Source organism: Capsicum annuum, chromosome 7, assembly GCF_002878395.1.
Source record: "Capsicum annuum cultivar UCD-10X-F1 chromosome 7, UCD10Xv1.1, whole genome shotgun sequence".
Lineage (NCBI taxonomy): Eukaryota > Viridiplantae > Streptophyta > Magnoliopsida > Solanales > Solanaceae > Capsicum > Capsicum annuum.
The window spans coordinates 226,275,649-226,347,051 of record NC_061117.1 but is presented as its reverse complement, the minus strand read 5'-3'; the positions used below and the strand labels follow the sequence as shown (position 1 = coordinate 226,347,051).

The window sequence follows — 71,403 nt, the reverse complement described above, 5'->3', positions numbered from 1 at the left end:
AATAGTTTCTATGAATGTTTTGACTTCGTTAATTTGGTAGAATGCATACAGGAAGGTTCATTGTGAAAGAGCTAACTCATGTTTTGTCCACTGATGTAATTTTCAGCATCTACTGGATGCAATATCAATGAAATTTTGAGCTTACCTGATCAAAATAACAAAAAGAAATATCATAGTATTTTTGATTGTAGAGAAATAACCATCTGGGTTATCTGGTATTCTTGTTTTCTGCTCCTACTTAGGCTGTTTATGACTTTATGTGGTGTAGGGTTATCTTGCACAAGTTCTTGCATTTGACTACCAGCTTTCTGTAATTGCGATTGATGCTTGTGCACATCACGGCAAGATAACTGATGCACGTGCAGAGAGAATCAAAAAACACTATGTATCTAAGATGCATAAAAATTGGTAGGTAGTCTCAGAACGCGTACTTGTCGAAATTATCATATATATGAAGCACATATTCCTTATGCTAATGAAATCATTATATGAAATAGGTTATAATTAACCTATATAACACTGAAAAAGTGGTCTGAAAATGTTGGCCGTAAATTGAAAGTTAAGGACTATATCTGACTTGTTTTATGTTTGGTTAAGAAGAAATGAAACTAAACTGGATATAGTTAAGAGTCTTGCATTGCGTTGAGGGAGAGGGAGTTAAACTTCTGTTTTTCCTCAGAGAGGGAAATAAACTTTTTAACTGCTACAACTTGAGTTATTGGTTGAACTTTACACAATAAATAACAATGGTGAGCAGTAATTTCCACCTCCTCATTACTCACCTTATTTTCGGGCATCCAAAGGAACCTAGGTTGAGTCTAATATTACTGCCTTAGCCTTTCTAAAGAGATTAATGAACAGTAACGGATGAAATTCTTTTTATTATGTACACTGGTTGGGGCGTTTTGAAAAGCTGATGTATTGCAGAAACTTGGTAGCATTCATTGTCCAGTTGACAAAAATATGCCTCTGCTTCATTGTTCTACGTCAATCTGATTCATGGTTACATTTAGTTGGCATCAGTATTTTGTGTCATTTTATTGAATGGTCTTCCTCTTTCAGAATGCTTCTCCGTAATCCATTTCCCTTTTTCCAGCACCAAACAGAGAGAGTTTAGTGTGCCAAAGACAGTGACATGCCGAGTGCTGTCTTCTGATACACTGAAGGCCTTGAGTAACTCCCCAGCAGAGAATGACCTTACAGGGAATCAACATTTGAGCCAAAACTGTTCAGTGTCTCAGCCATCTCGACTTGCTGAGGATATACTACCTTCTCTGTCTTATAGTGATTCTACTTTGGTTATTGCTGGACTTCATGCTTGTGGAGACCTCTCAGTGACAATGTTGAGGTGGGTACCATATTGTATAATTGTGCTGCTTTCTAAGTATCATGAGGTGGTACTGAATTACTAAAGGCCTCTAGGCCACCATGAATGTTCATGGGCTATTCCATTTGTCTGAATGGTTAGTGGTGTTCGACTTGCATTCTTTATTGCAAAAAATAATGGTTAGTGGTGTTCGACTGCATTCTTTATTGCATAAAATACTATGTCCAGAAAGACGGATATCCCATGTCTATTCTCCTTTGTCATTCTAAGACCTTAAAATAACATTTGGAATAAGTTCTGGGTTTTATGTTTCCATCATATTAAGTATTATATTTTGAGAAGCTTTATGTGAATAATTCTTACTAAATGCCTTATTCTTATCTTAGTTTGCTTTAGGGGATCGTTTTAGGTTATGATAGTCCCTCCTGATTTGATATTTGTGGGATGTGTGACTCAATATTTCTTATAATTAAGGACATTCTTGGAATGTGACAAAGCTAAGGCAGTGATTAGCATTGGTTGCTGTTATAACTTGCTTTCTGAGGAAGCCACTGGCATAGCAGATTCTTCTTGTGGTTTTCCTGTTAGTCAAGGTGTTAAATTTGCTGGAGTAATGCTTGACAAAAGTGCTCGTGATCTAGCTTGTCAGGTAGATGAGTATTATACTATTCTTTGTTGGCTCTTGCTGGTAGAACTTGCTTGAATTAACAGTTCAAATTCATTGCATCTCGAAAGCTGCCTACCTTTTCACTATAATTGTATTCTGATCTTGAGTTGCTTTATCAGAGTGCTGATAGATGGAGAGGCTTGGGTGAGCATGCAGGGCTTCATAACTTTGAGTTGCATGCATTCCGTGCTGCTTTCCAGATGGTACGTGCTGTTTATTTTGCTCAACTATTTAAATTGGTTTCATTGGGCTTATCCATAAGTCCTTTCATTGAAACATTTTGCCAATAGTAGCAGTGGTTTTAATGTGTGCTTAGTCTGTGCAATAGCCTGCTAACCTGCATTTATTGTAAAGGTTCTCTTCAGACATTATCCGAACATATTGCTAGAAAGCCCGACAATAGGGCGTCAAGGGAAAGCCTTACGACGCCAACAGAATCAGAGGATCCTGGAGTCTAATTTGCATCATGGGGGCCCTTCAGAATTTGGTGAGTACTTGTAAAGGATACCATTGATCAATTTCATTAGGATTCAAGGTAAAGCCATATAAGGTATATCTCGTACTAATTTCTGAATAACTTATTCATCAGAATGTATGTCAAATATCTATTCATAAGATGTGTCATATATTCTTGACTAGCTTAGTAGATTTCATCATTTTATGCAACTGTACACATGTTATTGTCACGCGTCAAATCTGGAAGGATGCAACCGGCGCGCGATGCATTAAACTTCCATTGAGTGAACCAAACCTAACATGACATACTGGAATGCATTCCATGCATGTATAAGAAACATAAACAACTTGATAACATTTCTTTAAGATATAAACATGACATCATTCGCCTAAACAATTGAAATAACATAAGTGTCATTTATACACCCAAGTGTCGTAGCTTAACTGTGAAGGCTACCTATTACGAATATAGCTCTTAAGCGCTTTCTATGCAGGTGAACCGCGGGAGGGTGTGGCGTTTCATCATGAATACTCTTCTATTCAGAATTCTAAAAGCAGTGAGTCTAGAGCTGTGGACAGATACTCACTATTTGTAAAATTTTGTGAGTCTGGATTAGATCGCCTACATCTCCCTCATTTGGGGGATACAGCTTACAGTGCAGTCTGGAGGGAGTCTGAATCATATGCTGTAAGTAGATCTTTGATGATATTATTATTTATAGTTTCTTAAAAAATCTCTTTGGAGCATTATTATTTGTCTTCTGTATCTAAAAACTGTTAGTGGTAAATCTATGCAAATGCAATTTTGGAGATCTTGTCAAACTCTGTTCTCATTTTCTTATCTGTCACTCGAAGTGCTTCTATGTCCTACTCTCATAATTTGGATGTCTGTTTTCTTTTTTGATTTGTTGATGAGCTAATCTTGTCATTTCAATGCAATTTTCATTTCCCCCCTTAGTTGTTGCATGATCTAAGCTTCATTTTGCTTCTATGAATAATATGATCCTTTGCTTACTCTTGAAATAGTCTCCTACCAAAGAAAAATTTCTCCGAAGGTGGATGTCCTCCTATTTGATCTGTGGTTGAGTCAATGCTAAAGACATGCAAAAGTTGCAAGGATATTTTATCAGTAAAATACGTAGTAAGAGTAATGATACTATTCTCTTTCACTAAGTATATGGCAAATAGTTTTTTGGCATCTCCAGGTAGGTCTTTGTTCTTCACCCACAAACCAATTTTTTTGGGGTAGTTAGCAAAGTGATTTGCCGACTGCATAGTGTAAGATGACTAAGCTGGCTCTCTTTCCTTTACCTTTTAAGAGGATATTACAAAAAACAGTATCTTATCTCTGCTTTCGTTTGATTTTCAGTTGGCCAAGAATTGATGCATAATTTATTGAAAAGGTCTTCAATTTGCGTAATTTGAAAGTCATTGGTTTGCCCAAATGATATTGCCTCTTGAAGATTATAGTTGGATGATTTAAGTGATCAAGATATTTCTTCTCAGCATCTATTAAATTGATGTGATTCTAAAAGGTCAAAAGTATCTTCATAAGCTGAAGTTCCACAATATTGTGGCCTCATTGTATATTAGTTGATCTAGTAGCTCCTCATTGTATATTAGTTGATCTAGTAGCTTTCTCTTAAGAATGGGGATCTGTTGGTTGTACAGTATGTATGGCATCATTGTTCTGTCAGATTCTTGGGACTCGGGAGTTTCTCTTGCCGAAATAGTATAGAGATGTCTGTTCTTTCTTATATTCTTTTTGGGGCCTGATAAATAACATAAAAGAAGATTTTTTTTTTTTTTTGGAAAAAAACAAGAATCTTTTCCTTCTCTGATAAAGTAATCAACTTTCTGCAGGAGTTAATAGGGCCTTATTGGTCTCTTCGTGCTGCCCTGGGTCCCGTTTTGGAAACTCTTATACTGCTTGACCGGTTATTGCTCCTCCAAGAGTATGGGAATGATCTGGAAGCGAGACTCTTACCGATATTTAATCCTGTATTATCTCCGCGGAATATGGCTATCATAGCTAAGAAAATTAGAAATTAGAAAAATCTTCCCAAGTCCCCCAAAATGTGATTCAACATACCGTGTAGCTATTGACAGGGTCCTCGTGAAAGGAACTATTTACATGGGCGTCTTTGTGGTGAAGCTTTATTATATTTCTCTTCACTTCCTTCAGTAGCGTGAATAGACTTGATGTTGGTGAACATTGGTGAATGATAATATCTAATTGTCTTTCTTGTTTATTTATTTACTTGTAGATATTTATTTGCAAGGTGTTGGCTGAGTGATTCTCTTTGCACATTTGTTCTCAAGTTGTCTACTGCTGTCTTTTATCTATCGAACATATTGCTAACGTAGATGTTTATTGGTTTCAAATTCTGACCGCTCTGTATTCTTATGATTATCTTATTGACCTTTATTCACTTGGGATATATATGATTTTATGAGAAACTGTCCTTGTTTTAACAAGTTGAGTACTATAATATAAGCTAGACGGTTGTGTCCACTTTCCTATGAAGTATTCAAGGAGAATATATAAATGATACGCGATGACATGAACTCTAGGCTACTTACACATTGATTACATTTTATATTTATATGTTATTCTTGTTTCCTTAATGTGATGTCAAGTTCCTTGCAGGTAAACTCATTCTTATAATAGTAAAAATAAATGTCAGGTTTGTGTGCTGGCCTTTTCAATCTCCTCTTTTTTATTTATTTGTACTGTGTACATATTTCTGTTGATAGTCCGCCCATAGCGGGAGCTTTTCGTGCATCGGGCTGCCTTTTTATTCTATGTAAAGGCTGAAGTTGAAGCTTAATTCTTAAGTTTAGTTATGAGCAATTTGGGATAAGATTACTTTGACTAAGTGCATTATTTATCATGATTGCCGGTGCTAAACAGAATGTAGTGCAGGCTTACTCGCTGGAGAAAATGACTTGCAGTATCTTTAAAGAGTACTTTCTGTGGATATTGGGGAGTTGCATCAAGTGTACATATTTGCAAAAGTAAGAAGGTACCATTGCTTACTCCTTTCTGCTTTTTAAATATTTTTCCATAGACTAATATGTATGTGTGGCAACAACATGCTCAGTATAATCCCACAAGTGGGGGTCTGGGGAGAATAGGATAAGATGTACCCAGATCGTACCTCTACCTTTGTGAGGTAGAGAGGTTTCCGATAGACCCTCGGCTCAAAAGGAAAGTATCTGACACAGGATAGTAGGAACTAATACGTATGTGTAGGAAGTGGTAATTTTAAACTGAGTTGAATACACCAATGATTATGTTTGCTTAATCTTTGGTTAGTACTCTGCCAAACCGATGCATGCACACAAAAGTCTTCTGGACTTGCGTATGTGTAATGATGCTGGAATGATGGAGACAGGCCTAATTGTATATTTATCTATAAACCTAACAATTCTCTCTCATTTTCAAATTCTCCCTTCCGTTTCCTAATATTATTAGGAAATCCAACCTCAATCCAGGGTTGGTTAGAATCCTTTGACATATTCCCACTGAACTTTATACTGTTAAACAATTTTCCTTATTTTGCGTTAAATAAAAATAAAAATATTCTTACATTTTATGGGTTGCTTTCTTCTTTTCAACTACAACTTTGTTCACTAACCGAACAAGCTCTCCCTCGAACTAAGTTCCACGTGACCCATCACCTATGAGCTTAACCAGATACTAACCGGATCTCACCTTCATCATATGTATCTATGGCCATTAAAGTCCATAAGCTTCTTTTTATGTGTATGTGTCTTCAAGTTATGGGTAAAGATAGTCCATTGGCTCTGATATTAGGTGTTATGCTAAATCAACTTAAAGATACTCTTAATTAACATGGTATGATATGGTCCCCTTCGAGCTAAGTTCGCACCGTTTATCCAAAAGAACTTCACACCAATCGGAATATTAAGTTCCAAGGACTTTATTCACACATGGACCAATAACTTTGATCTGTTTGATCCCGATGGGTCATTTTGAGTTCAATTCATTAGATCAAATCAACAAGCATACCATAATCAACTCATTGAAACTTGAACAGGCTAAACAAATCTCTAAAAAGATGAATTAAATCTTGTCACCTCCACCTCAAATTACATACTATCCATATAGTTTTTTTTTTTCTACCTAGAGAGGATAGAAGTCAAAACAGGTTATTGGTTCAAGCAGTGGAAATATTCCTTCGTAAAATTGTAAGATAAGAATGTGAACGATAAATTTTTATGCTTCAGCTCTTCTATAGACCCCACACTCTTTTATAGGTCCCGTGCATACCGAAAGCTTCAGTGGACCGGCTTTTTCCTTTTGAGGATAGAATTCAAAGGTCCAATATTAAGTGCCCCGTGCTCGCCGTCATAAGCATTAAATCTCAGGAGACTTATGATTTAGACATATGAAGAAAAATGGGGCTAACAGGTGTATGCTTTTGGAGTGGACACACGTGAAGGTTTGAATAAACATTTGTCGTTTAGGACACTTGGTATTTCATTAGTAGGTGGTACAAACCAGATATTAGTTAGCAAGAATGACATTCAAATTCCCACTACCAAAGATAATAGTGGTTACTATTTAAAACTCGATTACTGAATATGTTGCTATCAGACGAAAAGGCAAGTATTCAAACAATTCAAGGAATTTGGTATAAAATACAAAAACATGCATTTCCAAACTTTAAACACTTATTGAACTCTTGTGTAGCTGGATGAAAATGGCTTGAATCTTATCAGCCGTTTGTTTATCAAGTTTTTCTAGAATCCTTCTAATAAACAATTAAATATTGCGGCTTTAAACTTAAAAAAAAAATGGAATTAAATATGAACTTCATCACTTCTTTTTCCCTATGTAATATATAGGCAATCATCGTTAAAGGTGCTATACGAAGATAGAAACTCTAATGGATCGCCATTTGAAGCTTATGGGTACCTAGTTCCTACATTATCTCATCGCTAATTCGTCGTTAATCCAAAATAGAATTACCGATGGGTTTTATTGTATAACTATAATAGAATTTATTCGTCGCTAATTCTTTCCTTTTTTTTTTTTTTTTTTTTAAAGTAGTGAACGGTCTTCTGTTTTTCTTTAAACCCCTCCTAGGAGCTGTCTCCTTTTTTGCTTTTCTTGATAACTCGAACTCACAATCTTAGAATTGAAAATGAGAAGTGTTTACCGTTCAAACAGCTTCTCTCTTGTTGTGAATGGTCGTTAGATTTCGGGAGTTTGGATTAGCTAGGCTTCGACAGTCTCGAGTCATCTGATAATTAAAGCTTTGTTATATAGTTATTGTCATAATGTCATGTTAATCTTTCATTTAGATATTTATGACCATCATTTCCATGAAGCCATTTTCTTTTCGAGGCTGAGTGTTTCATAAGCAACTCTTTTTTAAGAAAGGAACATTAATTTTTTGACTTTTCATAGAAAATTCAAGACGAGGACGTATTCAACACTATTATAAACAGAACTTTCTACCAAATCTAATTACTATGGAACTCTGACCAGAAAAAAGTATAAGAAAAGAAGATAATTGCTGAAGTTTATGAACAACTAGTTATTATGATTTGAGTCTTAGCTAAATGGAGCTCGGGGTCTATCGAAAATAGACTCTCGACTTTATCTGTGGTAGTGGTATGAACTACATAATCACCCCCCCCCCCCCCCATCCGCCATGAGAATATACTGGGTATATTGTTTTCTTCGTTTTAGGTAAATGAGACTTGAAGTTGTGTTATTGAAGGCCTCAAAATCTTCTTCTCTATGATTATTATATTTTGTCCATAGGGGATTTCAATTTCCTAAGATGAAGATTGACACGATACAATCAGTTTTTTAATAGATTAGTAGGTGTATATATATATATATATATATATATTAATTTCTTACATATGAAGAGTGACACGATCTAATTGGTTATCGTCTAGATTAGTTGGTATCCATAGGCGAATTCAAAATTTAGTTTTTAGGGGTCGTTTGGTATGAGGTATATAAGATTATTTTATCTCATGTTTGATCAGAGGTATTAGTTAGTCCGAAATTACTTACCCCGGGATAACTTGTTCCCAATCATTTAGTTTTTCCTCTAGATTAGTTGACATACATAAGCCAATTTAAAATTTAATTTCTTACATATGAAAACTATCACGATCTAATTGGTTAATTTAATTTCCTATAAATGAAATTGGCACGATCCGATTAGTCATCCTCTAAATTAGCTTGCATGCAGAGATAAATTCAAAATTTAAATTTGATATGTTCAATAACATTTGAGACTATTAGCTTGAACACATTTTATTTATGAAATTATGGATTCAAAATGTTAAATCGGGGTCTATCGAAAACAATCTTCTACTTCTCCTGAGGTAGTGGTATGAACTGCATATATTTTATGCTCCCCAGATCCCACTACGTGGGAATATATTGGATTTGTTCTTGTTGTATAGATTCAAAATGTACTATTTTTTATTATATGCTCCATTCGCCCTTGGGACTCACTTTTTCACTTATACAAAGTAATGTCCTATAATCTATCTATCATAAGCTTTCTTTAAAATATTTTTTAATAAAATAAATTTAATTCGATCAGAGAAGTGGATTGATTCAATAATTGCTCATGTTATTCACAATCATAAAGTAAGAATATTATTGTGTGGCTGCTATAATAATCTTTGAAACTAAGGCAACATTTTCTGTTAGGAAGAAGGGACGGCCCGTCTATATATATATATATATGTCTAGTTACTCCTCCGTCTCAAATTGAGATGACACATTGATTGAGAAAAATAATTAATAACATGCCTAATTTATCATTGTACCCCTATTAAATAATGTCTACATTGTAATTTGAAAAAAAAAAAAGAAGTAATTAATGCAAAGGATAAAACATGAACAAAAAAAAATGTCTCTTCTTGATTAATAAAAAAGGACAAGTAAAATGAAAAATCAAATTAGAAAATTTGGGACGGGTAATTTGAGACGGAGGGAGTATCAAAAGTCTCATGAATGAAAGTCCAAACAGGATTTAAGTGATACATTTGATAGTATAAAAATTCTTTTATATTGTCTATGAACTAAAATATGGTAAGTGAGTCAGTTATTATTTCTATCAGACCTTCTGTCATAATTTATGTGGTATATTTGACTATAATATACCAAGCTAAGATGCTTGTGATTTAAAACTAGTCATCATATACAATTTAAGTGGTTATTCATCATATCATTAAGGAAAAAATAATAGAATTTTAAAGTTAATTTAAGTCTAAATAAGAAAGCATAACATTCTTTGTAAGACATACTAGAAAGAGATGTACGAGTATATGATATATAAATTGAGATGGAGACAATAATACTTATTAAGAAATTTATCTATAATTACGTAACAAGTGATCTGGTTATATAAATAGTTTTTAGTTACCGACAATGCCTTAAAAATTAAACTCATCATTCCAAATATTGGATAGTATGGTCTTTATTGCTAGCTTAGTCATAATGTTTTGATGGTCAATCATTTTCATTATCTTATCTTTCCTTCTTATAATTTCCTTTTTAGGGTTATTATTTTGGATATAATTTAACCTTTAGAGTGTGGCTATTATTGTGTTTATTAGCCAAGGGACCCTTCTGAAGTGTGGCCATAATTTTTTTTAAAATAATAGTTAAACGATTAACCTGCCTCTTATTTAAATCATAAAAAATTGCCAAATTAAGTGTATTCAATAATCAATACCAATTTGACTAGATTCCTTTCTTTTCAGGCCACGTGGACAATTTTTTATTTATTTATTGGAAAACCATATTTTTCTTTTTATCTTAATTATGTCCATAAATCATTATCTTAAACCAAAAGAACTTACCTTACTGTAAAAATTAATGCTTATCCAATACCTAAACACATTCTGTCATTATATAATTCATTCAATTCAAGATATTGTAGAGCCTAGAGGGCATAACAAAGTCCTCCATCGAAAATCTCTCTCTCTATATATATATATTCATCTCTCTTCCTAGAGTCTTTGGTAATTTATTAAATAATTTAGCTTCTAAAATCTGATCAAATGAGTTCCCACTAATTATACAATAATAAAAGTAACCATTTAGAGATTCTTTAATCGATGACCTATATATTTTTTTTCTATTTCTATAGAAGAGGTGGTTTGGTCATGGAATGAAAATGCCGTAACAAATTTATCTAAGGGTAATTTGGTCATTCATTTCAAGTTCTAAGCTCAAATTGATAGTTTTTTGTGCTTTATTTTTGAACCTTATGAAAAATTTTAATAAAAGCCCATTCTTTTCTTTTTAATTACCAATAATGCTAAGTATAAAATTTACCATAATGTCATCACATGCCTTACATATGTTTCCACACACATGGACCCTATATCTTTCATTTATTTTTCATTTTTATTTATCTTTTTATTATATGAAATTGTTTCAAATATATTATATTTAAGTAAATTGATTAGTGAGATGATAATTTATTGTAAAAATTAATTAGTGATACAATTAAATAAATTTTATTCTTTATTTAATTTCATATCAAATATATGATTTACTTTCTTTCTTATTTACTATAATTTCACCTAATTTTTTTTTTCTAATATAGAAGAGAAAATTCTGATATGTCTTCTTATGTTGTCTGTTTCAATTGCTTCAATCGTGATTTTATTACATTGCCCCTAATTAATTATTATAAGGCATTTATATATTAAAAAAATAATAATATTTTTTTTTTTTAAAATAGACATTTATGACATGTCTATTTCAGTTGCTTAAATCGTAATTTTACTTTCTATTATATCATTTTTCATTAATTATTATAAATTATTTATATATTAAAAATAATAATATTTGATAAAAAAAAAGGTAAAATAGACATTTATGACATGTCTGTTTCAACTACTTTAATCGTAATTTTACTAAATATCAACCCTAATTAATTATTAGAAGTCATCTAAGTATTTAAAGTAGCTCTCCATCGACCTGTCGGCTTCAGCTGTTTGCTCCATGATTTTACTATATCATTCCTAAGTAATTATTATAAATCATTTACATAATAAAAAATTAATAATATCTAATAAAATAATAAAATAGACATTTATGATACGTTTGCTTCAGCTGCTTTAATTATAATTTTACTAACTATCACCTCTAATTAATTATTATAAGACATCTAAGTATAAATACATAATCAATATTTAACTAAAAGGATAAAATAGATATAAAATGATAAGTTAACTCTTGATGTTTTAAAATAACTTGACGTCTTATATAAGATTTCACTTACTTTTTTTTCACAAGTATCTTTTATAGTTATTTTATTATATCATTTTTAATTAGTTGTTGTGAGTTATTTAAGACATGTTTATTTCACTGCTTCAATCGTGATTTTACTATATCACCTCTTATTAATTATTATGGTCATCTAAGCATCATGTCACTTAAATTATAGTAGAAAAAGTTTTACACAATAATTAAAAATTTAAATTATTTAAAAAATATAATTGACTATCAGTGACACAAGACTCTGGACAAGGAGTGTAGCCTATTTTTTTTAAAAAATTACATAAAAAAATATTATAAATTACAATAATTAAAAACTTGAAATATCTATAAATAATTTAATATATTATATATTTTTATAAAATACATAAAAATACTATAAATCACAATAATTAACAACTTTAAAAATTTAAATGATATAAATATTTGGTTGACTCTCGAAATTATATCAATGTCACTTAAATTGAAATAGAAGAAAAATATTATAAATCACAATAATTAATAATTTAAATTATTTTAAAAATACAATTGACTATCAATGCCACAAAAATTTGAATAGAGAGAGTAACATATATTATTTAAAAATTACACAAAAATATTATAGGTTACAATATTAACAACTTAAATATCTAAAAACATACTAAAAGGATGATTGATTATCTAAATTCAATTTGTTTAAAAAAAATTGAAACAAAAAAACATATATTGAACTCATGCTAGATTCCGGATGAATTTTAGGATGTATATGCAATCCATCTTTTTTTTTTTTTAACTTTTGTTTAAATATATCAAAATTGAAAAATGCAAGTTCCAATGCAGTACATCAAACAATGTATAAGAAATAATATTAGTATAAATAATACAAATATTACTAATACAAGCATTATTAGTGCCAACATTATTAATACATTCTATCGGCATTATTTTTGTACACTCTAACAAACGACTCTACGTTTTAATAGAAGGAACATATACAAAAATAAAGTTCAATAAAATATCTATATAAGTATGTTTTATCGTGTTCTCAAAGACAAATAATTTAAATTAATATGAAAGATGGTAACTTATAATTTTTTATTTTATATAATTTCTGAAACACTTAAAATTTGAATTTAAAATATTAATTTAGTTTAACTTCAAAGAACAAGTTGACAAGTAAAAGAGAAGGAGAAAATGAAAGCAAATAATGTCTATGGCGACTTAGTAAGGGAATACAATGTGGTTATTAATTGCAATCCACATGTGATGTAATATGCAATGACTAGACAACTCTTTATCTTTTTCAACAATTATTCTCTATTTTATACAACAAATGTCAAGTCTTATGTATCAATTTTAATCTCAAATTTTCTACTTAATGTAGCAAATCTCGACCATATGATTAAAGATATAAACTTTTAAATGCATCGAATTTTGTTTTTTAAATGAGTAAGTTATACATAATTATCTTATAAGACTTGGCTCCTTAAAAAATACTACCACGTAGTTAATATATTTTGTGTATTCATGTTTTATAATTCATAATTCGAACTAATATTAATTTAATTTACTATATATAGTAAAAATAACTTAACGTTGGCAACACGGGCCTTATATGTGTTGTGTGGGGTAGATATAAGATAATGAACATAAAATAGCTACTCTGCAAAGATCTCTTGCGTATAGTGTTCATATTTCTGATACATAAACATAAAACTTTCTTCTAGAATGACATAAAATTTAAAATGTGTATATATAAAGAAGCTATAGAATCAATTGATTAGGCTAGGGAAGAGTTGAAAAAACATTCCCCACACGAGCAAAAGAAGAGTGCAAATCTACACAACAAAGGAATTTCACTTCTATTGGATAGTATAATATAAAGTTTGGTAATGTACCACACATTATGGAATATGGCTACTTTCTTTTTTGACTCTTTAGTGAAACTCCTCTTGTGATCCCAAGCCCCAAAATTAATCATTATTGTCCTTTTGAAAAAGATGGTCAAACTGTAGACAAATTTAGAATTGCCAATGGCAAGAGGACTTACTATTGAAGGTTATAAAATGAAGCAAAATTGGATCCAATAATCATGTAGACTTTCAAAGTGAAACTAATGGGGCTATAAATACAATATGTTGTTAATGGTGCCAAAAGAGGTCAGTCCAAAAACGTCATGCGTCATTTAAATAGTGAAGTATAGTAAGTGGGCCCTTTTGTTCTTTAATAATATGAAAGAAACCTCTTTAACTCCAAATGGTGGCTTAAATCTGGTTCGGTGCCAACTCCCTCTTTGTCAATTTTTTTTTTTTTTTGTTTTTCCATTCAATATTCGATACCCACATTGGAGCCCGACTAATTTAGATTCAGGCCGTTTAGGGTCCCATTCGGGAGATAGCGCTTCCTACCTAGGACTTTTTCATACTCAGGGCTCGAATCCGAGACCTCTGATTAAGAGAGGAGCAGCACCATCCACTGCACCACATCCTTTGGTGGTCCTCTTTGTCATTTTTTACCCCACAAGGCCACTATTTGTTTCCTACTCGATGTTTGGTATTCGAAAAATAATTTCTATATGCTTAAATATGAACTTCAGATTCATCTCATCACAATCTTTTAACTTGTCGAAGAGATTATCCATGATCATATGATTCTATATTTTCATTCGTTAATCAATGTGGGACATCAATATCTTCTCAATGAAATGCATTTTATTCTAACTTGTCGAGGAGATTGTTTAAGGTCATATAGAGAGTCCACATATATATCGATGATATAGGACACCAACACCCTCCTCCCCCTTAACCCTTCTACGCATATTCAGAAGTGGACATTTAAAGCTTGAACAATATAAGATCGGGGATCAATATATAAAATAACATATTAGGAATGCGTTTGACTTTAAAATGAATATTGGGTCTAACTAAATCTCCAAAGTTAGTTCAGGAAAAGATAAGAGTAAAGCATTTAGTACCTCTGAACTATAACCAAATTTGCTACGACATACTTTGATTTCACGGCGTTTATTACACCTGAACTTAATTTTAACATATTTTTGTCATCCTTTTTAGCTGTCATGACACCTTTTGTCAGTCTTTTTAGCTAACATGACACCTTTGATGTGAGCATTATTTTTGTCAATCCTTTTTAGCTAACATGACACCTTTGATGTGAGCATTATTTTATGTAGTATAGGTGTCAAGTCAGCATAAAAGGGTGACAAAAATATGCTAAAATTGAGTTCAGGGATGATAAGATCCGGCAAAAATAAACTAAAAAGTTTAGGAATATAGGACCCTTATGAAGTTGAAATGTGTCGTATCATCTTTGGCCATAGTTCGAGAGTACTAAATGTTTATCTCAAAAGATAACTATCCAAAATTATATAAAGAGTCCATATTTACATCAACATAAATTGAATTATTTACCTTATGCTATTTTCTCAATATTATCGAGCGGTATTAAGAGAGACATAATCAATGACAAGGTTAAAAAATTCAAATAAAGTATTTTATGTCGAGAGGATTCAATAGGTTGTGTATATGCTTAAAAGACTATTTTGCTCTACTTACATCGTATTTCCTCTATCCAACTTTACCTGTTTCTAATATAAATAAATAAAATTGAACATTTATTTTAGACGAAAAAATGGTTTTTTTTGGGATGATATTTCCACAGTGGCAAAGAGTCAAATCTAAATTCCCAACAAGTAGGCAATGACTGAGTTATCATTGAACACGTCAGCAAGTAAGCAACCATTGGTGAGCCACGTCATCATCATACGTAGGGCAAAAGAATCACACGGAATTATTGGTTGACTTAACAACTTGATTTTATTTTTAGCCTAAAAAATTAAAATAAATTAACAAAAGAATGTATTTTCCTACTAATTACCTACTCAACAAAAATAATAATACTTATAATAGGTCCTTAACATATATTCTAATTTATAATGACATATTCTTTTCCTTTTAGTATATTCTAAAAATATGGCACATAATATTTTTACTATATGCAGGAATAAATTAGTTTGTCTATAGCTCCTCAACCTTAAAGGTCATCGTTAGATGCTTTTTATATTTGTTTTTCTAACTTTAAGCTTTTTATTCTATTTTTATAACAAGTTTTTATTAGCTAGCAATCTAAATATCACGACATATTTAGGTGTGTCATATATGTAGCTTCATTGGTAAGTTTTATTAGATGTGTGTGTATTTCTATTTTTTTTGTTTTTTCATTATTTAATTTATTCTTTTTCTTTTCTTTTTTTAAGTTTGGTATCCAATTAAATATTGTTATATAAAATAGTATTTTTTTATCTTAATTTATGTGACAATTTTTTTTTTTTAATCCATCTCAAATTTATATACCATTTTCTTTTTAGACCATCTCAGAACAAGTCGTCTTATTATAATTAGAAACAATTTAATTTTATAACATCATATTTACGCTTTATGAAATGATTTATAATCACACAAATATCTTAAAGATTGTACTTTATTCGCTCACTTTTACTTGTCATTGTTTCATTTTTCGAGGACTACTTACAATGAACTTTGACCAGCATTGTAATAGTCATAATTTAACATTTTAAATTTAAAATTTAAATGCTCGAAAACTATATGAAAATTATTATAAGTTGTTATCCTTGTCATATTAATACTATTTAAAATGTATCTTAAAATATTGGTTAAAGTTTATGCTGTTGACCTTGAAAAACGAAGTAACGACAAGTAAAAGTAAATAGGAGTATAGACTGCAACTCTCAAAGCGTCTTTCTTTGTATCAAGTGAAATGATGTCACGTAAATTGAGACGGGGGAGTAATATTAACTACTAGTGCTTATATATAGAAGAAGTAGAGTACCATTTGGTGTTGTTATAAGGAAAATCTCATCATACCCTTATAATATATTAACCACCACCTCCTCCTCCTCAACATATACTTTCATAGTCTTAATATAATTCTCTTCTCTCTTTTCTTATTTTTGTTTCTCTTCAAAATGAGTAGTAACAGCAGTTTAAGCGTGGTGGAATCAAAATTACCACCAGGATTTAGATTCCATCCAAGAGATGAAGAACTTATTTGTGATTACTTAATGAAGAAAATTGATCAATCTCCAGACCAACAACAACAATATCCTTTTCTCATCGAAGTTGACCTTAACAAATCCGAACCCTGGGAAATTCCTGGTACGTTCGTATTTCCTACTTTATTTCATTCATATCTTAAACTATTAAGGGTGTTTAAATAAAAATTTAATTGATCACATACTTCTATGTTTTTTCATCCTCATAAAGTGTATTATTGATAAAGAGTCCTTGATTTTTCAGCCACTATGATGGAGATTTTTTAATATTATTAAAAAAAATCTGTATGATTTTTGGGGTTGTGAAGGAAGTGATAGCTACCTAATAGGTCTCAAGTTATCATGCATAAAGTTTTGATTTTTTTTTTTCTTTTTGTGGATAAGAATCTCATAGAGCTAATAATTATGATTAGAGATAATTGGGAAAATATAATTAAATTGTCTTCTACCTAAGCATTAAACACTTATTTGTTTGTTCACACTGCGTATATTGAACGCTCTCAAAAGTATTTCCACAATATAGCTTGACTTTCTGTCTTATAACCCAAAGTCTTTAAATTGTCAAAATAACTAACCACATAACATTTATTAGCATGTTCCTGCAGGCAGCTAAAATAACATGGTATTTTTTTTATACGTATATAATAGATGTTGAATTTTCATCATAGGAAAATTATGCGATCATTATGAAATTCTGCTATCGTCATTGGTATAACTAATAAGTTTATTAGCCGCAGTGGTGGAATCGGGATTTTAATTGAGGGGGCTCAAAAGTGCAGACACATACTAGACATCTACTATATACATTTGAAAAAAATAATTTTAACTATGTATAAATAGTATAATTTTTCGTCGAGAGATTCATGTACATGCTCCACCCATGATTAGCCGTTCGTAAATTAATAGAGGAGAAGCTAGGAAGGCCTAGGAGGTTCATCCGAACCCATTTTGATTCAAGGGAATATTAAGTAATGTTGAACCCATTTAGGCTTCTTCGTGATCTACTTTTTTATATTTTGAATCCCCTCCGTAAAAAATCTTGACTCCGTCAATGATTAACAAACTAAAACATATGATCTAGACTCTAGAGACTAGATCAAACACCCATATGTTACAAATTCTGCTATTGCAAGTTAAACCATTTTCCAAATAATCACAAGGAAAAAGAAAAAGAAATGAATAATATTCTTAGATAAATCGATGTTGCATGTATCTGTCTCATCAATAGGATGACTTCCCTATCTTTTTGGTTCTATTTTACTTGCTGTAACTCACAAGTGGAATCTGAGGAGCGTAGAATATACATATATTTTGTCTTTATCTTTACAGAATGAAGAGATTGTTTCCAATATAATTTCTATATATGGATAATAAATAAGTATTTACAGAATATTAATAGGTGAATGATATATACGAATTAGTGGCCTCATAAGATTTCTCATTCAATTAACTTTTGTAGGAATTGACAGTGTGGGCATATAATTGTCTTCAACCAAAAGATGGTGAAAGCGATAGAGATTAATTATAATGATCAATTAAAATTAAACACATATATAACATGTCATATCCCTTTTAAGTGATTAATCACCTATATATCTGTTGGCTTGTGTCAACCACACGCGTGTACGTTTATACTCCAAATAATATTCGATCAGTTTACACGTATCTCAACTAATCATTGAGTATTTGCTATTTTTTACTAGTACAGGTACGAGATAACGTTGTCTGATACTTGTTCCTGGAGTAAAGCATCTAGTACCCCTGAACTATGATCAAATTCGCTACGACACAGTCCAACTTCATGGGGGTCCTATTACCCCCGAACTAAATTTTAACATATTTTTGTCATCCTTTTTAGTTGACGTGCTACCTTTCGTCAACCTTTTTAGTTGACGTGGCACCTTTGACGTGCGCTCTATTTTATGTAATAAAGGTGCCACGTCAGCATAAAAGAGTTATAAAAATACACTAAAATTGAGTTCAAAGGGTAATAGGATTTCTGTGAAGTTGGAGTGTATCGTAGCAACTTTGACTATAGTTCGAGGGTAATGGATGCTTATCTCGAATGAAATTAGTCGAGATACATATGCTGGTATTAAGAGAGAGCGAATATCGGTCCTATGAGATTCTAAATCGAGCTAATTCTGCCCACTAAAAGTGATCGTACAGATAAGAAAAAATCACCTAGTTAGTATTTTTTGGCGTCAAACTAATTCCTTTATTGTAAGATAAGAATAATTCTTTCTTTTTACATTACTGTTCCAACAGTAATAACATATATTGTGGTGCATTGAACTTGATTTCAACTATCAACATCTTTTACCTAAGCCATTTGCAAAAATATGGCCCTCCAATAATTAATTCTCTCTATTTTAGGATAGAGATTTTACCACTTAAATCCATGCATAAAAGTTACGTCGATGGACAAAATAGGTGAGTCATGGTGGTGCCACAATAATACATGGCCATTTTTTCAAAACCAAATAGGTCCCCCTATTCTTTTATCATCATCATCCTACTTGAAAATAATACTTGAAATAGACATATTCCTTTTTTTCCTTTCATTTTCTCATCCTTTAATTTTTTGTTTCTTATGGTACACCCAATCCTATCTTCTTTTGATAGTTCATGATGCATGTCATTATGAAATCAAACCAAAAAAAAAAAAAAATCACCTTCAAATTCAATTGTTCTCATCTCTAAAAGTTTAAATTATTAAAAAGAAAATTTAGTATGAATGCCAAGAGACAATTTAAGAGAGATGCGATATTGAATTATTGCGCGACTGTCTTATCCGAAAGTTTAATTACTAAAATCATAATATTCGCAACACTCTCCCTCAGCTATGAATTTAAAGTTATTACTACGATTGCCTAGAACCAATTAATTATCAGATATATTGTGTGATCGGCTTAGCGAAAAGATTAAAGTGATCAAAGCAAACACAATTTTAATTACTTAATCATATGATTGTCTAGAAATAATTTACACCATAACTATATCATGGTGATCAATTGTCTGATCACCTTATCTAAAAACTTAAAACTACATAGAAAAAAACATAATTTTAGTTTCCTCGTATGTGATTCAACAACATAAATATCATGTTAAATTCTATGAATAACGTTCATATATACCATGCATATTTACAGAAGTGGCCTGTGTTGGAGGGAAGGAGTGGTATTTCTACAGCCAACGTGACCGTAAATACGCGACGGGGCTCCGAACAAACAGAGCCACCGTCTCCGGTTACTGGAAAGCCACCGGAAAAGATCGCGCCGTCGTCAGAAAAGGTAGCCTTGTTGGTATGAGAAAAACCCTAGTTTTCTATCAAGGAAGAGCCCCTAAAGGAAGAAAAAGTGATTGGGTTATGCATGAATTTCGTCTTGAAGGTCCCCTTAATAATAACATTCGTCCTCAAATTTCATCTCCCAGGGTAAATATCTTCTCTCTCTCTCTCTCTCTATATATATATATATGTATGTATGTATGTATGTATACTAGCATAAATGGTTAAGTTGTTGTCACATGTTCAAGCCTTGGAAACAGCCTCTGACAGAAATGCAAGGTAAGGCTGCGTACGATACACCCTTATAGTGGGGCCTTTCATCGGACACTGCCCATAGGACTGCCTTTTTCTTTTATGTATGTATGTATATATACTAGCATAAAATTTTAGTGTTAATAATCGAGTTCTGAATTTGTGTATTTGTACATGCATAGTGATTGTTGACATAGATACATGCAAGTTACTAGGTTTTGTCAAACTCACAAGCAGAAGTGGACCTATATAAAATAAAATTACAAGTAGATAAAAGTAGTTTTCAGTTGAGAGAACTGTCCATTCATATATAGTTTTTTCTAAATTTGATTTGAGAAATTGTGAAATAAGCAAGAAATTGTCGTTATGCAAAATACAAGTATGTACCTGTACATAATAAATGACAGTTCATATATATATATATATTTATGGCCCATGATAATGAAATTTTGGCTTAATTATCTAAATTATCCTTTTCTTTTGGCCTACTTATATACAATTGATAAATCTAATCGCTATAAGTGCGGTTAAGTTTTACTGGGATTTTATTTTTTATATTCAACTGTAACATCATTCGAAGTTTCTTCTATCATTTTAAGAATATGGTTTTATATGTTATGACAAATATGTTTACTAGTTTATCTTTAAAAAATTTTGTTAGTAGTTGACCAACTTACAACTACTACTTTTATGCAAAAGATTTCACTTTAGTGGAATTATATATTCACTATATATATATAACAACATTAATAAATTCAATGTAATTGCATAAATCGAGTCTAAAAAAAATAGAATATACGTAAATTTTACCTCTATTTTTATGAAATATAGAAATTATTTAATTTCCAGTATTCAACGCAAAATATTGTAAGGGGGTGCCGTTGACTAGATATAAACCTTAAAATATTAATACGAATTATATATGGAATAAGTCGTAGCTAGAAAATATAATAGAACATTATATTCTAATTTGATTCCTTGAAATCTTTGAAAGATATGTAAACCAATATATATACTATTAGTTAATAATGTCAAATTTTGTGAGACACATCTAGCACAATTATTGAGATATACAATATGTTATTAATCAGTGCTATAATGGTAAGAAAATATCTAATGATTCTTTCATAATCTATGCTTAATCAGAATAAATTCCATAATCATTTAATTAACAACACACCTAATTACCTAATCCCATTGTCCTTTGAGCACGTCACGTTCTTTTATAGAAATAAACTTTTTCCCTTTTAACCTTTTAAATTTTATTTATCTCATAAATCATCATTCATTTAACACTTTATACGTCTGTGAAAACTTTTTTTCTCGATACTTATGTTAATATACTTTGGTAGTGTACTTTTTTTTACTTTGTAATTACAATTTACACAACTATGATATAATAAATTATTATTATTATTATTTGTTGTCATGTGACCATAACTTACGTGAGTTGTCATTTTTCAGGAGGATTGGGTATTATGTCGAGTATTCCACAAGAACAAAGAATTACTTGCTGCCAAACAAGGAACTAGTAGCAACAACATATATTACGATGACGGTACAATAAGTTCTTCATCTGTACCACAATTAATGGAAAATCCTTACATCACTTTTGACCAAACACAACCTAACAACAACAATATTAATATGAATGAATTATATTATGAGCAAGTGCCCTGCTTCTCCATTTTCACCCCTAACCAAACTACTTTCACCTCCCACAGCCACCACCACCACCACCCCGCTACCTCTACCACCACCGGAGCCACCCCGATCACCACCGCGTACGGTGGTTTTCCGGCTGATATTGGAAATTACCTAAATGCCACTGCAACATCGTCTACGTGTGATAACAAAGTAATTAAAGCTGTTTTAAGTCATTTGAGTACCAAGAATATTATAATGGAAGGTAATAATAATAATAGTAATTTTAATAATAGTTCTGCCCAAAATATCATGAATATAAAAGGAGGAAATTCACCTAGCTTTGGTGAAGTAAGTTCTGAAACTAGTTTCTTATCTGAGGTGGCCTATCATCCTACAATGTGGAACAATTATTGATTTTTTTGATAGAATTATTGTAAAATTTGTACTCAAATTTAGATGTGGGATAATGGAAGTATTGTTTTTATGTTGTTAATTATAGTGTTATATATGTATATATTGTAACCTTCCATATATTAGAATTTACATATACTAGATTTACCAATACATCTATATATATGTATACATGTTCCAATCATAATGACATTTTCCTTGAATTATCATTAGTGGTTAATTGTCCATAGATGAATTATTTACATTTTGGTTTTACTATCATCATCATTATTATTACTATTAATAATAATAATAGTAATCAACATTGAAGGAGTGAACAAATGAATAAATCACTATAGTAATAAATAGCTTGTATATATCATTTTTATATCTAACTATTATATATGTATTACATATATATATTTAGTAAAAGAATTTAACGAAGAGCTAGGTATATCTGCCTTTGCCTATCTTCAAACTATAGAGAGAGAAAGAAAGAGAATGTTGTGGGTCAGAACCTCATGACTCTCTTTCCGTATTAATAACTTTTAATATAACGATTTCTTCTAAACTATAGAGGGTTTTAATCGAAATTCGTAGTATTTCTAGTACTTTATGAATTGAATGGTCTATTTGTATACACCAAAAATAGACTCTTTTTAGTGTTCAAAAGTATTATCTCATTATGGAATTACGTGTACTTAATGTGGAATCATCATATTTGACAAGAAAAATAGAAAGAGACACTAAAGATTAATCTTAATTTTGTAGCACATTCATTGTATTGTATCATACTTCATAGTCTTAGGAGGGTCTCCTGTCTGTGAAAAGCAATAAAGCATAAGAGAAAATTGAAAAAATATCATCATTATTTTGTTGGATTCAAAATCTCAAGAGAATTTCTGCTGAGGAGATTCAAAATCTCAAGAAAAACTCATCAAAGGGGGTTCAATATCTACAATATTTATATATAAAATCATTCTAATCATGTATTAATAGTATAATTTTCTGTTGAAAGGGGTTCGGATGAACCTCCTATTACTAGGCTGGCTTCCCCTCCAATTACTCCCATCTTGAACTTTCATAGTGATCAACTACGACATGTCCTAAAAGGAGCACTCAGCAGTATGATATTGTCTGGTTTGAGTCAAGCTAAAGTAAGTAAATCTATTTGTAAATGGGCAACTGCTCTAAGTCGAACTCTGTCATCGATCACTCCTCCATCTCTATATTTGTCTCGCTGAACCATTGACTTCGATACCAACCTCGTTCTTAGGCTAAAATAATTCAAAAATAATATTTAACATAATGTAATATTTTCAGTTATGAGTCAAGCTCAAGCCCACATATATATTAGGAGCTTCAGAACATTAAAAGTATCGTTACACCTTATATATAGTTTTATTTTAAAATTTTGATCATCAATATAAGATTTTGTTCAGATAATGACGGAACCACCTCCTATAAACATTAAGAAAACATTAATAATATATAAGAGAGTTGTTATATAATCTTTGGAATAGTAGAAACCAATATTTAATACTATATTGAATTTGACTTTCTCATCATTATATTTCCCTTTGACTGTTTAATCAAGAAAAATAAGATCCACATGAATATGACCAATCATTTTTTTTTATTCTTTTTTTTTTTTGCAAAAACTCTTAGCTGCCGGCTCTTACAATTTAGTAGAATTATTTAAATGAAAACAAAAAATTTGAATTAAATAAATTGCATACAAGTCAATTAAATAATTTCTCATTGAAGATGACGACAGCCAAACATTAATTTTACATACTCCTATTCCATCAATATTGTGACACATGGGGCAATCAACTAGAATTTATTAAAAAAACTTGCAAACTATTCATTAAATAATATGAAAATTAATTAAAATTAACTATTCCCACCAATAATGTTAGATATGCAAATTACTTAACGACTTCTTCCTACCTAATTAAAGTACAGGTATTATACATGTAATTATCAAAAGATAGTGTCAAATGATAGAAAACAAAGTAGATGGATTAAATTAATTAATGTAACTATTTATCACAAAATTTATGAGTAATTAATATAACTATCACTTTCATGTCATAGCTAATTACAGGTAAGAAGACAATCAAGAAAATAAAACATTCAAATCCTTCTTAGCTCACCCCAAAGATTTGCTCATATATATATATATATATATATATATATATATATATATATATATATATATATTAGTCGACGGTGTATGTTTATTTATTGATTGATATTGTGTAAATATCGAATACAAGTAAATTTTTTTATCGTTTAACATTCTTTAGTCAGGACTGCTCAACCAAATTGATGATACCCTAAAATCAAATTATATTAAGGTGCATCTTTAATTTATATTTCATAAAATCCATATTAATGAGACGTAAAAAGAACATGATTTCTCATATATGGATCAACCAACTCAGCGTAACTGATTTAAAATTAAAATGTGAAATCAACAGAAACATGAACATAAAAGAATATACATAATGGAGTAAAAATTACTAGAATTTAAGATGTAGGTAAATGTAAAAACCTTAACCAAATAAAAAAAAAAAGTTAAAATTTGGAATCTTTATCAATAACATATATTATTATACGCTATATACAATACTATAATATAATATACTCTCTCTCTCTATTTGAATTTGGTTGTTTTAATGGCTATTTGGATAGTCAATTTTTTTTTAATCATATTGCTTTCAATATTTTCTACATATTTTTGAACGATTAATTATTGCAACTTATATTACTATTTATGTAAATGTGTAAATTTTATTTTTTAAAAAATAAAAAAGATTTATGCATAAATTCACACTAAACATTAGTCAGATTGATCCTCGTAGTCTTACCCTTTAGCCGCCTATGCACAATTTTTTAATAGCATAATTTTTCAAACAAATTAAAGACTTTTTCAATTGTAGAAAACCAAACAAGTCAGAGCGGTTCTTTCACTTTCACTAGCACACGAGCTTCAAACATATGATAGTTTTCATATTTAAATAGTCTTATGGATAAATAAAATATGTCCAACCAAACAATTAAAACATTATTTTATTAAAGAATAGTACAATCAAACTGTAATTATAATATATGAAATGAAATATACATAGTACGAATGAAATTAATAAAATATGTAGTCCAATAAGATTAATTAGGTTGGATTATATGTGGAACCAAAAGTCAAACTGAGAATCTGAGTTTTTATTATATTTTCTTTAGGGAAGGTATCATATAATTCCTATATGAAAGGAACTTATAACCAAACTCCCCATAATAATCGGATGAAAACAACAATTTTTTCTTCATATCCTAGTAAGCAATTCATGCGTCTCTTTCTAAACTTTTATTTTCAAATTTATAGAATTAAATGTATGGGTCGGGTAGAATTCAGTAGCTTTGAAAAAAATTATATATGCGTTAAAAAATTCACTAAATATCAATAACATATCCAGCATAATGCAAGTGGGGTTCACCACTATTTCGTATAAATAGAGAGATTGTTTCTAAAGACCCTCACTAAATATGTACAAAAATTAAAATAAGAATTGAGTTACTAATACTAGAGATCATTGTTCTAAAATCAAGAGCTCATAAAGTTCAAATTCTAGCTAGGTTGAATCTGTGCTCACAATATGGCATCTGTGAACCTAACATTAGTGTTGGAGTATATATTTGATTATTTGACATTTTTAGGTAACTCAAACATATTCGTTTGAAAATGTGATACTTGCAAAGAAAATGTGTTATAGCCAATTTATTTAAGCCAAGTTGGAAGAAGTTATTATTTTTAAGAGAAAATGATTGTTTGAGGTCCTCACCAAAAATTATAATCATGTCTATGTTAACAGTAGATAGGAATAAATTTGATAAGTATTCATAATTCTTTAACAGAAATACAGAATATTAGAACACAAAAATTCTTTATTGGTTTGTATACTATGCTTCTCTCTTAATCTTATTAACCATAAAGTTTTAATTCTTTAATTCTAGTATACAAATATATATAAATATATTCCCTCTCTTTCTGTTAAAAGTACATCACGAATGATCTGACATTATGCTAAAACAATTCTAGTACAAGTTGTTGCCTAGCCAATAGATGTTCATGACATTTGAAGTTAATGAGCTTGTTCAATTAACCACTAATTCTGCCTTATTAGCAAACATTATAAGTTATTTAATAGGGACAAAAATTCAAGACAATACTTTATGACGGACAAAAATGCAACACCAGACATTTGGGAGGAAAAAAATCAAAACTGAACACTTTGATGAACACTAGACATAATTTATGTAATCTAAACAGAAAACCGTGGGCTAACACCCATCAATTTGGTCCGAAAACGATCCATTTGTGTTGTTTCGCTCGTTTGACCACCCAAATGGCCTCGCCGATGCCTCCGGCCCACCCAACAGCATGCATGGGGGCCTCCGATCAATTTTCGGCCGAAAACACGCCCGGCCCTGGACACACCCTGAAAACCGTGGGCTAACAACACCCACCGATTTGGCCCGAAAACGAGCCGTTCGCGTCGTTTCGCCCGTTTGACCACCCAAACGGCCCCGCCTCTGGGATTGGATCCGTTCTTCTACGGACGCTTGTAAAAATAAGTTGATCGATGCTGAGAAAAGAGTATTGCGCATTCAATTTAATGATCGCGGGGGAAATTGCTGGATGGATACGATTTCCATGAGGTTTACTTGAGAATTGATCAGCTATTGATTGTTCCACATATAATTATTAATTGCTACTATTTGCCCTATATTTTTCACTCCAAATGTCTTACTGTTGTTCATTTAACAAATTGTGGACTTGATAATGAAATTCTATCCAAGTTTATTGGTAAGTGCCCTTATATTAGAGAATTGAGTTTGGTGAAATGCTGGGGGATAGACTTTGCTGCCATGTGACCAGGAGGAGGTCAAGGGTGACTCTGAAATTGATATTGTCGTAATGTAGTGAGTGAGTTGAACATTTACAAGCAACAACTAAAAGGAAAAACCTGAAAGATGATGCACTGAGTTATTCTTAACGAAGAGGTTCAAGCCTGAACATCTCCTTTTGAATGCTTGCTGTGTTAACAAAAGCAATGCAGTTAGCTACATTATTATTACCAAACTTCAACTCCTAAAAAATTAAAATTTCTTCTAATACATTTCAAATACTACAGCTTTTGTCCAACAGCATTTTACACTACTCTAAAGCCACATTCATTGACGGCATATTGCTTGTATGGACAATGTTCAGCAACAAAGGCAGGCTGGACGAAGCAATACATGTTAGTTTGGAAGAGTGAAACTGCCAGCCCTGAAAAGCAATTTGGATGCTTCCCTCTCAGATAAATTCTTTAATATGAATTACTAAAACAATTTCAATAGGAGTAGCATGCACATAAAGGAACATGGCATACATCGGCAGTGGGTCTGAATCTGATATGCATGCTACCCTTGGAAAAAATTAGACGCATAAAGAAACTATTTATAGTAGATGACACATCCCTTGCTGTTGCTGCCTATATATATATATAGTCCTGGTCCCAATGAATGGCATTTCTGCAAGTTGAGTCCCACGGATCCAAACAGACAACCAGTGAAAACGGTATTTACTAATTGGTAACGCGTGAATAAACACAGTAAAACCACAGATGGCATATAAGAAAAAGGGAAAGCAACAATTGTTTTAACAATTAAGTAAAACTGAGAAACTGATGATCAGAAGAGTTCCTCTACGTTTCTACATGAAATGCTAAGATCAGGAATAAAAAGTAACCAAAAGAAACTCGTTAAATTGTCCCCTTAAACAGCAAGGAGTTTTACTCGTAAAGCATGCAATCGTCATTCTAGATAGCATTAATAAAGTTATGACACCAAAAAAGAAACTTCCTTCAGCGAGTGATCTGGAGCCACTAGCTACACCTAAAAAAAATGCGACAGATTCAGTCCAACTCTGACAAAGGATTCTGCGTTGGATATAAGTTCACAGCTTAATCAGTGCACTTGCTCTTAAAAAACAAAGAAATTTTATCAAAGATCATAATCGTTTCTACAAGAAACACCATTGCATCTGCCAGAAATCGAAGATGATTTAGTTTTGAAACAACATACCATAATATCTTGTGCCCGACCTCTTCAGATCTGAAAAATAAACTCACATTGTAACAACAGCAACAACAGCACACCCAGTATCTTCCCACAAAGTGGGTCTGGGTAAGGTAGAGCGTACGCAGTCCGTACCACTACCTCATAGGTGAGTAGACAAACTCGCATTGTAACATATCAACAAATTTGTGCAATCCATCCTACCTTATAGATGCAGCAGATATTATGTCATCACACCTATCGGCAATTGCAGCGTAGAAGCCACGGAAATTCAACCTAGTAAAATTTGAGCTTCAGAGGAAAGAGAACAATTTCCGATAACTCATATATACTGTCATATATAACTGTGCATACCAGCTTCGAGTATCATTTTTCAAATTTTTTGAGCCTGTATTATAACAGATTCTGTTGTGCATGGAATTCTACCTCCAGTAGAACTACTTTATCATAATTGCTTTCACCCAAACTCTTCACTCATGCTTCTATATTATCATTATAGTACAATACTTTCTCTGTTCTACATTTCTGAGTCCTTAGACGAAGATAGTTTGAAAGAGTGAAAATAATGCAAATAAAGAAGAGAACTTTACACTATGAATCAAAAATGAAAATATGTGGGGAGAACGGAACTTCCCATCCCAGAAAAGAAATAAAAATACAAAGTTGGTAAAGACAGAACATATGCAAAGAACACAAAGACAACATACAGAATAGATGACATGATGCAGTTACGAGAGAAATGGATCAAGATAGGAACCGAAGAAACAGAACATATTTGTTTATATTCCATAAGTATATTTCTCTCATTACAGCAAAAATATGAAACTCAAATCTCCTATACTCTCACAGGATCAGTCAAAGAAACGTAAAGAAACTTTCTCTGCAATAGTTTTTCTTATTACATAAATCGACATAATAATTTGATCTAACCGGTTAGATCTTCAATAGTTGAAAACATGCAAGTCCAACAGGTTTTTATAATACCCCTTCTCTATCTCTTCTTCTTCCACCTGATGAAGGAGAAGGGTCTCAATAATAAAGTCCTCCCAATCAACATCAACTTGCTTCTTCCTTCTCCTTTTCTTTCCAGCATTTGCATGTTCGACGGGGCATAGTTCAATCTTATCAGTTGCACCAGCATTGGAAGGATACATTGTCTTATGGATTCGAAATTTTGCAGCCTTTATCCTCTCTTTTCTCCTTTCATATGCCAAGCAACCACCATCATAAGAAGGAGGCATAGCACTCAAGCCCACATCTTTCTCCACTATATCCTTCACTAAAAGTTTTTTGCTCATTTCTGATTCGCCCTTCCACCATTCTACGTATGGAAGTACGTCGTACCTTCTCTTCCTTTTCCTAGTGTTATTATTTCTGTTGTTCTTAGACTCCACTACATACATTTCATTCTTAATCCTCGAATAAATCATTGCCAAACACTCTTGTGACATTTGGAATTTATTTGCACTTTCAATACTCAACCTTGATGCACGATCCATCTGAAAGTATTGTGACTCATTTTCGGTGTCAGCAACATCTAAATTATAATCAGTGTCGATGCTTAAACAATCATCAATCAAGTAATCCAAATCAAACCCCGCGTCCTCAAAACACTTCCTTTTATCGCTCTTCTTTGCCATTGACTTCAACTCCATGTATTGAATAACAAACGTCACATGCTTCATAATATTCTTAACCGTAACATCCTGACCCCAAGGCAAACCTCGAGCAACCTTCACGAGCCTCTCTAAAAGCTCCTTATACCTCAACCTACAAGTAACAACCGCCACTTGTAACTCATTTGCCACATCCTCAATCTTCACCTCAATTTGATTCAACTGCGAAACAAACACCAAAACCGCTGCCACAACAGGCAACGGTCTCCTCCCCGTTGTCACGTACCACTTAACCAAACACTGCACCAAAAACACACCTTGCTTCAACATCTTCCCAATCACATCCTGATCAACCCCACTAAAACTCGGAGCATTCCTAAGATAATACTCAAACGAATCCACAATGTCGAATCCAGGCAACTTCAAATCAAGAAAATCAACAACCCTATAAACCATTCTACCCAATTCATAAATATCACACCCCACTACATTAGCTACCTTAACGATGGCCAACGGCTTTACATCTAGCCTCATTACAACATACGCACACGCACCAATCAACACCGTAAACCATCTCCCCACCCCATATTCTCCTTCAGTAATTTTCACTACCATAGCCTTTACTTCTTCAGATTTCTTAGGAGAAAATCCTAATTGATACATTAACACTTCAATCTCTTTCTGGGCTTCGTAGATTTTAGTTTCTTTGTAATTATAAAGGGTTCCAGTACCAGAAGTTCCAGCGCGAATGTATGTTCCAGCTGGGCCAGAAATTCCACCAATTTGAGGATTGTAATTATCGAATTCTTGAATAACTCCACATGATGTGCAGACGGCATGACCTGTATCTAAATCTGAACCGATAGTTCGCTTTCCACAACTGTTGCAGGCACGAGAATTGTCCATTCAAAATCAGCAATGGTGGATTTTCACCCTGCGTAGAGGAGAAGGATGTCAGTGGAGGTTTTTCAATTTGGCTAGGGATTTTGAAATTGGGAGGAAAAGGGGATTGGGCTTTTAAGGGGACCCGATTTGAATAATTGGGCTTTTAAGCGGAAATGTTCGGATGGCCGAGGTGTGAGTGCCTATTGATGGTTTCAGTTAAAATAATTGGACTTTTAAGAGGTTATATTCGGATTGCCTAGTGCGGAGTTTTGATGCGTTAGTTATGGATATGGATGGTTTCGAGAGTGATAGGGGTAGATTGAAGAATTTTAAAAAACAAAAAAAAAAAAAAGAGGTAATTAGACAGGACAGAGCGTAGTCTCGGTTTTTTGAGGACATGATCTTGCAGGGGCGAAACTACAGTATTATAGGGGGGTTCGGGTGAACCAGTAGCTTTCGCGTAGACCTTATATTTGTATTAAAAACTCAAGAAGATAGATATATAAGTAATGCTTGTGAAATCATATTAATGAAAAACCAAGTGGCCGAGTGGTAAGTGTACGTCAACCCTCGATCGCAGAGATAGTGTGTTCAAAACTTACTGGCAAAACATTGCATTTTTTCATATTTTAAGTTTCAGAACCCAAAATCTTCAAATCCTAGTTCCTCCTCTATGATCTTGTATACGAGGTTGTGGAGGTCTACATTCGACTTTTGATATTACTCTTATCTTGTCGTTGACTATGATTATTGTGTTGTTGTGGTTAGTGTCTTGTTCTTATTTGCTAATTCTTGTACTATGTTACTACATTTTATAGACCATTTTGGACATTTTTTTTCTCTTGAGCCAAGGTCTACCGGAGATTGTCTTTCTATCCGAGGTATAGGTAAAATCTGCGTACACTTGACCCTTCTTAGACTCCACTTTACGAGATTATATATATTGTGTGTTGTTGTTTTTGGGTTTTTAAGAAGAGGCCCATGTTTACATGATTGGGCTTTAAGAATAGGCCCATGTCTATTATAGCATGGGCTTCAAAACAACAAAAAAAATATCTAACAACGTCGATTATGGAGCTCCGGCGACAGCAATAGCCTAAGGCTAAGCTCCTTCTTCAGCAAGGAGAAGTTTGGATAACTGAGCTTCAAAGTTGCCACTTCTTTGTTCATCAATGGAGTTGTTGTTAAGTTTGCCAGTGAAAGCTCAGTTTTTTGGCGCCAAAATTTGTTACAATTCCCCAAGCTATTCAACTTCAGTAAAATTATACCATAAAGTGTCTCGAGCTCAAATTTCAGCACGTGGAATTAGGGTTCGTTCTGAATTTGACCAAAAAATCAATGGCGCTTTCTCTCCTGATTCTGACGCTCGCTTTCTAGACCGGGTATACATCTCTCTCTCTCTATATATGTGTGTGTGTGTGTGCGCGCGCGCGTGTATATATGTTTGGTATTGTGAAGGGGAGCCTTGACACTAACTGGTAAAGTTGATGTCATGTGTCTCGGAGGTTACAGGTTCTAGCTGTGTAAACAGTCTCTTACTTGTAAAAGTTAATGTCGTGTGACCTGGCTCTAGCTGTGGAAACAGTCTCTTACTGATAAAGTTGATGTCATGTGATCTGGAGGTACATGCTTGAGTTGGGGAAACAGTCTCTTACTGGTAAAGTTGATGTCATGACCTGGAGTAAAGTTGATGTCATGTGACCTGGAGGTTGAGCTGTGGAAACCGTCTCTTACTGGTAAAGTTGATGTCATGTGACCGTTGATGTCATGTGGCCTGGAGGTCATAGGTTCGAGCTGTGGACCACAGTCTCTTACTGGTAAAGTTGATGTCATGTGACCTGAGGTTACAGGTTCGAGCTGTGGAAACAGTCTCTTGCAGAGATGCAGGGTAAGGCGGCTTATAAATAGACCATTGTGGTTAACACCTAGCCAGGAGGACTGGGCATAGCGGGAGTTTGAGTGAACCGGGCTGTTCTTTTAGCATTCTGGATATTGTGAACAGGAGCTAAAGTTGTCGTCATGTGACCTGGAGGTCTATGGGTTCAAGCCATGGAAACAATCTCTTGCAGAAATGCAGGGTAAGGCTGGTTCGTCTGTTCCCTGGACCTGCGTGTACTGTGTAGCTGGAGGTTTAGTGCACCAAACTGGCCATTTAGCATTTTGGGTATTGTCTCGTGTGTATGTATATTTTTATGCATTTTCTACTTTGCTGTAAGTATTGGTCTGCTAATCCTGAAAGAAAGGGGAAAGATGCCATTTTTATCAATTTCCGTAAACAATCCCTGTCTCATAGCTGTCTGTTCATTCTTATGAAAATGAAAATTTGGGAAAGATAGATAATTGCTTCTTCTTCATTATTTCTGTATGTTGCTTCACTGAAGATTTCCATATAACTGACTTTACTTCAGCAAAAAGCATTGGAAGCTGCAATGAACGATATAAACAGCTCGTTTGGCAAAGGAAGTGTTACTAGATTGGGTAGTGCTGGCGGAGCTCTGGTGTATGTAATTTTTCCTTAATGCCTTAAACCCCCACCCCTCACCCAAATAAAAGGAACGAAGTTAAAAACAAGTATCAACTTTCCGCACAACATACCAAAACAAGCATGAAAATCTTTCGGAGAAAAAAATTTGCACAAAGTTTTGAACCTTGTTAGACTACAGAGTTTTACTAGTGAATCTGTTGGGTTTTTATAGGCTCTCTTAGTAAATTGTCTTAGAAAGATTTAGTAGTCTCTCTATGGAGATATATCAGTCTTACTACATTTGTGTATCTGCAGTGAAACTTTTCCCAGTGGCTGCTTGACGCTAGACTTTGCTTTAGGTGGTGGCCTTCCCAAAGGCAGAATTGTTGAGGTTTAAATTTTATATTTTTCATCTCTATTTTCAATATGCCGTATTTATTACTTGTTATTTGCCATCTATTTGGTTTCAAAAGTGTGGCTGCTTAAGCAGAGGTGTTAATTACTAATTGTTGGTTTTGATTGCATATCAGTGGAGTAATCCTACATGAAGATGCATAGGATAGTTAAAGTGATGAGTTAATAGAGCGATTTTGTTAGAAATCAGTACACTGGGGTATTAGATTCTGGTGTTTGTTCACATCCTGAATTCGCAACTGATATGTTGCTGCAAGTTGTTATCTGATTGCTTTCCTCACATTTATCTTTACAGATATATGGGCCCGAAAGTAGTGGAAAGACTACCTTAGCTCTCCATGCTATTGCAGAAGTGCAGGTGCAGTGTGTTTTAGTTTATTGTATCCTTCAGTTTGGAACTTCTATAGGCATAGGAGTGCATTTGGAAGGGAGGGGGGAATTGATAATTTAGATGAAAAACGAAAGTCATATGCTTCCATCTATAGATGAATTGGGGAGAAAATAATGAAAATTTGGAAAGGTAGAAAGCAAACTTAGAACCCTTCCAAGATCCATTGGAACTATATATTGTGACCAATCCACTTACCTTAGGCTTCATACGTAAAAATGTTCTTATGTAAAGTGAGACAGATTATAAGTTGTTAATGTTTGATATGCAGAAGCTAGGAGGCAATGCGATGCTTGTTGATGCTGAGCATGCTTTTGATCCTGCATACTCCAAATCACTTGGAGTAGATGTAGAGAATTTGATTGTCTGCCAGCCTGATAATGGGGAGATGGCTCTAGAAAGTAACACACCTTTCCCTTGTGTACACCATTAGAAATGATTTTGTGTTTTCTGTGCTAGTAACTTTGTCGGTGATCATGCTAACTAGAGTTTGTACTGAACCAAACTTTTGGTTGTCTCAGTCGCAGACCGAATGTGTAGATCAGGTGCTGTAGATCTTATTTGTATTGATTCAGTCTCAGCCCTCACTCCACGAGCTGAAATTGAGGTAAGCCAACATTTTAATTTTCTGAATATTTTGAAAGCTTTGAATTATTCTACCAGTTCCTGATTTCATGGTCTCTTATTTTGTGCAGGGAGAAATTGGGATGCAGCAAATGGGTTTACAAGCACGCCTGATGAGTCAAGCTTTACGTAAAATGTCAGGCAATGCTTCCAAAGCTGGATGTACTCTTATATTCCTCAATCAGATAAGATACAAGGTATTCTTGACTCGGAAATTGCTGCATGCTCTTTTTAAGTACCGAAGATGATGGATAATCTTGTCAAAATAAACTGTCATTCTTGCTTCCATAAGTGTGATTAACTTCATGTACTAGCATAATTCTCATCATAACTTGTGGACTTTCTGAATTGAAGTAATCTCTTTGCTTCGAATCAGATTGGTGTTTATTACGGAAATCCTGAGGTAACAAGTGGAGGGATTGCCTTAAAGTTTTTCGCCTCCGTTCGACTTGAGATCCGTCCTACAGGGAAAATAAAATCTGTAAGTCCAAAACTGCTCAGTCAGCTAATAGGTTTTCAATTTTCACTCATTTAAATTTCTTTATGAAAAAACTGTTACTCATTCTTTCAGGCAAAAGGAGATGAGGAAGTGGGCCTTAAAGTCCGGGTGAGAGTTCAAAAGAGTAAGGTAAAACGGCTTCATTTAATAATTATTCAATGTGGTGACATCAGTATTATGTTTATGGGAATGGAAAACATATGGTGATGGTTCCGTTTTAGTGCTTAAACTGTAAAGCTGACATTTGCATAATAAAGGTTATCCTGATTTTGGATTTCCTACTTTGGAAGCATGGTGGTTCCGCCGTATGATTATTGTAAATTGGTGTATATTGTCAAATACTTAGGTAGCTACTTTAGTAGTCCATCCTCACAGAGATCTGTTTTAGCAATGACCTCTATTTATTTTTAAACCTCTTTTAGCAAATACAAGAACATGAAAGAAATTGCCTTGCATCTTCCTGCTTATTGTGGTGCCAATATTCTAATTAGTGTTCCTTATCAAAAATGAAAAAATATACTAATTGGTCTTGTTCTTTTCCTTAGGTTTCTAGACCATACAAGCAAGCAGAGTTTGAAATTATCTTTGGAGAAGGAGTGAGCAAGCTGGTTAGTGGCATTATCGTTCTTTTCCTTTGTGTTGCTTCAAATTCTGCTCCTGAAATTTACTTTTTGCAGGGTTGCGTATTAGATTGTGCTGAACTGATTGAAGTGGTGTCTAAGAAGGGTTCATGGTATAACTATGGAGAGCATAGGTTAGTACATTTTGCAGTTTTTTGCTAAAATATAGGGACTCCCAAGAGGCTTACTAAACTGTTAATTTATGAAACTCCATATAATTTTTGTCATGACCGCTCAAGAGTCTGGGAATTTTCTCTATGCCGTACTAGAAGTGTCAAAGCTTACACCCAAATGAAAAGAAAACAGCTTAGGAGAATTTTATATGCGTCATACTTTATGTGGTTGCTGAAGGAAATAATTAATGATAAGAATAAGCAAGAAATTGACTTTAGATGTGATTCAAAACTGTCTTAACTAAGATCAGTCTAAGATTTGTCTTATTACATCAGTGAGCTGAATCTTGCAATTGGTTCATTACTAATATTATGTGACTCGGCACTTCTTCTTGATGTTTTACTTTATTACTAATCATGTGTGAGTCAACACTTATTGATGCTTTAATGAAGGCTGGGACAGGGACGAGAGAAAGCACTGCAATATTTGAGAGAAAATCCTCTTATCTCTGAAGAAATAGAAAAGGTACCATACCCTCTTTAGTAGTTGCATTTCATAAGAATTTTAGTTGTCATTTTGTATAGGATAAAAGTTCAATCTCTGAACATAAACTAGGAGGTGTTAAACGGATAAATAACCTGATTATATTTGATATGTTCATTAACTGATCTGTTCTGGTATCGTGAGCTTGTAGGTTATTGTTTTAGATGGAAGACAGATGGAAACTACGACCATTTATGTGGTCATAGTACCCATACGCGAAGATATATTTTTATACATTGTAGTTATTAGCTTGACGTAATGGGAGATTTCTTTTACACTGTTAATCAATATTATGGAGGCGGCGGAATGACATTATTTATCTGCCTCTGCAGATGGTTAGGTCATCCGTGCTAGAGGCAGCGGGGTTTGGAGGCTCCTCTTCATTGAAACATCAACTGCCACAGCTTCTGGAGGAAGATGCACTTCAAGAGATGCAATAACATGAATCAGATTTCTGCTTTTACTGATTATGACTACAGAGCATTTCACAACCAACATTGACATCCATCTGATTCTCTACATAAGACATGAACAAAATTGAAAGTATCGTTACGAGATTGCTTTGTATGAGACCATTACTGTACTCTATAGAGTGTTGAAGAAAGATGTATATTCTTGTACATTAATACATCTTGGCTGCAGGGGTGGCTCAAGAAAAATGAAGTTTTTTGCTTGTATCATTGAATTCATCGACATTTGCCTTGAAAGTAAATATCTCAGTGTTGCATTGATATTATTATTTCAGTAAGGTATCGCGATTGTAAGCAGGGGCGGATCTTGACTTCTGTCCACTGTAACTGTTTATATGTAATCTTGGATTCCCCTATTGTATGTCGTATCTCAATTAGACTTAAAAGGATATAAGATTACAAGAACCTTAAAACAAGTGTAATATTATCCACAGCAATTACAGATTAATCCAGATACCATGAAATATTTTTGAAGTATTCTTGAAAAGATACATAATTCGAGCTGGAATACAACTTAAAAGTAGTACAGTACAAGGATTACATTCTACTGTGCCAAAGCACTTGTGTTGTAGACGAGAAGAGCACCTCCTGCAAGAATGCCAAGCAAGGTCACTGCCCATATGGCTAAGCCTGTGGTACCTGCAAGGCGAATCAGAATTTAGAATCATTCATAATGAGTCTGACCTTATTAGATAAACATAGCTCGAGCTGAAAAGTGGGGTTCAATTAAATTCTCAGAATCCGTACTAAATCCACTTGTTATTCAAAAAGTGTCATACCTCCAACATAGACATCACCACTTGGAGACCAGTCATTTGTGTCGTAGATAGGACTGCATTATCAAAATCACAAAAAGTATTAGTATAAGATTAATTTTTTTCATTTTCTATTAATGAGGAATTAATTACATTAAGAAAATTAACTAACCTGTATCCATCAACATTAGCTCCATATTTGTCAACAAATTGGTACACACCCTTTCCCTAAACATCACCATGTTTTGCTCATATATTAGAAAAGTAATAAATTAAAAAGATATGCATCAAATATCCCCTCGAACAATGGCCAAAGTTGCTACGATAAGCTCCAATTTCACAGGGTCCTATTACCCCTGAACTCAATTTAATCATATTTTTGACACCCTTTTGTGCTGACAAGGCAACTTGTTAAAATAAAAGAAACCCACATCAATGGTGTCATGTCAGCCAAAAAAAAAATTGACAAAAAGTGTCGCATCAACACAAAAGTGTGACAAATATACGGTAGAATTGAGTTCAGGGGTAATAGGATCCTCATGAAGTTGGAATGTGTCGTAACAAATTTGACCATAGTTCAAGGGCGTACTTGATGCTGTACTCTAAATTAAAATATACATGCTTATATACTAGATTCTTTTTTGAAATAATATTTGAAATATTATGTCAGTAATTACATTATTTATATCAAGTGTGGTGGAAACAAACCTTGGGCTTCCTGCCTGAGGCATCAAGACCATCTCTCAAGTCCATGCCTCCATTAATTCCTAATAACAAAGTTCATAATCAGCACATATTATATATTTTGCATTACAATATTTATCACTATTTTTTGTTTCAACTACACATATATAGACATCGCTTATATTAGAATAGGTTGTCTACGTCACATCCCTTAGGTTCGGCCCTTTCCCAAACCCTACTAACGCGGAATGTTTCGTGCATTGAACTACTTTTCTCATGTTATATACATGCATAGCAATCAAAAGGGTCATGAAAGAATAGGGGACAACATAAAATCTTTCATACTATTATATTATTAAGGTCATGACTTAAAAAAGTTAATCACAAGTAACTCTAACCGTAAACCTAAGTTGCTTAAACTCTTCAAAAACGTTGTGGCAATTATTGTGTTGGATCCTCCAAAAATGTACTACTTTTGAAGTATCCGACACACGCCCGATAACATTTTTGAAGAGTCCGAGCAACATAGCCGTAAACGCAAATTGATAAGCCTACATATCACGACGGATCGATAAAGCTACACCAATAACGTAAATGTCGTAACGCTGTTAGTGTATATAAGTTAAACTCGAAGAATAGAAAACTATGTGTATATACCATAAGGCTTGTCAGTCTTAATCTTCTTGCCACTTGCCACAACTCTGAAGGAAGAAGGAGATCTTGAAAGTGATGGCAGTCCTTTCACTGTTTTCTCCAAAGTGAAAGTTGGCTTTAAGCTCAATGAGCTCATTACTGTGCTTGCCATTTTCTTCTACTACTTCTTTCTTCTTCTTTTGCTCTCACTTATTGTAAGTATGGTATGTATGATGAATATTTTTCACTTTGATAATAATATTAGCGATGACTTGCAATTTGTGATTTACAATATTACACGTGGCACCCCTTTTGTGGATTGATTCTAGATAATAATATTACTTACATTATCAATATAAACTTATTGTACAAATTGCTTTTCCTTTGCCTTATCTTAGTTTTGTATACTTGGTGTTCATTCATTGGCTTTCTTTGATTACTATAGGGCCCTTGAGACTGACTTGTTTCTCTACATTTTTGTTGTTCACAAGTTTTTGAGAAAATGCACCGTGTCCGTCCTATACACGAAATTGCTGAGACATATCTGAACGTTAGGAGGATCCTATTACCCCTAACTAATTAAAATTATATTTTTGGCAACCTTAGTGCCTCCTACGTGGCACATACATGTGTCTACATGAACCTTCAGTGTATGTGCCACACTAAGATTGTAAAAAATATGATTTTAATTAGTCCAAAGGTAATAGACCCTGTTAAAGTTCGAGTGTGTCTCAACAATTTCACGTAAAATTCAGAATGAAAACAGAACATTTTCTCTAAAAAAAAAATTATTCCTACTATTTACTCAGTCCACTCGTGCAAGGAAGAGGACAAAAGTATTTGTGTAGGGATGTTTTGAGGCATATGAAGTGAAAGTTACATATTTTAAATCATAATTAAGAAGTTTTGGTTGTTGAAGACCAGAATAAACTATGAGAGGTTATAAATTTTTTCAAAATTTGTCATAAAATATCAGTGATGATGCTTATCTTAACTCCAGCTAGCTCATGAGTCATGAGAAAGAAGATTGTTCGAGATCATATAAGGAGAGTATATCTCATTCGCTCAACACCCCAACGCGTCCAGAACAGAATTCCATTGCTAAAAACATTACGAAACACAAGTCTCTTATCAAGAGGCAGCACATATAGGTGTTCAATAGACAACAAATCAATAAACTATAGACAAAAAATTTCAACTCAAAGGCACATATAGTTGCGTCTGGGCAATACAACAACAACATACCCAGTAGATTCCCACAAGTGGACAATAATGAAACTAGTACAGTACTATAGAATTAGTAGTATGGTAGCCATAATATGATTCGAAAATGTTGGTGTTGATGTTCCATAGTCTGTAATCATGTGAAATGCAGATCACTCTAGCATGAAATCCACCTACGAGAAAATGAACTCAAAAGATTAGTTGAAAATGGATTTTTTAAGGAAAGAGTACCATTAAATGAAATAAAATTAGATTCTATCAGGTTGTGAGCAGCCAAAATTGGGAATTTCAGTTTCCCTTTATCACGGGGATATTGTGTTCCAGACAAACAAATAGACATTACTAGTTTGTCCGACAGATGAAACTCCCCTTCAATGCAGTACGTTCAATAGGACAGCATCAGGGATAGAAAGAACAAAAATCATGGGAATTCACCAGAAAATCAAATGAAGAAAATTACAACGGGGAAGGAAATGTCAAACGTTTCATGTTAAAAGCGGTGTTCTTTTAGGAGCAATGCACAACAAAAAGCCAAAGGACATTCAAGTGTTTTGAGACAATGTGGAGATCATCGATGGAAATGGTAGGAAGACAGATTTCGGGGCTGATCACTGGATTGGGCAGAACAATTTGAAGTCTAATTTCCCTGTTTCTTACTCAATCAGTCTCCAACAGCATGTCATGATCAACCAAATGTGGTGTTTTAGAAGAACTCTAAATGACTGAGAAGTTGAGAGCTTTACCACAATGCTTCAGTTACTGGCCGTGTTCTTGGATAGCAGCTCTATCCTCGAGCATGTTTCATCACAGAAGTCCAGGACCGTTTCTAGTTTTAGAGCCAAACTACCTTTGCCACCTACAAGGCATTAAAATAACATGTGCAGTAATTTAGTTCAAGTTCATGATATACAACAGTTTAGAGCAGTTCACGACTCCAAAAAACTACCAAAACTTGATGAAGAATCAAAACCTCCACAAGGAAACTTAGCCACCAAAACCTGATACTAGCTCAGTCTCAACCACACTTTTCTCCTTCACCTCCCAACCACCCTCCAACACAAAGAAGCAAGATAAAGGAAATCATTTTAACACCCCCACCCCACCCCCCACCCCCCACACCAACCTAGGAAAAAGCACCCTGTGGCCTTTGTCGTACTCCAAGCATAACAGTTACGTTATCAACTCTATAATAGGTCCATACAACTGGTAATACACTTGAAATTAAGATACTTGATAGCTTTTCTAGTTGTCAAGAGTGCAGCTTTTATATCTAATTGCTTAAAAAAGAGAAAAGAAAGGCAATGCTACGAGTCTTCCATGTTCACATTTTCAACTCTGCAGTACTAATTTTCCGCAATTGATAAATTCTCACATGAAAAAGCACCAAGGTTTTTATCTTGATATATTTTAATCGAGGTCAAAAATGGAGCAACTGCTATAGTTTTGACTTCATTCTCAAGCATGTATTAGAGGACGCAAGCAAGTAGGTTGACAGCCATCTAGGACATTTCCAGTCCACTACACACCATGTCAGTTTGGAACAAAATGGGTCTAAAAGGAGATACAGAGGTCGCAGATACCTAGAGCCAAAAACAAATGTATCAATAATTTGTATGTTTGGTGTAATAGTAGTACTCTTGATAGGATGGATAAGTACGCGGATTGTTTGCACTTATTGGGGGAATATATGTAGTATGTTTGGAGCGAGCGATGCAGTTTAGGTCCTGTAATCTTTTCTATACCATCTCAGTACTACTTTAATAATTATCTTTGCTCATTCACATTCCATTTCTAAAAGAAAACCAAACAAGAGAGGGAGGATAGACAGACAACAAACAGAAGAAAAATATTTTTGATCCATACAGTACCACGCTTTGTAAAAAGAGTAATGCTAGCACAAAGAAACTGAAACAAAAAGAAGCTACAAAAGCCTGAGATAGAAATCATACCATCTAAGATTCTCTGAATTCTTTCATCAAATGAAGCAATTTCATTTCTGATTTTAAGTTGTTGATGACACTGTTAAGAAACGAATGCAAATTGATATTACTGAATACTGAGAACCAAATAAAGTGCAGGCATTAAAAAACCAGATGACACTCCCACAGAGTTCTATATTGAAGATAAAATAGTTCAAAAAACAGAAGAGACAGAGAAAGGAAAACCCCACAAGATATTTGGCACATTAAAAATACACAGCTAAGGACCAGAACAAATTACTAACTACATGTTGAAGGATGAAATTATTGATACATTGACACAAGTTTTAAGTGGTCAGATCGGAAATTATACATCACAGTCTTCGTCTTACAACAGTCCAACTTGAGGAACTAAGGGTGAACTTAGTTTCTCATTTTGGATTAAATAAAAGTCATATGAAAAAAAATAATGAATTAAGATAGATTAAAATATACTTAAAACGATCAAAGGGAAAAGGAAAATTAAACCTGGCCATATAAGTAATATAAATTGAATTATCACCTCGCCAGCATAGATCCGAAAAAGCCACAAGTATATTGCTAACTATTTAGAGCACAAAACGGCAGCAATTGGACTTTATTCTGGGATCTATTGCTCTGTTGTCTATAAGACCTGACAGAACAAAAGGACATCTCCAAACTTTCCAAACACAGATTTTCAGCCTTAAATAGATAAGGAATAACTGCAACATTACTAGCACTAAACAAATGACCAGACTCTCGACCACATATACTCTACTTCATACCAAACATAAAATTACCAGTTTCTGCCGTTTATGAAGAAGAACTTCAAGGGAACTTTTTGTCAAAGCCTCCTCTTTTGAAGCCAAAACAGTTTTTAAATCGCCTATATCCATAGATTCAGGCTTGCAAGGAACATGCCCAGTATGTGCCACAGAAATTTCATTTTGATTAGGTGAGATAGTGGAAAAGTCACGCTCTTCATCAGCCTTCACCTCAGCAGCTCTTTGTGCCTGCAAATAAGGCTTGGTATCAGATGTGACAATAAAATGAAGAATGAAGACCCCTCTTCGAATCTCGAGGAAAAAATTTGGAAAAGAAAAGGACATCCATCAACTTAAGCGGGCACTCAAGGGGGTAAAGCAAGAGAAAATGTGGAGGTTTATACATTCATTTCCAAATATTATTTGAAGTGCAAATCATAAGCCAGGGCAAATTATAATAGGGAAGTGTTCAAACACTGTGATACCAATGAGACCATACACTTTAATGTATGATAAGTTGAAGGGGGAGGGGTCGGAAAATGAAGCATTACAATGATTAGTTACTTCTACTTGATAAGATTATCAAATTTTGCCTATCGGCAAAATTACAGTGCAATACTAGCTCAAGGTATCACGTGGATGCATCCCCTGTACAAGGCTTGAGGAAGGCACATCAAAAGAAGTAATGTACATCATCCAAAACCTTAGAATGACTAGCAGTATTACTACTCCTTATTAATGTCATGCCATTATGCTTATTAGTGTCACTACTACTAATACTATCACTGAGAACTGCAACTGAATGTAGATTTATCAAGGTATGGATTAATGTCTGCTGTGAGACCTGCAAAGCATACAAACTGTAGATATCTATTAAACTAAATTCTGATATTTCTAGATGAAATTTCTTTCATCTAAAATATTGATCGCCGACTCATTACAAGTGGGCAATTTCATGAATACTCTTGAAAAGAGAAAGGAAGGATTAGTAAGAACAAACAAGAGCAACGCATGAAATCAAAAACTTAAATATTAACTGAACTTGTCTACCTTGTGAATTATACCCCTTCCAATGATTTCTCCATCACTCTCCCTCGTCCTCTTTTTCTGGTGATGATGAACTTCTTTGGTTAGCTTACCATCCTTACTGCTATTTCCATTTTTGGAGCAAGGAATACATGCATCAACATCCATCCTCTGAGGCCTAGTAGGAGAACTAGAAAGGTGATAACCATCATCAATTTTCACCTCCATAGGTTCGAGATGAGAACCAGCTAACTCCATATCATTATAAACATTGTCTTCACAGCCTTTAGTGGACTTCACCGGCTCCTCAGTTTTCTCTTCTGGTGTCTTTGGGTGGTCGATTATACCATGAAGTTCTTCTACAGTTGATTCCTCATGGTCTCTGATTTTTTCATGGTGTACCTTGTTGCTTGTATCATTTAAGCATTTCAAGTTGACTCCATTTAGGTTATCACCAGGAAGATCTGCAACTTCTGTAGTTTTAACTGAATTATCTGTTCCAGTTTCTTCACTTTCCCGTATATTATGGGGGCCACCTACAGCTGTTGCTTCTTGACCAACAGCAGAACGGCCAACTTTTTCATGGCAACCATCACCATTTTTTGCCTCTGAAATTTCTAGGCCTATGTGATCTGACTTGGTTCCAATAAAAACTTCAGAACTTTCATCAGGCGTCTTTGCTTCCGTCGGTTCAATCTTCACCTCTACACTCTGACTTCCTTTAAGAGCACTTGCCTCTTTGCAAGCACTTTCTGAACCTACAGCAGTCCTGATGCTTACATTGCCCAAGTTTTGATCAGACGATGAGATTCTGCTCTCAGAAATTTCTTTTTCACAGCTGTCTCTTATATCCTTATGGCTTCTTGTATTTGAGCCACCCAAACTAGAAACGTCCCTGCATCAATTTGGCAGCTTGTCAATATAGTGCTAAGCCCATACAAAATCTAATTGTCAAACACATGTTAGATCAGGGTTATTAGTTATCTTGTTTACAACAAACCAAAAATCAAACTAGTACATGTAATGTGACAGAATTCAATCAACTCCGCCGACATTCACAACACGACTCAAGAGAATCCGAATTTTAAAACAGGTTTGTAAATTACTAAAATTGGAGAATGTGTGATGTAAAACGGGCTCGGGAATTCAAAGAAATTGAAGATGGGTTCTTCAACCCCACATGAACAACAAGAACAATTATAGAAAGCAATAAAAGAATAGGAATATTAAGAGAACTTGTTAGGGTAACACACGCCTAAGCAATTAATTACCTAGACATACGAAAATGCAACCATATTCTTAAATCTAGGATACGAAGAAAGAAAGGTTAATCTAGAATTGAAATAAAATCAATTTACTCAAAGAAACAGTTAAGAGACCCTAGGAACTAATTAGATTAACATTCCAATACGATATCCAACGGGAGAAAGAGATAACTCATACATGAACAGCCTCTCTACCTCTGAGTAGAGGTAAGGATTGCGTACACTCTCAGAGTAATTGTGTACACTCTCAACAACATACCCAGTATAATCCCACAAAATAACCTCTTCAGGTTGATCAGACTCTTCAAAAATGTCGAAGTGCATATCGGGTACTCCAAAAGTAGTGCGTTTTGGAGAATCTGAAATGTGCGCGGCAGCAAATTTGGAGAGACCGAGCAACATAGTCTATTTATAGTAGGGTTCATTATCTAAGCAAGAATACTAAAATACTAAAATACCCTCTAACATAGGGCCTTTTGATTTAAGACCAACGACATGGGCCTTCTTTCTTCTTTTGGGCTTCCAATTGTCTTGAATTTAGTTCTCCACTCTTTACATATCCGCACCAAAGCTATTGTGGATCTTGAAACTCGGAAAGAAGCATCCAATTTCATGATAGTCATCTTGTATCCCATCAATGTGTTACCAATTAATAGAATAGGAATATGAATGAAATTATGTGTCTACTAACATATATAAAGGCATGAAAATGGATTACTGCAAATATTTTGCCGGTAAGGTGATTTAGTTTCTCAATAAAAACTTAAATACAGTTTACATATATTCAAAGTGCACTAATGAAACCCGAAAATAAAGATAGCATAATCCAAAAACATGGATGGGATTAAATCTCAGATGCTTTGATCTATAGCTATCAAAATATTAATCATTAAAAAAAGAAGGCATAAAGAAGGTGCCCCTTTTGCACAATGATGAAAGCATGGCAGACGTTAGCTGCCTAGTACTTGCACGAAAAGGTTAAGCTCAAAGAAATCTAAATACTTTCCATACAGCTAGCCACGTAACATAAGCAAATACAAGATAAGACCAAGGCTTTCACTTACTGCTACTTCAAGAAACTAAACCCGATCTATTTTCTCTGTCGCAAATAACTTAAGGGATAGATACTCGGGAGAACTTGAACAGATGACAAAACATAATACCATAAATTCCAGTCGTGTAACCTCTTATATCATAAACCAACAGTTGGACACACATAAGAACCTGCAGTACAGTAAAATATGCATATGCATACATCTTACATTGGCTCCCAACTTTCTCCCTATCCCTCCCTTCCCCTCTCCACCTGCCCACCTTAACTCCTCGAATATACATATTTGATCAGGCCAATGCACATACGTATTGTATACACAGTATAGGCTCCCAGCATAAACAGAGATGAAGAGGATTAGATCTTTCACTATAATGCATCATTCAACTGAAAATAGCTCAATCTTACAAGGAAGTTTGTTATGTACGATTAAGATATGTTAACTAAAAAGAAATTTGATGACGTATTAGTACCAACTTACCTAAATAAATCAGCTTTTTCTGATTCTCAAAATCAATAAGAATTCTTTACATCCCCGGGGCTTCTAGTGGTAAGAGTGCAGCTAGTGATGGGTGGTTAGACGCATGCCATGGGTTCAAACCATGCCGCAGACAGTATTTAAGTGGAGAAGGGTAGAGGAAGGGTCATTATCTACCAAGTCTCAAACCAAGCACCACTAACCGGGGATTTCTCGGTCATCAAAAAAAGTTCTCAAAAAGGTGGGTATGACGTTCTTTGCACCATATTCGTGACTAATTTCCTCATCTTTTTCTCACTGTACAAGTCTTGTTCAATGAATTGTTAGGACTAATAAAATCAAGCAAAAGCATCAAACATAGTTACACATGTCTTGGCATTTGTCAATTTGATCACACAAAGTTGTTAAGCAAGCATGTCGACTGCTGCAAGAACAGCTCGGCCCAAGCATCAAGGTTCAATTTCACTATAAGCCATGCAACGAATCACTATAAAAGCAAAATGTATTGACAGCCTACCAAATAAAGGCCAATTGAAATTGAAAGTACCTCAGGAAAAAGTTTGACAAAATACTGGCATAGGGAAGCAGATGAAAGTACTCAACTCCTTCTGTAGCAGACCAACTACCACAACTCTTTTTCACCAATGGACCCTGTAAACTGTTCAGATAAACAGTTATCACTTTTCATTTCTAGTAGAAAAAGGTGTCAGAATACATGAATTAATGTTATTGACAAATATATAAGCAATTATGTCTTTATACTTTACGTAGTGAATAATTTGGGCTTGTTCTTTGACTAAGTTTATCAATGTTAGACTCATAACAACACAGCATGAAATTATAATCTTCAAACTCAGCATAGTTAATGCCATAAACCTAGTTTGAGTTGCTCAAAAAGAACACGAGCGTATACAAATGAATCATTCTACTGATTCCTATGACTGTGTCAAAGAAAGTAACATTGATGAACTTGAAAAACCATCATATCATCTCTTCACAAAAAAAGTGGCAGTACCATCAAACAAATGAGCTATTCTAAGATTAGAGATGCAAGAGTTCTTGTCAAAAAAGCGCATCTTTTACACTACCCTTGATAAAAAAATTCTAAAAAGAAAAAAGAAAAAAGTATTCTCTAAGCCAAAGCAGTTAACACGACAAGAACTAACCTCTCAAGAAACTCCTTGACAGGAATTTGAAGGTCTTCATTGATTGATTTGGTACATTGCATGATGTAAAAGCAAGACGCTGTCTTTTCTTTTGTTAGTGAATACACCACATGCTTCTCCAAAGTCACAAGGTCAGACTTAGGAATACCTGCTCCATATCAAGCAAAGTATCATACATAATAAAATGCTCTCTAAATCAGGACTACCTGTAACTTTAGCAGTTCATTTTTATAAAACAGGAACAGAAAGATCCAACTGCCTAGGTCAATGCTCCGTTAATCAATTCTTTCTCTGCCCAGGCATGAGAAAACTTCATTTATGAAACTTATCGCTAGCAAAGGCGTTCAAACAACTTAAGAAATCAACTTATGATTGTCTGGTTAATCTTGAGCAGACTAGGCACAAATTAATTTTGCCAATATAGAAATATATTACAAATATAATTCTGAAATTTATGAACCTGTTGCATCCTGGACAGCCGAAAATGCAAGCTGCTGAAAGCCAGAGTCATCATCATTTCGCTCTACAGTCACTGGTCTTATACTGGTTCGCCTCTTTTTTCTCTCCACCGTACCTTCTATTTCAGCAGTGGGAAGCTCAAGACTTTTTTCGAGGAGAGACCAAACCCCTTCAGTGACAGAACTATAAAGCAGCGAACATGCTTCTTTCTTAGAGTCTAGCAATAAGACAGAAACTTTGGAAATTAACCATTTTTTTATTGATGGAACATCTCTCAAGGCATCCAAAGCACAAGATATGTTGCAAGCATCTTGGATTGCTTTTTCAGCCACCGAGAGATCATTGTTCATGTCCTTGGAGGCAGTTGGATCAGACTGATCCGTGAACTTCATGTATGACATCAACGCCGGCCTCAGGGTTATGGCCAACTTGCAGAATGACTCCAAATCTAAATATTGCGCCTGTGGATTTTGCTTCCTCTGGTAGTAGTTGTAAAGTATCACAACAGCATGCAACTGAAGATGGAAAAAAGGAACAAGGAAAAGAATTCAAAAGTTAGCCAGAGATCATATTGGAAAACTTACAACTGAAGATGCTTTGATGATAACTACAACCCTATACAGAAGATCAAGATGAACTGTTTGTTTTTGGTTCACTTTTGGTGTAAACAATTATTCAATGAAGCTGAACCCTTCAAAGGTACTATAGGATCCTTGTAAGAAGGATTTTTTTTTCCTTTTAGGAATTGTAAATATGGGTTTTGCACAATCTTTGTGCCGATGATTAAATCATATTGTTACCTATCTCAAAAAACAACATTTTTCACATAGAGAAAAACAGCGGAGAGGAGAAAAGCCATATGAAGCAGCAAACAGATTAACAAATAGAAGTAACAACTAACCCTCGATCCCAAACTAGCTGTGTCCAAACTGATATTAAAAATTCTTAAATACTGCCTCAAATTTGATACATTGAGAAATTTTAGGTGACATAGGGAGACCAACAAAAGATTCGAGATCTCCTTAAATATCATTTGTAATGCTGTTGGACATCAAGTGAACAAGGAAATTTACTAAACCATAACAACAGTTTAACGTCTGTCCTCTTTTATATATTCCCCCTTTTCTGTTATCAGTGACAAAATTATTATCCTTTAACATTTACAATAAAGAGCAGGACACTGAATTTACCTTCAACTGAAACAAGAGATATATAGAGATAGAGTTCAAGTCGTACAAATTAATCTTCTCCATTCCAAGAATTTTTCTAAATAGCCTTCAACTGGACTAACTTTGTAACAGGTCGAGAAGAATTGAGAAACAAGATGGATGTTCGTTCTCGTTATTCAAACACACTACTACAGTAACACATCCTGAGAAGTCTTTAACTAGAAGGACTATAAGTTAATATTGAAGGAACAAAATTTGAAATCAGGCGTGCTTCCTTTTTTCAAATGTCAAGGGTCAGTGATCATGTCAAAAAGAACGCCATGCAATGATCATGTCAAAAAGAACGCCATGCAATGAGAATAGAGGGTAAAGAGAGAACCCGCGTCCTTAGTAAATGGGAGGAAACCATAGAAGACCTGTGTGGCTACAGACTGCTGCTGAGAAAGAGTGGGAGCTTCCTTAAGGACAGATGATTTAAAAGGCAACCGAGGATCAACTAAGTATTCCAGCAATGCATTCAACACGTCCTCTGTAGAAGCCACCTCCGAAGCCATTCTTTTCCTTTGCTCGGCAGCAAAACAAGCTGATAAAAATAAAGAAGCAAAATCAGATACTATTGTACAGTTGTAAGGAGGAAAGCAAACCCAAGGTTTCCATCAGATACTATTGTACAGTTGTAAGGAGGAAAGCAAACCCAAGGTTTCCACACAAAATGCAGAGTCATGTTGGAGGGAGTAGGGACAAAAAGGTGAGCGGATGTAAATACAGAATCACTACAAAAAGCGCATTGCCTATCTACTATAGCATACAATATTACTGTAGCTAGACCAAAAGCTCTAGAAAGGGGCAGCTTATTGGGACAACAAAAACACCAGCGGAATCACGACAATAAGCCCGTTGCCAATCAACTTCGGTACTATAAAATATTGCAGTAAGTGCCTAGAGGAAAGACTCTAAGGAGCAGCTCATTGGGACCACCAAAACACTAGACTCATCAACTTCTCCACTTTAACCTATATGGGCGCATTCAATGTGGCGGCTTTTGGAAGGATTCCACTGGGCACAAAATAATTCTCTCCTTCTCGCTAGAGCGCAAGCAGGAGAGAATGCTTCAGGATTTTACAATTCCGAATCTATTTAATGAGAAAACCACAAAAACAAAGTCCTCCGCACAAATGTCACAGACCCATCATGCAATCAAAGCAAATAAAGCCAGTAGTCGCATAAAAGTAGACAATGAAACACTAGACTCATGAACTTCTCCCTTTTAACCTATCTGAGTGGGTTCAACGCAACCTTTTTTTGGGTACAAAATAATTTTCTCCTTCTTGCTAAAGAAATATATTGGAGCCCCACATCGTTCACGGGATGGGAATTTGGTCTCCTTATATGGTCTTCTAGCCTTTGGGTTATCAGAGTCAGTCCCATTCCAATTCATTGTTTCCAATATTGCAAACCCACCCCCCCACCCCCTTCTTGTATCGCCCATGCTCCGGATGTAGTCATGGGTGCGCTGAGCATGATCCACATTATTCACAAGAGGGGAATTTAGTCTCCTTATATAGTCTTAAACAATCCTCCCCTCACGTACTTGCTTTTAGCATTGAATTAAGCCCAAGATTCATTTTTTAAAATCAAAAGAGCAGAACGGAACGGATTGCTTCAGGGTTTTAGAATTCTGAATCAACTAACAAAAACCCACAAAAACAAAGTTCTCAAACACAAACATAGATCCAATAGATAATCATAAAACAAAAACAAATAAAACTAGTACTAGCAAAAAAAGTAGAAAAATGGAACACTAGAAATATCCATCCTTTTGCATAAAAATTTTCTTCTTTCCTTTTTTTTTTTTTTGATAATCGTGGTGTCTGGGCTAGCCTGCACGCACCTCGACTAATTCCACAGGATACCTACCACCTACCACTAGCAACCATTTCCATACAAAATTCAATGTCCATAAAACCTTTTACCGAAGAGATGAACAACAATAAACAAAGTTCTCCACACAACAAATGAACAACAATAAACAAAGTTCTCCATACAACAAATGCCACAGAATCATACAACAGGTAAAAAAAAATAGAAAAATGGAACAAAGAATCCATTTCCATACAAAATTCAATGTGCGGAAAACCTTTCCCTAAAGAGATTAACAACAATAAACAAAGTTCTCCGCACAAGAATCGTGCAACAACAAACAAAAAAAAATCCATACGAAATTCAATGTACAAAAAAACTTTCAACTGAATAGATGAACAACAACAAACGAAATTCTCCACACAACAAACGTCACAGAATCATGCAAGTTGCAACAACAACAACGAAAACACAGGTGATTTTTCCCATCTTTCCTAGCCTTGGATGGCCAGAGTTACCTGATAGATGTTACTAGTAAGGGGTGGCAGGTATCCCGTGGATTTAGTCGAGATGCACAAAAGTTGAGCCGAACACCACGGTTATCAAAAACAAACAAAAAGAATGAAACAAGAAGCTGTTTCCTTACAAAATTCAAGATAAAATCAATAAACAAAATTCTCCACACAACCAATGTCACAGAATCATGCAACAACAACAGCAAAAACAAAAACACCAAGGATTCCTGCCATGTGTCCTAGCCTTGCTGGTGGAAGGTGCCAGAGATTAGTCGAAACACAAAAAATCTGGTCCAAACACCACGGTTATCATGAAAAAAAAACACCAACGACACCAAAAAACAAAAAGAATGAAACAAGAATCCGTTTCCATACAAAATTCAAGGTAAAAACAACAATCAAAATTCTCCACACAACAAATTAAATGCCACAGAATCATACAACAACAACAACAACAACAGGTGATTCTTCCCATCTGTCCTAGCCTTGCTAGTGAAAGGTGGCAGGTATCCCGTGGATTTAATCGAGACACACAAACGCTGGCCCGAACACCACCGTTATCATGAAACAAAAACACCACCACCAACAACAAAAATCAAAAAGAATGAAACAAGAACCCGTTCCCTTACAAAATTCAAGGTAAAAACAACAAACAAAATTCTCCACACAACAAATGTCACAAAAAAACATGCAACAACAAAAAAGAAAAGCATTTGCATATACAAAATTGAATGTACATCAAAACCTTTGGTGGTGTAGAGAGGAACAACAATCGGCAGCTGCTGTTTTTGTTTCAAACCCTTGGGTTTGCTTTGCTTACTTGTTACAGCAGTGAAAGATTCCAGCCAGTAGACAACAATCAGATTCTCTGCTTACTATTTATACTTTCAAAGTTTAAGACAACACTGGCGGAAGGATCAGTGTATTTAACTTCTTTTCTTTTCTTTTTTTGTTAATTTCTTAATATATAGTAGTACCTTAAAAAAAAATGCTATAAATGTGTTTAAAATAATTGAAAAGAATTGTTCTACTAATAAGTAGCTTAATTTCGCCACATAATTCCATGATTTGGATCAATCATCCTATAAATGCTATAAATGTAACGTTTGTGTAATTATGATTATTGATAGTGTGTGTTTTTATTTCGTTAAATCTTAATTGTGGTGAATCGATCAAGGTCGATCTATACTAAGTTTTGTGTGCGGAGATTGATCAGTTTCTGAAGCGTTGTTGAAAGTGTAATATGATCACGAACAATAATTGGGAGGGAGGTGAGTGATGGACACTGATATCTTTAAGAGTGTTTTCCTTGAAAATACATGTTTTAAATATTTATCGAACACGTAAATGAAATGTTCTGTATACTTATGCATGTGAGCACGAAGTATCGGTTAAAAGCGGAAGCTTTAATGTAGATGGACTTATTGTCTCTTTTCTTATCTCAAAAAGAGAGGGAGAAACTTGAGAGAGAAAAACAGTTCTCGAGCAGTTGCTACATGTGAGTATCATTGTATTTATGAATCAAGTGATTATTATTTGATTCAATTTTTTTCATAACGTAAGGTGTATCACGTTAGAAGAAAAAGGTAGTATTTTTTATTTTTTTTTATTGATCACCCTCTTTAAAAGACAATGATGTTTGTTTAAATAGGTAAGAAAAAATAGCATAATTTAGTGAATGAATAACGGTCATAATTCTAATAACGGTTAGAAATAAAGACTCGTAGAGACATTATAACATATCAACTTTTTGGTCACTTCTCCCACACTAATGTCCATGTATCAATTTGGATATTTTCTTAATCAATAATTTTCGTTATTTCTATTACGGATGAAGTTAGAGGGGAAGTCAAGAATTAAAGTTTATGAGTTTCGAATTCTAATTTTTTAAAGTTACTTTATTCTAAATTAATAATACACACATGCTCAAAAAAAAATTAAAATAAAAACAAATTTTGAATTTAAACTATTGAATTTGACCAAATCATTAGTCGACGCTCTACCTTCGTCCCTGAATCGAATCTCACTAATATATATAAACCCTATTGTGAATCATGTTTAAGGAATAATGGAGTTGATTCTGAAACTGTGATTTATTCTATAGAGTATTCGTGCATCATGGAGCAAAATAGTGAAATCACGAAGGAGGGTTGTCTGACATAGAGCCACGGTCGTGAGTTCAAACAAGGGGCTCCTTGCTGGTTTCAAATTCAGAAAAATGATGAAGGTTACAGTAAATTGACGAAAAATACAAAACTTGAAAATTCATCACGATGAATTCTCCTAATATAGATATCGTCGAAATTAGGGGTGCTTATGAGGTGGTTATGTTTGAATTTGAATGTTTTTTATTTGACTTGTTATTTATCGGTATGTAAATATGCTAAATTGTTATAAGATTGTTAAGATATCATTAAGGTTATTGGTCGTTAACGATTTTTTTTTTTGTAACAACTATAAGATATAATAAGGAACTCACTCACCAATAGCAGTGGTGGCGCAGCGGAAAGGGGCTGCTCCAACCTACCTAGAGGTCGAGGGTTCGACCCTGGGTATGGACAAACACTCTGTTGGGAGCTTTCCCCCCAAATGGGGCTCGACGCGGGCGAATCCAGATATAGTCGGATTCCTAAAAAGTGGGTACTGGACACCGGTTGGTTTAAACAAAAAAAAAAGGAACTCACTCTTGATTGTATATATATGTAATACCCTTTAGAACCTGGAAATTTAGCAAAGTGTTGGAGACTTATTGTTTTACGAATTTTTTGAACTATGATTTGCTCTTAACAAAATTATATAAGAATTGGAAAAATATTCATACAGTGGGAACCAATCATAAATTCTTACTCTTATTTTCTAAATATGTTTTCAGCTCTATTTTTGTGTAAAATGTAGAAACATTAGGTAAAAGTTTGGTAATATTCATAACAAATAAAGAGACATTAGGCTGATAAGTTAAACCAACTGATAAGAAATTAGACCCATACAATTTTTTTTAAGTATTGTTATATACACTGATAAGTTAAACCAATTAATAATTTCTTTTGATTTCAAAATACTTCTTACATTTTGTTTCTCTCACGAGTTAAATTATATAAATTTTTATTAATATTTTAATATATATTTGTCATCATATATATATATTAATATGTAAGAAGAGTTGCAACTTATAGTAGTTATTTTTCGTATCGTTTCTTTAATATAGTTGAATTAGATCTTAGCTTAACTCACACTGCAAAAAACTGACGTTTTTTCCGACTGTCTTTAACAAATATTCAACATATCTAATGTATTTTCATAAAATAAAATATGAGGAAGATGAAATATACAAAGTCCATAACACTACCTCAAATAAAGTAAATTAACAAATACTCAAATATTTAATTTCAAAATATTAAAACTAATTCAATTTAGCTCTAAAAGCTGATTAAACTGTCTTAAAAAAAAAAATCTAACAATTATTTTGAGAAAGAGTAAATTCTAATGTCTCTTTATTTGTTATAAATATTACCAAACTTTTAGCTAATGTTTCTACATTGCACAAAATAGAGCTGAAAACATATTTAGAAAATAATGACCTATGATTGGTTTCCCTGTATGAATATTTTCCCAATTCTTATATAATTTTATTAAGAGCAAATCATAGTTCAAAAAAAGTAAAATCAAAATATTTTAAAGCACCGCATTATTAAATCTCATATCTTCATGTTCATTTTATAAATAAATACTTCCCATTATAAACTTTTAAATACTTATAATTTTATAAAGATTCATTTGTCAATCTTTAACATGTATACATGAAATCTATTCACACCAAACACTTTTTTTTTTCACAACATTTAAAATAATAGACTTTTTTTTGATAAAACACAAATAACGTATCAATTTTTATATTTTAAAAAATAAAAACTAATTAAAAATCTCAAATTCTGTTTTTTTGAAAAATTTAAAATTATGATTTTATTATATTCAAAATTGCATGTTCAAAACTATACTTTATTCAACCAAATCTATATCTAAATTTACATCACTTTTTTGTGTCATGGAATCGATTTCTAAATTTACTATACACCTTACAAAACCAAAATATTGTGAGTGGATAAAGTGAAAAAGCAAAATAAAATTGGAAAAAAGAAGAAGATAAACAGTAGATATAGGGTCCCATCTCCATTATTATTATTACCCAACTGTTATTTGTTAAGCTTAAGCTATAAACTTCTCTTTCACACACTAAATAAACATTTCAACGCACTAAAATTTTTATTATATATAAAAAAATTTTAATTTATTTTTTATAAAAATCTATTATACGTATCATACATTATAAAAGATAATTGCATACACTAAAACATTTGTGATAATTAATCTATTATATGCATTGCACACACTTAAAAAGACCTTCTATAGATTATTAACATTTTTGCTACTCGAATCATAAAAATCTATTATAACCAATTTTATGTTCTCTCTCACACACATTCTCTCTATCATCATCACTCTTGTCTCTTTTCTCTCACACACATTACACACACTGTTTTCTTTGTGAAACTTTTTAACCTTCTTAACACCTTTTTTTCACAAGGATTCCCTGAAAAGCCTAGGGTTTCTTCACCCCAAAAACAAGAAAAGGTGAAGAAGAAGAAGAAGAATCAAGATTTGTTAGCAATACATTTAATAGACACACACTGTATTTAGTTATGTGTGTTAACTGATATTCTTGTTGGTCATTGGAAAACAGTTAAAGATGGGAATTTTTTGATTGTTCCAGTCAAAAAAGTGTTAGTCTTGTGGTTGTATTTATTTGGGTGGTTGCTTTTTTGGAAACTTACATGTGAAGCAAATTAGTGTTTTCTTGTGTTCTTTTTTTTTTTTTTTTGTCTTTTTTTGTTTTCTTCTCATCTCATCAACCAACTGCCACAAAATGGAATCTTGTGGATCTTGTCTTTACTTGTTTCTGTTACTTGGGTGTTTGGATTTGATGAATTTATGATCTGGGGTTTTTGTTTTTATATGTGGATTAAAGTGAGGTTGTTTAGTGAGCTTGGTGATTAATGACTGTTATTTGGGTGCTTGGATTTGATGAATTTATGATCTATATGGCTCAAAGTGAGGTTCTTTAGTGAGATTAGTAGATAATGACACCGTTATTTATGCTATGATGATTTCACAGGCTTGGTTATATGAGTTGTTCTCATATCAAAATGAGGGGTACTTTTGAGAATTTGGGGTTTTGGGTATTGTAGTTTTCGAGTTAGTTGTTTATAGTTGGTTTAATAATGGAGGACATTGGGTTATTTAAGCAAGCCTGGATGTGGTTACAATCAAAGAAAGATTGTTACTCAGTAGTAAGGACAGCTGCTGGCTGTTTTAGGGATAAAGTCGGAATTTTTAATGAGAGGATATGGCCAATTGTTTGTTGTGGGTTTGCAAAACTGGGGAAATTGCTGTTTATCTTGTTCAGATACTGGAAGGATTGTTTAGTACGAGGCTGTCGATCGTTCTTTGCTCTTGGATCCGCGGCGTTGCTCCTTATTATGTGGAGCTGTTTTCTAAGTTTGACATCTATGTCGTGTCTGGTCTACGTGCTTCTTAGTATGGTATGATTCTATTTTATTACCTTTAATTTCCTGTAGATAGAAAGATTTGCTTCCTGTTCATTAATTGGTGATTGATTAACTCGATCCTGGTTTTATTGCATATTCATTGTACTAGTAAGGCGTATAATGGCATACTAAATAAGAACTTGAACATATGTACAGATTTATTGTTGTTTAAATTATTTGCCTAAAGCTCATTGATCAAGTTGGACATGAATTTATTGCGGCAGTGATGCACTAGTATCTTCCCAGGAGATACTACGAGCAAGTACTACTGTTTTTGGCAATTTTATCTTATTTCACATGAGCAATGATATGGTGCTTGGCAATGTTCAAGATTATTATGTTTGTTTTTTTAGTTAGGTATCCAACTCATTGAAAGTTGTATTAGACATAAAGCAATATGCCACTCTTTTCCCTGTGTTTCAGACCACATAAATGTCCATGAGGATATCTGAAGTATATATTGAAATTCAAAAAATCTCCGAACTTAAATCGGTAATTATAATTTATAGCTCAATTTGAGTGCTTGAACACTTCAACTTCATCTCTAGGTTCTTGAGTGAGAAAGGAAAGACTTAGATGGTAATTAAAAAAAGTCTCTTCTAGCCTCCTATTTTGTCTTGTGCCACTATTCCTCATTGGCCTTTCCATTTGGTGAAAAAATATACTCCCTTCATTTCGATTTGTTTTAAAGAAGATTTTTGAATTTTGTGGTCTGAAGCTCGAGATATGTAAAATGTTCCAAAATGCCCCTTTAATTTGTGGTCTTTAGCATGTCATGTGGAAAGTTAGAATTAAAGAGTTGCTAATAAAGGAAAGAGACATTCCTTTTTAAACAGACTAAAAAGGAAAGTAATACAAATAAATTGAAACTGAGGGAATACTTATAGCTTGTTTGGCCAAACTTCTAAAATCAACTTATTTTGAAAAGTGTTTATTTCAAAAGTGATTTTCAACAAAGCACTTTGGGTGAGAAGCAGTTTGTGTTTGTCCAATAAATTCAAAAAACACTTTTGAGTAACAATTAGTGTTTGGAGCTTTTTAAAGGTACTTTTAAGTGCACTTTTCCGAAAGTACTTTTTAAATAGGTGTTTTTAGGAAGAAGCTACTTTCTTTAGCTTTTGAAGAATAACTTCTGCTACTCCCTAGAAACACTTATTTTCTCTCAAAATCTTGGCCAAACACCTTACTTTTTAAAAATAATCACTTTTTAGAACAAAATAAACACTTTCAGATAAAAATAATCTTGGCCAAACAGGCTATTATATGCTATCCTGCTTATTTCATTTCTCGTTTCAGATGGTCTCTTGAGACTGTTCAGTGTTCTCTTGCAGTATCACTTTTTTTCAAATTGTCAATAGTGAAGAGCTGATGATATTTTATGTTGATTTGTCTTTCAGGGTGCTGCAGGGGCTGCCGTTCAGTATTTAGGCTGCACTCCTGGGCTTTTCATTGTTGGGCTCTTCGGTATTTTAGTTTTATGGATGTATGCCAACTTTTGGATAACTGGTGTATTGTTTATAGTGGGAGGTAGGTTTGTTCCGCACTTCTACCAAATTGCTTAAGTTCTTGTGCTTTGATTCTTTTCATTCATGGGTGAAACCATTCCTATTCAGTAAAAAGTGAGACCTAATAGATAGCTTGACATGGGTAAGGTTGACACTATTGCTAACTTGAGTCTCTTCATTACTTGAGATTTTGTTTACATCTTATATGCAACCAAAAGTAAATATATCATTATTTTATTTGTTCTACAATATTCCCATGAAGACGAAAGCTCGACAAGACATCTGTTTATTTTTAAGCTTGGGTTGGGTAGCAAAAGTGAGATGGTTTACATTGCATGAAACTTGTGCATATGTTGGACATTCAAAGGCCAACCTGGTGACTTTCGAAGGTATTATCTCAGTCCAACCAGGTGGATTTGGCTGTAGACATAGAATCTGGAGTATTGGATGTGTGGAATGAATCATTGTTGTTAGTTTGTAATTTCCCTGTTCTGAGAGCACATGTAACTTTGAAAAGTTTAAAATAAGACAGAGAAATATATTATGGAGTTGATTCTACTTGTTGGAAATTCTTTTTAAACACCTTTATGGTATTGCTTCCGTCTGCTATATTTCTCAAGTTTATATGTACGATATACTGTATTTTCAGAAGTTATGCAACCTTTGATCCTTGTCTTTGTGGCTTTGTAGGCTATCTATTTTCCTTAAACCATGCGAGACTTGTGGTATTAATGGCTACCATTTATGCTATGTATTGTGTTAAAGTTCGAGTGGGATGGCTTGGAGTTTGTCTCTCAATAAATCTTGCTTTCCTCTCAAATGACTTGGTAAACTACATACTCCAGTGGTGTGACAATTTGAGTGAAAGCACACACGTTGAAGATTATAAAGAGTCTGAAGCATTTACTGAGGATGACTTCTCCACAGATTATGAGTCATCGGTTCCTGTGGATGAACCTGAAAAGGTTGAAAAGGTTCACGCTTGCAAAACATTCAGTGACACTGCTTCTACTTCATCAGTTGTAACAAAACAAATAGAACCCCCAGCTAAGCCCGTAGTTAGAGAAGATGCAAATTCAATTATTGAGATGAAGCGGATATTAGATAGTTCGGATCATTATGAAGCACTGGGGATTTCTCGGCACAAGAAAATTGACACTTTACTTTTGAAAAAAGAATACCGTAAAAAGGTATGCTACTTTTTTTTCATGCCTATGTAACAGATATTTAAAGCCAAGTGATGAGTTTGAGAGTCATCTACCTGAGTCCCGTTTTCAAGTTACACATATTAGAATGTATCATATTGATGTTGATTACTCATGCCATCTTTTGTGTCTCTTTACATGTCACATCTATACTACTAACTTGGGGTTCTGGTAATATTGTGTACAACGATAGAAACTGGATTTTAAACCTCTTGATTAGTTTGACGGATTTGAGCTACGCATCAAAATGTCCATGACATTTCTTTGATGCAAGATAACAAAATTTCATGTCTTGTCCAATGATGTATTCACCTTCTATCAAGACAAAGTTCAGATTGATGTTAATTTTATATTCATGTAATATGCAGGCAATGCTTGTGCACCCCGACAAAAACATGGGAAGTGCACTTGCCAGTGAATCATTTAAGAAACTTCAGTGTGCATATGAGGTGATTACTACTTTAAAAGCTAATTTATCTGTTAATTATTGTTATAATACAATTGTTGCTTCCAATTTGTTTGAGATGCAAATGTACCTCTATGGTTTTCTAATACTTTCATTTGTTTTTCAGGTTCTTTCTGATTCTGTCAAGAAGCGGGACTATGATGAACAACTCAGGAAGGAACAATCTAGGAGTGTAATGCAAAACTCACCTAGCACGTCCAACCAGGTTCAAATGTCTGACTGAACTTCATTAATCTCTAGTAACCCAGTCACTGATATGTGTTACTAATGCTCGAGCAGAATTCAACATCTTAACCTGCAAACTTAATTATCAAAGCGGGAAAATTTTCAATGAACTAGTTTTATCAGTTTAACTGGGAAAGAGTAAATTCAGTGTCTGCCCTGTCCTTCATTTGAACCATCATAGCCCTATTTCTTGCAATGATGACACCAAATTATACTATGTGATACTTGTTACGCAACCAATGAAATCCATTCCAATCCGTGATAAACATTTAAGGTGAAACAAGAATTTCTGGGAGTATGCTGAAATTGTAAGGTATCCTGGAATTTCAGAAGAAAGAAATTCTTTTGGAATAAGAAGTTCTATTGGACGTATTGGAGACTGATATTGATATATGATACTTGGATGTTTAATAAAGAGTGTTTAGCTTTAAAATCTTTATTAAGGGGAACTCGTGCAAATAGTTATTGATGAATTTAAAAAATAAAAACAAAGGATGCCTTTCTTGCCAGCCGAAGTTTATCTTCAGATCCTTCAACAGGAAGACTTAATATTTACAATGATTTATCTGGCATGTGCAGGAATCCTCCAACTACCGCTCAGAAGAGTCGAGGCGTATCCATTGCACAAAATGTGGCAACTCACACATTTGGATCTGCACCAATAGGACAAAGGTCAAGGCAAGATGGTGCCAGGTTGGGAATCATTAAATTGTTTATTATGGTTGCTGGTCCTCTCTTTCACTTCAAATTCTTATGAAAGCTACTGGTGTGCAGGATTGTTGTCAATATCACCAAGCCAAAGATGGAGATGGATGGGTAGAGTACAAAGGATCATTAGTTTTTAATCGACCTCAAAAGGTGTCTAAATTTCACAGTTATTTATATTCTCTTGTAAGATTTATGCCAAGTAGTGTTCAATTTGGTTCATTTACTAGTTCAATAGATAAAAGTATCATTTGGGAAGCAATTATCATTTCCGGAAAGTCTTGGAGTTACACTATTTTTTTTTTGTTATGGGTATTTAAGTGGAGAAGGGTAGAGGGGTGGTTCCATTATCTCAGAGTTTTGAAGGCTGCAGTTGGTCCTAAGGGTTGGCCCCAATGGAATACGGATATTTTGGTCATAAAAAAATTGCACGTTATACTTGATCATTATTGTCTAGTTCCATTTTTGATAGATATTGTAGGAAGCAATTTCTTAAAAGAAGACTTGGACATTCAAGGACACTCTTCTACTTAATGGTTATTTTGACTTCATTAGAAAGCTTCGAATTGTTAATGGTGCAAAGAAGCAAGTCCATCATCTTTCTCTAGGATTTTCCTCTGGTTTGGTTTGGTCAAATCTTAACATGGTTTATGTGATCAGGTTACAGAATATAGGGTGGTTCTCCACTTTTATCTGTCTATGAGTTAATGTATTTATGTGCTTATAGAGGGTACAATCCACTAGTACTAATCAGTCATCAACTCCGAAGAGTTAGAAGTAAGCATCTAGCTGCATGTGAACAGTGGTCTCCCTTCCTATCCTTTCCTATCACATGTAATTTTGTTTATAAGATGGCCATTCTTTATAATGTTCCTTAATATACTTGTCATTCAGGCGGAGATACCTCGTGCTTTTGTATGCGCTGAAGGCAAGATATTTGATGTGTCAGAATGGGCCATATGTCAGGTCAGTATTCTCTGCATTACTTACGTACCAAACCAGATAAAGGTTTCATTCTCTGCATTATTTCGCAAGAACTGTTAGTCATTGCTCCTCTGGAAGTAGAGAAATCCCAGGATGAAAACTATTGTATGAAAAAGATGGAAATATGTCCGTTGTTGCTAGTGCTTGTGTTCACCAATCTCCTTTGTGCAGGGTATGGCTTGTCGACCCAATACCCATAGGCCGAGTTTCCATGTAAACATGGTTGGATTAGAGAAATCATCGCAGCGATCCAATTCAAGTAGGTATCCGTGGGATTTTGATGCTGAGATGACAGATGAAGATGAAGAATTCGAGCTGTGGCTCCAGCAAGCTCTAGCATCTGGACTTTTCTGTGAGACACCAAAGCGAAGAAAGACTTGGAGTCCTTTCAAGTTGAATCAGATGAAAGGAAAGAAGCAATGGAGAAGGTCTTCATGAGCTACATGCATCAAAACTGGCTACGCTGCTCGGATGAGCATTTTGTGATGAATGATGCAACGTTCACTGCCTCTAAAATCAGGCAAAATGAAGAATGAAGATCAAAAGACATGATGCACACTATCTAAAGGTTTCATATGTATCAACAGGGAGATGATCGAGCTTCTCATCAAGGAAGAAGCCTTCTGTTGGTTTGGCTAAACAAGTATAAACATGCTGGTTAGCTGATCCATTTGTATATAGCATCCTAATTATCCGGCTTTCGTACACCCACTCTCCCTAGATCCCACTTGTGGAATTACATTGGGTATGTTGCATCTTAATTATCGGGCAGCATTTATCTATTGCAATGCTCGGTTTTGAGCTAGATCCTTTAAATTGAATAGGAAAACAAAACAGAGAAATCTTTGTACATCTGATGATCTTGCCTGGACTTCGTCCTACTTGAGGTGCAATAAATTTCAGAGAAAAACATTGTACTCTTCTGTGCAATTATAGGACAATTCATACTATGATCGTGCTACACTATCCACATATTTAAGCTCGAAAAATCTAGCCCAATAAGTTGGCAAAGCCAACACAAGATTAGGGCCGTCACCTTCATTCTATGCGGACCCTGACCCGGGCTGGCTTCTTGGGAAGCCCGTTCCCAGTGCGCTCACGGCCCGGCTGGCCTGCCAAAGGTAGTGGGAATTCTCCCGTTCCGTGGTCAAAGACTTGGTTGGATGCGGGATTCAAGTTGCTCTAGCCTTTTATCACATTGTTCAGACTACATTCTAGTAAAAGTTTCTTTGCACAAGATCACAGATAATATTGTATCATTCTGTAAGTCCAAAGAGCAAAATTGAATAGTTCAAACCAAGAGCAAAGAATCTCGTAAACACCCCACCCCTCACCCCGCGATTGTTACAGATCATCTTCCTCTAAATCCTGTTATAAATCTCTGGATGCCAGCAAAATCTGATACCATCTTCACTTTAGAGAAGCTACCTTGCTTCTTAGTCTCAATGTAATGGACTAGGAATTTGCTCTGCTCATCACCATTTGTCTGCAGCAACATGATAAAAGGGATGGTGTTAATAAGGAAATATAAAATATTGGGAGTACAAAACTAACCATGCCTAATAGCATCATGGTTACTTATATCACACACTGTCAAAAGCTCAGTTAGAAAATTACCCTTTTTCTATAAGGATCCAGAATGACAAGTTGAACAGGAAAGATAAAAAAGCTTGATCCAGAACATGGATAGTTACCTCAAATGCAAAGAAACCGCCAGGTTTCAACATCGAAACAGCTCCATCGCAGAGATGGATAAGGTCATTCATACCACTTGCTCCACCGTCTAACGCTAGTCTAGGTTCATGTCTACCAACTTCAGCTTGTAGTCCACCAATATCTTTGCTTGGAATATATGGTGGATTACTCACCAGTCCCACAAATTCTCCTTCATTATCTCTCAAAGGCTCAAACCAAGATCCTTGCTTCACATGGACTTTTTCCTGGCAGAAACATACAAGACAGATGCTCGATTCAAAATTTGCGTCGTAAAAATTTGATCAGTGATATAACCCTTGGTTCACTAATTCTATAATCATGTATGAAAATCTGATTTCTCATCAAGAAAGCCCAAATTCCCATTCAGCCACAAACATTTAAGAATCACAACCTTTGATTAACTAGTTGAGGGTCTATCGATAACAGCCTCTTTACCTCTCTACCTCTACCTCTGAGGTAGAGGTAAGGTCTATGTACACTCTACCCTCCTCAGACCTCACTCTGTGGGACTACACTACACTGGGAATGTTGTTGTTGTAACCTTTGCTTAACTAGCCAATTCTACAAACTATACCAGTTACCTTTAAAGATCAATCAGCATGAGAAATTCAACTATGCAAACACAGTAAAGTCTCAAAGAGGAACCATACAAGTGCAACTAGCAACAACTAAGCCTCGGACCCAAACAAGTTGGGGGTCGACTATATGAATCCTCGCTTTCATTTAAGCCTCATTTCAAATCACACTAAGAGCAACAAGCAAATTACTAAAAACACTAACCTCCAAATCATACCTCTGCACATTATAAGATGCAACAGCAGTAGCAACAGGACTTAAATCAGTAGCAATAACTCTACCTTTACTACCCAAAATCCTTGCAATCCCAATAGCAAGTGCACCACTCCCAGTCCCCAAATCACCCCACAATCCATCCCTCAACTCCTCATTCTCCTTAATAGCCTCATCCACAAGGTCCACAATCAGCTCAGTCTCAGGTCTTGGTATCAAAACCCCTTCTTGAACACTCAAAACCAAATCCCTCCAATGTTCACAACCAACCACATACTGAAATGGCCTTCTTTCTTCTACCCTTTGTTTCCACAACACATAAAGTTCATCCAAACATGTCCTTATCAAAACAGTACTATTACCATTCCTACTTTTGTGGGGTTGTTCCAAGATTGATTTGGGTGTCCCAATTGCATCTTCAATAAGCCAATTGAGCTCTCTAAGTAACTGGTTGGAGTCTGGACCATTATCAAGATTCAAGAAAGCTGAACCTACAGAAGAAGCTAAGGATTTAGCCCAAAGATGCCATTTTTTGAGGTCTGTTAAGGTTGTTTTGAAGGTGGGGGGCCTTAAAAACAGTGGTGTTTGAGGTTTCACTAACGTTGTTGGAGATGAAACAGCACAACATGAAATTGGTCGAATGAAGCTTAACCTCATTTTCTTCAACACACTTCGCAAATCTCAACATTCTTTTGGATATTTTACCCCCATTGTCTTTGTTTTGACCGAGTATTAAGATTTAATTAAAGAAAATTTATATGAAGATAATTTTTATTTTATCCAAATGAGTTTATATTTTAGATTCAAACTCGAACGCTCTCATTAAGAATGAATAGATTGTTATACCTGACTTTTACTATAATTCCCTATAATAAGAACATAAATAGCTTAAATGAATTTAAGTATTTAACTTAATTATATTGAGAATGATTACAAAATTTAGTATTTATATATTGTGGATATTTTTATATATATATATATATTTTATATTGTGGATATAATATCCCCCATTTTTTTTGCAATTGATTCAAGCTTATTTCATATCACATCATATATATAGAGAGAGAAATATATATATAGAAAAAGAATACACTCTAATTAACGTAGAAACACAATTTTATAATTTTTAAAAAGGAATAAATAGAATAGGTATAATAAATAGTTCAAAAGATTTAGATAATGTAATAACTATTCTAGATGAAATGGAAATAATAGGAGAAAAATCCTTAGCACACTGGAATGCTAATGAAATAATGTGTAAATTAGAAATTATCAACCCAGAATATACAATAAAGATAGCGTCTATAGAAGTCAATAATGAAGATACTGAAGAATTTGATAGACAAATAAGAGTTATTAAATTAGAAGTTATAAGAAGATCAACCTCTAGACATAGATCATCAACTTTTATAGTTAGAAACCACAACGAACAAGTAAGAGGAAAAGCACATATGGTAATAATTATAAGAGATTAAACGACAACACTAGGACAAATACATATAAACTACCTGATAAAAATGAACTAATTAATAGAATACAAAGAAGAAGAATATTTAGCAAATTTGACTGTAAATCAGGGTACTGACAGGTAAAAATGCATCTAGACAGTATACAATGGACAACATTCACATTTTCAGGAGGGCATTTTGAATGGCTAGTTATGTCGTTTGGTTTAAAAACAGTTCCACCAATTTTTCAAAGAAAAATGAATAATATCTTTGGAGGATATAAAATTTTTATATTAGTTTATGTAGACGATATTCTAGTATTTAGTCAGAATATGCAAGAACACCTAGGACACCTACGAACAGTTTTTAGACTATTTGTTAAACATGAAATAAGGAAAAAGACATCGTTTCCACCCCAAACTATACTCGAAAAGTCTAAGTCACACCTAAACTATTGGAGTGACCTAATACACACCTAAACTACTTAAAAGTGTAATTTTTTACAACCTAAATCTGACATGAAAAAAACATAATTATTTAATTAAAAAAGACGCGTCTAAAATAAAAAATAACACAAAAAAAAAGTTAAAACTGAAAATTCCAATTCCAATTCATCTTCTTCTTCTCCAAAATAAAAAATTCCCAAACTGAAAAAAATATTCAAATTCAAAACATCCATCTCCTTCTTCTTCTCCAAAATCAAAAATTCCCAAACTGAAAGAAAGATCCAAATTCAAAACATCCATCTTCTTCTTCTTCTCCAAAATAAAAAATTTCTAAACTGAAAAAAAGATCCAAATTCAAAACATCAATCTTCTTCTTCTTCTCCAAATTCAAAAATCCCCACCATCCATCTTCTTCTTCTTCTCCAAATTCAAAAATTCCCAAATTAAACTGAAAATTTCAATTTCAATTCCAAGTTGTCAATGAATTTCGAACGATTAACAATGGGCAAAATTGCTCCTTCTTCTTCTTTCCCCAATTCAATTCAACCATCGCCAAGTAGTAGTACAAGCGTCTCACTGACCTTGGCCCAACAACTTCACTAACTAATAATAGCCCTCACGTAGAAGGCAGGCCAAAAGGTTTGGTGACAATGAAAATAATTGGAACGGATGGAATGGCAAACAAGAGGTAGAAATGAGAGAAATATTGGGAGTATTAGGCAGAAAAGACCAAGAAGAGTATCTTAGGCTAGGGAGAAGGCCTTAAAATTGAATAAATTTTTAGCCATGTCCGATTCTTTGCTCACAGGCCTAGCAGTAATTGGTTCTGCATTGTCAGATCATTCTCCTCATGGATCTTGGGCAGCCATGATAGGAATTATTGGTGGCGCATTGGCAAGTGTAGTTAACACAATAGAACATGGTGGGCAAGTTGGAATGGAGAGAAGAGAAAATGGTGAAGTGTTTGGACATTGAAGAAGAAGAAAAATGATTTAAATTAAAAAGAAAAAAGAAGAATTTATGAAAATAATAAATTTATTATTTTTTCGGATGATGCTGATGTGGTGCTGATGTAGTGCTGACGCGGCAGTGCGTGAAAAACACCACACCACATGCAAGTGGGGTAATGCCTGACGGGGTGTAAAAAGTATCACTTTTTTATAGTTAAGTGTGTAATAGGTCACTAGTATAGTTTAGGTGTAGTTTAGACTTTTTGGGTATAGTTTAGGATGAAAACAATGCCTTTTTCCCATGAAAGAATAATCAGCAAAAAGAAAATGGAGTTATGTAAGACCTATATTAATTTCTTAGGAGTAACTTTAATAGAAGGAAAGATAAAACTCCAACCACATATAGCAAAGAAAGTACTAGACATGCCAGACAAATTAGATAATACAAAATACTTACAAAAATTTCTAGGATTAGTAAAGTATGCTAGAAATTTTATTTAAGACATAGGAAAAATAGTTGGACCTTTATATGCTAAAACAGACAGTAAAAGCCAAAAATATTTTAATATAATAGATATTAAACTAGTACAACAAATTAAAGAAAAGGTTAAAAATATTTCAGACTTAAAAATCTCCTTAGAAACAGATTACTTAATTATTCAGACTGATGAAACTAGGATGGGGAGCTATCTTAAAAGTAAGGCCTAATAAATATAGTGATAAAAATAAAGAACACATTTGCACATACCAAAGCGGATTATATAAAGAAAAAGAAAATATGAGTAGTATAGATTTAGAAGTACTGGCAATAATATATGGCTTAAGTAGTTTCAAACTATATATATTAAAAAAGGAAGAAGTCTTAGTAAGAACGGATTGTGAAACAATAGTTAAATTTCATCAAAAGATAAATGATAAATCTAGTAGTAAAAGACGATGGTTAAATTTTATGGATACTATATCAATTTATAAAAATATTATTTTTGAATATATAAAAGAAAAAGATAATGAACTAGCAGATAAATTAAGTAAATTACAAATAAAGACTAAACCTATAAACTAATGTGTATTTCAGCATGAGACCAACTGGTCAACCTACCGCAGACAAAGGCAAATGAGTAGTCTCGTCCTCTCAAGACTCGTACTACTAGACAATGTTAGGTAATATTAATTTCAAACCAAGAAAATTTATGAAATTAATGGAAAGAATTGAATTCGGACCATTTAACTTAATATGTTATCCATCTAGTAATTTATCTTTTAGAATTAGACCAGAATGTGTTTTAGATAAACCCCAAAAATATTTAGTAGACAACCTTTGGATAGCCCATAACAAACCAGACCACAGACATTTTTTAGCTGGAATGAATGCTTTATGCCAATACATATCTGACAAAAGTAGACCTAAATTTAAATATTATGTAGTTATACATGGAAAGACAAACGAAATTTTTCAAACTTGGATAGAGGTAATAGACTCTATAAACGGCATTAAAACCCAACTTTATAAAGGTTTTAACTATTTTTCCAAAGCCTCAGACTATGCAAGGGAATATCTTGGGCCTAACTATTACATATCACCAGCACATAGACAAAGCCCAAACCAAATACTCAAATATAATATTCAGAAAGACACTGATAAGATAATTTTTTGTGATCACTGCTCCTCGATGATCGAAGCTTTCAAAAGACTAAATACTCATAAAGAAGCTCTTATCATCGAAAACACCAGACTAATGGAACAAGTACAAACTTTACAAGACAAGATCAATACCTATCGGATCAAGGCAAGTAGGACAAACGCAAGTACTCAAACACAGAGTTCTCAATCTCCACAAAAAATGAATGAGACGGGTGTGCATTCCCCTCTGAATGCTAAGAAATCCACTATACCGGATGTTGATACAGCTAGTCCGGTGCAAACGGTAACCGGTAAAGACAAATCAAACCCGTTAATGGCTGTCACTTTGCCAAAAAGTGAAGACGAAGGAAGCCCTTCATCAAAACAACCATCAGTTAAAACTAATACTCTAAAAAAGACATTAATTGCAAAAAAGAAAAATAAACAAATTGAGACTATAGTAAAGCAGACATTAGAATTTTTTTTTAATAGCCAAGGACAAGACAAGCATATTGATAGCAAAGACAAGCCCAGTACAAGTTCGGACAGACCAGTTCCAGACATGAATAATGCAGATAATAATATTTTAAGATCAGAAGAAGACGATGAATTCGAAAATAGTCTTGAATGTCTCCAAGATGCATAGACCACAATAAAGATGATGACTCAGGGATGGATTTTGATTCTATCGCCCTGCACAACCTAGACACATAATCAGACAAAGACAAGTGATAAAGAAGACTTACACGTAGAAAACAAAAACAACTAATATTGGATAGAGATAACATATAGATAAGATTGTCATGTGGGTATGCCCACTTTATGTCTTGTAAAAATAATTGAGTGCTTAATCTATATGGTTTTCATATAGAGTGCTAAAACTGATATCAGAGATAACATAATTGAGCTCTGATACCATGCCCACTTTATGTCTTGTAAAAATAATTGAGTGCTTCCTTTATCACTACCTTCCAAAAGAAGGAAAAACTGTTGAAGCACGCGTCTAAAGGAATAATAATGCATGTGACGATGGGGCCCAGAAGCGTACCCGACCTTCATTATTAAGATTCTTTATCTCTTAAGTGTCGGCCATTCATTTTGAGGCCACATAGCAAGTTTGAGTCTTTTTTTTTAACTTACCCCGTTCATTTCTCTCTCTTAACCTAATTCTTATCAACTAATATATATATATATATATATATACTAATTTAGGTGTACGCACCTTGCGCGTGTATCTCACTTTAATGAATTCAAACATTACGCTAAATAGGATATTTGTTTAACTAATAAAAATGAATATAATAATTAAATTTAATATCTTTTGAGTATGTAAAGATGGATAATTTATTTATTAAACCTAATTTTTACCAAAAATATTTTTAAAAGTCGATCGACATTCATCTACCATCTGTAAATTGTTACAAAATAATACAATGACAGAGAGATCAAAATAATACAATTAAATCTAATCTTTACACACAAAATTCTTTTCAAAGTCATCTAACACTCATCTATCACCTGTAAACAATAACAAAATAATACGATAATAGAGATATCAAAATAATATAACTACAGTAAATTGTAACAAAACAAT

At 33.8% G+C, this 71,403-nt stretch overlaps 8 protein-coding genes across 10 annotated transcripts in view; 4 read left to right on the top strand and 4 right to left on the bottom strand.

Moving 5' to 3' along the window:
* LOC107878906 (probable methyltransferase-like protein 25) overlaps positions 1–4,702 on the top strand; it is a 7,990-nt gene extending 3,288 nt beyond the window's left edge. For 2 of the 3 annotated variants that reach the window (XM_016726080.2, XM_047393408.1), the window contains 7 exons: positions 269–408; positions 1,097–1,348; positions 1,802–1,976; positions 2,114–2,197; positions 2,349–2,481; positions 2,945–3,138; positions 4,314–4,702. In XM_016726080.2, the coding sequence (XP_016581566.1) occupies positions 269–408; positions 1,097–1,348; positions 1,802–1,976; positions 2,114–2,197; positions 2,349–2,481; positions 2,945–3,138; positions 4,314–4,502 (1,167 nt within the window). In that variant the 3' untranslated portion in view covers positions 4,503–4,702. Of the gene's footprint in view, positions 1–268; positions 409–1,096; positions 1,349–1,801; positions 1,977–2,113; positions 2,198–2,348; positions 2,545–2,944; positions 3,139–4,313 lie in introns of those variants that run through there. The other variant, XM_047393409.1, reaches the window with a different exon arrangement.
* An 11,885-nt stretch (positions 4,703–16,587) lies between these two features.
* On the top strand, positions 16,588–22,574 carry LOC107877448 (NAC domain-containing protein 21/22). The gene is made up of 3 exons (XM_016724097.2): positions 16,588–16,919; positions 19,969–20,252; positions 21,822–22,574. The coding sequence occupies exons 1-3, from the start codon at positions 16,730–16,732 to the stop codon at positions 22,416–22,418; spliced, it is 1,071 nt and encodes a 356-aa protein (XP_016579583.2). The 5' UTR covers positions 16,588–16,729; the 3' UTR covers positions 22,419–22,574.
* Positions 22,575–29,272: 6,698 nt separating this feature from the next.
* LOC107876960 (plant-specific TFIIB-related protein PTF2) lies at positions 29,273–31,239 on the bottom strand. Its single transcript, XM_016723770.2, has one exon. The coding sequence runs from the start codon at positions 31,040–31,042 to the stop codon at positions 29,462–29,464; it is 1,581 nt and encodes a 526-aa protein (XP_016579256.2). The 5' UTR covers positions 31,043–31,239; the 3' UTR covers positions 29,273–29,461.
* A 767-nt stretch (positions 31,240–32,006) lies between these two features.
* On the top strand, positions 32,007–37,418 carry LOC107878907 (DNA repair protein recA homolog 1, chloroplastic). The gene is made up of 13 exons (XM_016726081.2): positions 32,007–32,403; positions 33,430–33,521; positions 33,801–33,876; positions 34,195–34,257; positions 34,559–34,688; positions 34,809–34,894; positions 34,983–35,108; positions 35,288–35,392; positions 35,483–35,539; positions 35,956–36,018; positions 36,088–36,164; positions 36,597–36,669; positions 37,020–37,418. Exons 1-13 carry the CDS (start codon positions 32,194–32,196, stop codon positions 37,125–37,127), a joined length of 1,266 nt encoding a protein of 421 aa, XP_016581567.2. The 5' UTR covers positions 32,007–32,193; the 3' UTR covers positions 37,128–37,418.
* Positions 37,419–37,553: 135 nt separating this feature from the next.
* Positions 37,554–39,539, bottom strand: LOC107878908 (photosystem II 10 kDa polypeptide, chloroplastic). Its single transcript, XM_016726082.2, has 5 exons — positions 39,254–39,539; positions 38,621–38,679; positions 38,085–38,140; positions 37,937–37,989; positions 37,554–37,796 (listed from the first exon to the last, which is right to left on the bottom strand). Exons 1-5 carry the CDS (start codon positions 39,399–39,401, stop codon positions 37,702–37,704), a joined length of 411 nt encoding a protein of 136 aa, XP_016581568.1. The 5' UTR covers positions 39,402–39,539; the 3' UTR covers positions 37,554–37,701.
* LOC107878909 lies at positions 39,409–53,106 on the bottom strand. Its single transcript, XM_016726083.2, has 10 exons — positions 52,892–53,106; positions 50,188–50,354; positions 48,604–49,117; positions 48,144–48,291; positions 47,525–47,635; positions 44,208–45,078; positions 43,194–43,406; positions 42,403–42,472; positions 41,197–41,309; positions 39,409–40,626 (listed from the first exon to the last, which is right to left on the bottom strand). Exons 2-9 carry the CDS (start codon positions 50,323–50,325, stop codon positions 41,206–41,208), a joined length of 2,169 nt encoding a protein of 722 aa, XP_016581569.2. The 5' UTR covers positions 50,326–50,354; positions 52,892–53,106; the 3' UTR covers positions 39,409–40,626; positions 41,197–41,205.
* A 3,448-nt stretch (positions 53,107–56,554) lies between these two features.
* Positions 56,555–63,789, top strand: LOC107878910. The gene is made up of 9 exons (XM_016726085.2): positions 56,555–57,743; positions 59,147–59,276; positions 59,945–60,444; positions 60,828–60,908; positions 61,032–61,130; positions 61,730–61,843; positions 61,925–62,008; positions 62,750–62,821; positions 63,011–63,789. Exons 1-9 carry the CDS (start codon positions 57,423–57,425, stop codon positions 63,275–63,277), a joined length of 1,668 nt encoding a protein of 555 aa, XP_016581571.1. The 5' UTR covers positions 56,555–57,422; the 3' UTR covers positions 63,278–63,789.
* A 215-nt stretch (positions 63,790–64,004) lies between these two features.
* Positions 64,005–66,193, bottom strand: LOC107878911 (release factor glutamine methyltransferase). Its single transcript, XM_016726086.2, has 3 exons — positions 65,336–66,193; positions 64,534–64,779; positions 64,005–64,325 (listed from the first exon to the last, which is right to left on the bottom strand). Exons 1-3 carry the CDS (start codon positions 65,999–66,001, stop codon positions 64,191–64,193), a joined length of 1,047 nt encoding a protein of 348 aa, XP_016581572.1. The 5' UTR covers positions 66,002–66,193; the 3' UTR covers positions 64,005–64,190.
* Positions 66,194–71,403: the final 5,210 nt, after the last annotated feature.

Bases quoted from the DNA above. Each gene is read 5' to 3' on its own strand.
- LOC107876960 (XM_016723770.2), bottom strand. From the start codon at position 31,042: ATGGACAATTCTCGTGCCTGCAACAGTTGTGGAAAGCGAACTATCGGT.
- LOC107878911 (XM_016726086.2), bottom strand. From the start codon at position 66,001: ATGAGGTTAAGCTTCATTCGACCAATTTCATGTTGTGCTGTTTCATCT. The intron at 64,780-65,335 runs GTTAGTGTTTTT...TGTTTCTGCCAG, and splicing joins TGCAGAGGTATGATTTGGAG to GAAAAAGTCCATGTGAAGCA. The intron at 64,326-64,533 runs GTAACTATCCAT...ATGTTGCTGCAG, and splicing joins GCGGTTTCTTTGCATTTGAG to ACAAATGGTGATGAGCAGAG.
- LOC107878907 (XM_016726081.2), top strand. From the start codon at position 32,194: ATGGAGTTGTTGTTAAGTTTGCCAGTGAAAGCTCAGTTTTTTGGCGCC. The intron at 34,689-34,808 runs GTAACACACCTT...TGGTTGTCTCAG, and splicing joins TGGGGAGATGGCTCTAGAAA to TCGCAGACCGAATGTGTAGA. The intron at 35,540-35,955 runs GTAAAACGGCTT...TCTTTTCCTTAG, and splicing joins TGAGAGTTCAAAAGAGTAAG to GTTTCTAGACCATACAAGCA.
- LOC107877448 (XM_016724097.2), top strand. From the start codon at position 16,730: ATGAGTAGTAACAGCAGTTTAAGCGTGGTGGAATCAAAATTACCACCA. The intron at 16,920-19,968 runs GTACGTTCGTAT...GCATATTTACAG, and splicing joins CGAACCCTGGGAAATTCCTG to AAGTGGCCTGTGTTGGAGGG. The intron at 20,253-21,821 runs GTAAATATCTTC...GTCATTTTTCAG, and splicing joins CTCAAATTTCATCTCCCAGG to GAGGATTGGGTATTATGTCG.
- LOC107878908 (XM_016726082.2), bottom strand. From the start codon at position 39,401: ATGGCAAGCACAGTAATGAGCTCATTGAGCTTAAAGCCAACTTTCACT. The intron at 38,680-39,253 runs GTATATACACAT...CTTTGTTATTAG, and splicing joins TAAGACTGACAAGCCTTATG to GAATTAATGGAGGCATGGAC. The intron at 37,797-37,936 runs GTATGACACTTT...TTCGCCTTGCAG, and splicing joins TGGTGATGTCTATGTTGGAG to GTACCACAGGCTTAGCCATA.
- LOC107878910 (XM_016726085.2), top strand. From the start codon at position 57,423: ATGGAGGACATTGGGTTATTTAAGCAAGCCTGGATGTGGTTACAATCA. The intron at 60,445-60,827 runs GTATGCTACTTT...TGTAATATGCAG, and splicing joins AAAAAGAATACCGTAAAAAG to GCAATGCTTGTGCACCCCGA. The intron at 62,822-63,010 runs GTCAGTATTCTC...TCCTTTGTGCAG, and splicing joins CAGAATGGGCCATATGTCAG to GGTATGGCTTGTCGACCCAA.
- LOC107878909 (XM_016726083.2), bottom strand. From the start codon at position 50,325: ATGGCTTCGGAGGTGGCTTCTACAGAGGACGTGTTGAATGCATTGCTG. The intron at 47,636-48,143 runs GTTAGTTCTTGT...TTATCTGAACAG, and splicing joins GTCAAGGAGTTTCTTGAGAG to TTTACAGGGTCCATTGGTGA. The intron at 42,473-43,193 runs GTAATTTTATGT...GTTTCTTAACAG, and splicing joins TTCATAAACGGCAGAAACTG to TGTCATCAACAACTTAAAAT.